Here is a 68,571-nt window from a genome sequence, read left to right on the forward strand (position 1 = left end):
ACATTGTGGGAGCATCCCGGACCACGTCTGCCTCGCAGCTACCCGGGCAAGGGAGGGCTGAGGCGTGCAGGTGTTGGGTCCGGCTTTGTCCCGGGGGTCCGCGACAATGTGATGGGGGCTGCAGGTGGATGGGGTTGCGATGGGGAAGGGGATGGGGAGGTTTGAGCAACCGGGCACCTCCTTTCCTGTCGGAGCCTGAGCAGATGTCTGGGAATGCTGCAGTACCGAGGGTCAAACAAGTTTTTGGAGCGGGGTGAGCCAGGAGTTTGGATCAGGACTGGGCGGACAGAGCTGGATCCTCCTCCATGCATCCACTGCGTGAAGCCAGCCAGACCGCAACGCCCAGATTGAAGATGCCCAAAGGAGAGCGAGACCTCTGAGGACGCAGCCCCCGTGCAGGGAAGCTCCCCGCCGGCTCGGAGACGAGCGTGCCCCAGCCTGCGAGCACCATGCTGCTGCGGTCTCGCAGAGGAGTCCCAGCCTGGCCTCAGGCCAGGGTCTGAGCATGAGCGCCGGGCGAGCTGTGGCCCGGTGATTATGTGTGGGTTTGGTTCCTGGCTCAGCCGTGGACTCGTTGCACAACCGGGGTGAAGCACATACCCTCCTGCCTCGCTCGTTTGACTTCAGAGAGCTGTTAAGTCTCCGCATGGAAAAGCACCCCGTAATGACTCGGGTTATTAATGGTTGCTCGGGGAGTAATAGCAGAGCTGGGCAGATCAGAGGAGCTGCCTGCAAACAGCTCTGTCATCCCGCCTCGGAGCTGGCCTGCAACACTCTTATCTTTCCCAGACTGGGGCAGCTCCTGAGCAAAGGCTGCCCATCGTGCCAAATTGCACAGCAAAGCAGGCAAACACTCATTAGGTGCTAGGTGGAGCCTACCAAACCCATACTCAAGGGCCACCTAGACCACAGCAAAGCCAGGCTGCGGCATCAGTCTGAGCTGTCAGCACGAAGCAGAAGGAGCTGCGTTACCACAGGTCAAAGTCAGAGCTTTGCCATGCCTTGGAGAAAAATCTCTTGCCAGGAGAAAAGCAAGCACCTGCCCTGCAGCCAGGCACACACACCACACCCTTCCCACCACGGCAAGCCATCACACTCTGTAATGCTCACCGGAGCATCGGTGTCTCCTTAAGACCTGCTCCAAAGCAACCCGGGGAAAGGCAATTGCTGCCCTTTTCGAGAGACGGATGATTTACTCCACTGCCTGGAATGATTCATTTGGAGTCGGTCTGGTCTGTTTGGTCAGGGCCGTTTTACAGGCTGGGCTCTCGGTTCCTGGTGCAGCATCACCTTGGGGGCCCTGGACACGGTGGCTCCTGGTTTCTTCCGATACGGGTGCGCGGTGGGTGCAGGAGGGACCGCCCGTCTCCCACACCAGAGACCCTCGAGCATCCCTGTATCCCTGGGCAAGCGAGAGAGCCGAGGAAGAGGAAATGATCCCAGCAGACATTCGACCTCCCTGTCTGAAGGCTTTGTCAACACGGAGAAACTGGAATAGATGTTGCAGGATGAGCTGTTCTGGTGAGCTGCTCCAGGCTCAGGAAAGTCCTATGGTCAACATGGTTCCGACACGGCTTGCTGAGTTTAAAATGGAGGTGGAAGATGGACCCTCAATCCCTTTTGCAGGCTGGAGAGCCTTTAAAAACCCGAGAAGTAAATTGCACGTGTGTCTTTTGCACCAGCTTCTGGCTTTTGCGTGGGAAATGTGGTCAGGGTGATGGCTTTAAGTAAAAAGAGCTGCTGTCCCTGGCTGTGGGAGGGCATCCTGCCCCGGCTCGAAGCACCACACTGATGCTGGCCGGGCTGGAAATCCCATCTGAGCTCAGCCTAGAGATGGGCTGGGACGACACCGGCTTCCCCCTGCCGCCCCCCAGCTCCCTGCCGAGCCGCCCCGCTTGGGCAAGGGAAGGGGGCAACGGGCTCCTGCCCACCTCGACCCATGCAACCCATGCTGAGGTCTTTTTCGGGGTGCGGGTGCAGGGCTGCACCCCAGCAGGCATTCCCGTGGCTTTTTCCCCCAGGAACTGAAGCACCCCCGGGGCTGCCTCCGTGGTGATGTGAGCTGGACCAGGGCCGTGCCCCGCGCTGAGCACGGGAGCTGCCGCCCTGCCGCGGGTCCGGCAGCAGGCGGGTGGGCAGGCAGCTGCCTGCAGCAAAGCCCCCCGCCAAGGAAAACGCCGCCGGCTCCCATTTCTCCTCCATGGACGTGGGGCCGGCACGGCTGCTTGCTGACACCGCTCCCCAAGCGCCGTTCCGAGGCCGTGCTCGTCAGGGATGCCACAGCAATGCTTCTGTTATTCACAAACCCCACGCTGTTGTATTTTCGCCCCGGCTTCAGGCAGTGGCCTGACTGTCTGTAAAGAGTGTGAAGCCCTTCTAAAACTTTCCGGCTAGCTGACAAAGTCCTCCGTGATGTAGCGGTCCCAAGTATTTGCTTGATCTTCTGTTGCCACACATTCTTCCGAGAACAAACCCGCACAGCAACGCGCGCACGTCATTCTCCTCCGGAGAGCTGGCTGCTTTTCTCTGGTTATAAACCAAAGCTGACAAGTGTCGGACCTCCTGCCAAATTCACGCTGACTGGCATTCTCGTGAGTGTTGGTCAAACAGTAAAATCCATTCATTTGTCTCAAAGCAAACCCACAGCATTCTCCTTGTCTCGGGCTGGGACAAAGCCTGTGTCTGTCTGCTCCCAGCGCTTTTCCTATGATGGCAGCGGGCATCGTCCCCTCCTAACCCCGCAGCCGGCGCGAGGACGGGCTCTGCGGGGTGGCACGGCCGCAGGCGCGGCCCCCCCAGCCGGTGCTTGACAGGGGAGGTTTAAGAAATACCCCTGACATTTAAGAAATACCCCTAGCAAAGCGGGAAAGCTAAAGCTTGGGAGTTATTTGAGGCAGGGAGCGTGGGAGGTGGCGAGGCTGATGCTCTAGCTGGGCTCGAGCACGAGGCTTGGTCCCCTCCATCCTCCGGCGACGCGGCCCTGGCACGATGTCCCCATCCCCGGGACCCGCCGTTGCCCCCATGGTGCCCGGGAGGCTTCGTTCTCCCCGGCCACGGCGCGTGGCAGCGAGAGGCTTGGCCGAATCTGCGTGGACCGCTGTGTTCCTGGCTGACGGCAGCATCGGGGCTTGCCGCTCGGATTGACGTGCGTGCGTGCGCTCTTCGTGTTTGATTAAATGCTTCCGAAGAGGGAGATGCTTCATCTCCAGACCAGCAACAGATTGAGCAACAGAAGCATCTCTCTCTGTTGTGGAGCCTTCAGGAAGCTGTGGGTATTTTTTTTTTTTTTTAAAAGACGTTGGAGATGTGCTGGGAGGAAAGCGGAAAACACAGGGCGAGCGTCGTGCAAACCTGGCAGCTCCTGCGAGCAGCTTGCGCTCAGCGTTCGGCTGGGATAAGTGAGGGCTTTGACGGCCGGCTGCATGCATCGCTGCTCCCGGAGCCGCTCGGAGCCGGGTGCCCTCGGCCGGGGATGGGGCACAGCCCCGGGGGCGGGTGCTGCGGGAGAGGAGGCCTGAGCAGCACGGTCTGCTGCCCCGTCACCTAAGGCAGCCTCTAAATAAAAGCTAATCCTGCAAGAGGGAAATCGCCGGCTGCCCGCAGTGGAGCTAACGGGCTCCTGGGGAAGGGAGCATCCCTCAGCCCAGGCAGCTTTTGGGACAAGCCCTTGGCGGATAAGCACCGCGGTTTTTTTGGGGGCGATGGGGGGGGCTCTTCGTCTTCCACCTCTTCCATTTTCATCTTGCTTTGATGACATTTCTCACGTCTCCTCGCAGGCAGCACAGAATTGTCGTCCACTTTCCCGAGAGCCCAACGCTGCGCTTTGCCAGGGCAGAACAAGCCCTCTGTCCGACCCCTGGCTCCCAGCCGGCTCCTTCCCGGGGCTGCACGCTGCTGGAGCTCCCGTCGGGGCATCCCAAACCCCATGCCGGATTCATCCCACATGGATGGTACGGGGAGACGGGATCCCCCCGCTGAGCAGGGACGTGCTGGGATGGGGGGGACGCTGCCGACAGCCCCCCTGCCCCGGGTTCGGGGGCTCCGACCCCTTCCCCTGAGCAGGGGATGCTCCAGGGTGGGAGGCGGGGGGTAGCCAGGCTGTGCGGGACCCTTCCGAGAGTCACACCCCGGGTCTTGGCCGGCGTCGGCTGTGGAAGAGCGGGAGCCTGTGTAAAGGACAGCTTTGCTTTCAGAGCTGCAGGGAGGCAATTTTTGAAATCAAAACTGTCCTTTACGCAGGCCTCCGCTCTTCCGCAGCCGTCGGCTCAGCCCGGCCCATGGTGGGGCTCTGCGGATGCCGCACCCCGCTGCGGGCTGCGCGGGAACCGAAAGGTCCCCGGCACCTTTCCTGGGGACTTTCAGGGCTTCTGGACTCAAAAGTTATCACTTTTCCAATGCTGAAGGCTCCGTGCTTTAGTCCCAAAGCACATGGCTCAGAGTCGGGCTATAAAACGCAGTTTATTTGGCCGAGGGGTGGGGTTTGCTGGGACAGAGGGGTGGTTTATTTGGCCGAGGATCCGGGTGCACTGGGTTGGAGGGGTGGTTTATTTGGCCAAGGAGCTGGATGCACTGGGATGGAGGGGTGGTTGATTTGGCCGAGGAGTGGGGTTTGCTGGGTCGGAGGGGTGGTTGATTTGGCCGAGGAACCAGGTGCACTGGGTCGGAGGGGTGGTTGATTTGGCTGAGGAGCCGGGTGCACTGGGACGGAGGGGTGGTTGATTTGGCCGAGGAACCAGGTGCACTGGGACGGAGGGGTGGTTGATTTGGCCGAGGATCCGGGTGCACTGGGTTGGAGGGGTGGTTGATTTGGCCGAGGAACCAGGTGCACTGGGACGGAGGGGTGGTTGATTTGGCCGAGGATCCGGGTGCACTGGGATGGAGGGGTGATTGATTTGGCTGAGGATCCGGGTGCACTGGGACGGAGGGGTGATTGATTTGGCTGAGGATCCGGGTGCACTGGGACGGAGGGGTGGTTGATTTGGCCGAGGATCCGGGTGCACTGGGACGGAGGGGTGCTGCCGTCCCCTGCCCATCAGCAGGAGGGAAAGAGCCCCATCCCCATGCAAGACAGCGGCGCTGGCTTGGGGCGGGCGGTGGGACCGCTGCCACAGGCTCGTACAGTCACTATTCCTCCAAAGAGAGACCACAAAATAGCTCCTACCCAGCAGATACTTGCTGCAACAGAAACCAGTCCCGAGCTATCGCTGAAACCCGCTCTCGGCTGAGCCCCAGGCAGACGTGCGCAGCTCTCATGTGTCAGCGGTAAATGTCTTCCTGTTTAAAAGCTCTCAGAATCGCAGGGGTAGCTTGTTTTGACATTTGATTAGCCACAGAGAACAACTTGAGAGTGCTCGAGTGAGTGAGTGAGCAAACTCAGAAGCAATCCCGGTGCTGAATGCTCCGGCCTGTTAGCGATAGAGGCGTATCGGGCAGGGGAGGGTGGGCAGCGCTCCAGGGGGAAGATAAGTGGGCTGCTGGGAGAGGCGAACGCGAAGAGAGGAAGTGGTGAGTGAAGTCAGCTGAAAACAGTTTCTTTTGCTCGCTCTGACTCATAAATTTCATTAATACCCGGCCTCGCGAGCGGAGCGGTGCAGAGCTCCGGCGCCCTGGCCCCATGCGCCAGCCTTGCTCTGCGGGAGGGGGGTCCCCGGCTGCGCGGGACCCAGGAGGTTGGAGCCCCGCCGGCGGCGAGGGTTTCGGCTGCAAACAAGCCCCCTGCCCCTCGCTGCCGGTGGCCCGAGCGGGTCGGCGAAGGGGCAAAGGTGCCATGCCACTCGTCTGGCTGATGCCAGCCGGGAGCTGGCGCGGGAGCCACAGGAGCGAGAGCTGCCGGGACAGGGCAGGATGCGGGCAGAGCAGCGGGCAGGGTTCGGAGAGGCTGCTGGACAGGCAGGAGGAGCAGCGGGCAGGGTTCGGAGAGGCTGCTGGACAGGCAGGATGCGGGCAGAGCAGCGGGCAGGGTTCGGAGAGGCTGCTGGACAGGCAGGAGGAGCAGCGGGCAGGGTTCGGAGAGGCTGCTGGACAGGCAGGAGGAGCATCCCTGCCTGCAGAGCCCCGCCAGCCTGGCTGGCAGCAGTCATGAACTCGCAGGGGTTTGGGGTTTTTGTTGTTTTTTTTTTTTTTTTTTTTTTTTCCCCAGACCTAAACATGTTGTGTCAGGTTGGTCATGACACTGCAGGGCTGTTTTCCTTTCCCTTGCTATCACTGCTATCAAGTAGGAGTTAACAGCCCTTGTTTATACAATGACTATCTGGCCAGAGGCTGATTTAATACCTCCCACTTCTTTTAAGTGCAAATAGACTCTAATGTGTGTATTAGGCTACTTGAATGGCTGTTCTGGTGAAATACTCGCTTTCCAAATAACTTATCGGCAGTTAATGCCGGGGAGAGGAGAAGAGCAAACTCCTTTAGAATTTAGCAATAATAAAAAGAAAACAATCCATTTAATATTCTCCTCTTTCCTTGGCTAAGCTTTTAGTCATACCCAGCCTTGCTGGGTTTTCGCAGGCAGAGCCCTACCCCGCTGTACGGGCCGCAGCCCCGATTCAGCACGTTGCCTGCGAGCATCCCCAGGCCCCGGCCCAGCAGCCATGGCAGGCGATGCCGCGTCCCGGGACGCGGAGCTGCGCACCAAGGCCGCCGTCGCCCCGCTTCCACGCCAGCGCGGATGCCAGCCCCGTGCCGCCGCCGTCCCGCGTCCCTCCCGCTCCCCGAGCCGCTCGCTCCGGGGCTGGAGCGTGGCCACCGGCGGGGTGGGAGCGGTAGCCGTGCTGCGCAGGCAGCCGTCTGCAGCCGCGCTTGGCAGGAGAGACAAAGAGTAATATCATCCCTGAGCGAAACTGCAGAGTTTCTGCTGAGTCACAGTCATCAGGGAATGGGGAGAGCAATTACAGACGAAAACTGGGAAGGCATCCCAAACAAATTGGTTATAATTAACAAGTAGAAGAATAACACCAGTAATACCATTAGCAGGCCCAAAAGCCATTTGCAATATAATATCTATAATTAGACAGTATACAGCAAAAGCCTGGGCTGAGCTGCTTGCCCCGGGAAGGGAGGGCAGGTGAGCGTGGGGAGCAGAGTGCCCGCGGCCCGGGCTCCGGAGGCCGCAAGCACCGGCGAGCACCCACGAGCATTGGCGAGCACCGGTGAGCACAGGCAAGCATTGGCGAGGACCCGCGAGCACCCACGAGCATTGGCGAGCACCGGTGAGCATTGGCGAGAACCCACGGGCATTGGCGAGCACCAGCGAGCACCCACGAGCATTGGCGAGCACCGGCGAGCATTGGCGAGCACCGGCAAGCACCTGTGAGCATTGGTGAGCACCAGCAAGCACCCACGAGCACTGGCGAGCATTGGCGAGCACCCACGAGCATTGGTGAGCACTGGCGAGCACCGGTGAGCACCGGTGAGCACCCACGAGCACTGGCGAGCATTGGCGAGCACCCGCGAGCATTGGCGAGCACATGCGAGCACCCACAAGCACCAGCGAGCATTGGCGAGCACCCACGAGCATTGGCGAGCTCCAGCGAGCACTGGTGAGCACCCATGAGCACCGGCGAGCATTGGCGAGCACTGGCGAGCACCGGTGAGCACCCATGAGCACCCACGAGCACCGGCGAGCATTGGCGAGCACCCACGAGCATTGGCGAGCACCGGTGAGCACCCACAAGCACCAGCGAGCATTGGCGAGCACCCACGAGCATTGGCGAGCTCCAGCGAGCACTGGTGAGCACCCATGAGCACCGGCGAGCATTGGCGAGCACTGGCGAGCACCGGTGAGCACCGGTGAGCACCCATGAGCACCCACGAGCACCAGCGAGCATTGGCGAGCACCCACGAGCATTGGTGAGCACTGGCGAGCACCGGCAAGCATTGGTGAGCACCCGCGAGCATTGGCGAGCACCGGTGAGCACCCACAAGCACCAGCGAGCATTGGCGAGCACCCATGAGCACCAGCGAGCATTGGCGAGCACTGGCGAGCACCGGTGAGCACCCATGAGCACCCACGAGCACCGGCAAGCATTGGCGAGCACCCACGCATTGGTGAGCACTGGCAAGCACCGGTGAGCACCCATGAGCACCCACGAGCACCGGCGAGCATTGGCGAGCACCGGTGAGCACCCACAAGCACCAGCGAGCATTGGTGAGCACCCACGAGCATTGGCGAGCTCCAGCGAGCACTGGTGAGCACCCATGAGCACCCACGAGCACCGGCGAGCATTGGCGAGCACCGGCAAGCACCGGCGAGCATTGGTGAGCACCGGCGAGCAACCCGTGTCAGGCTGTGGGGACCGGGGAGGCTGGCGAGGGGCTGGCCCCGATGCCGGAGCCCAAGGAGGCTCCGTGGGCACAGCCAAAGCTGCTCTCCCTGCCGAGAGCGGCCAGGCTCTCCTCTCCCTCCTCCAGCCGGGGTGCAGCCTGGCATTAAATATAAATAAGTGCACGGTGTTGCTATCCCGGGAGCCGATGCAGCGTCGGAGCACGAGTGCAGCCAGCGGTGGTTGAGCAAGCCGGGCCAGCGCTGCTCCGGCGCAGGGGCTCTGCACCCATCCTCTGCCGAAGCACGGCTGCGGCTCACGGCTGCGCTCATCCGGGGTCCCTGCGTGCCGGGGAGCCGGGGCTGGATGCAGGCAGGGGTCAGGAGGGCAGGAACACACCGCTTCCCTGCCTGCAAAGAGCTTTCCGATGTCCTGCTTTCCCCTTCTGGGTTTGGACACCGGCGAGTTGTTTGAGGGAGCCGGCGGTGCCGGAGCTGCCGGGTTTGGACCTGAGCTGCAGCCGAGTCCTGTTAGGGAGTCCTGGGCCCGATCCCTCCACCAGCTCCTCGTCTTGGGCCCCTCTTGGCCAAAACTTTGCAAATGAGCGGATGGGCCGAGGCTTCCCTGGCTCCCAGCCTGGGTCCGGCTCTGCTGCGCTGCCTCTGCGGCCGGGAGGGTTCTGGGGCTCTCCCTCCCTCCAGCACCGTTCACAGACGTCTGCAGGAATCCTCCCTGCCGCGGGGACCTGGATTTGGGTGCCCTGGCTCTGCTGAGAGCTCAGAGGTTTTGCGATCTTCTGCGGGAAACACTCCTCGGACCTCGAGGGAGCTCCGCAGCGCGTTCTTGTGAAAAACCAACGTGGCTGCTGCCCCCGGCTCTGCCCTTTACCCACCTCCTCGCGCCTCCCGCCCCAACCGCGCGGGGATGGGGGGGAGCAAAATGGTGCTTGTGAGGCTCAGGTTCGGTGCTGGGAGGAGTTTGCGGCAGGTCGCCGGCAGGTTTGCTGCCTCCCGGGCCCCCCTGCCCGGGCAGCCCCCGGCATGGGCTGCTGCAGCCCGGAGGCGCTGGGCTGGGCTGGCGCAGGGATTGCTCAAGCAAATCCCGCGGATGAGGGTGATGTCGATGGGAGTTTTGCTTGTGAAAGGCCGGGGCAATCGGGGCCTGTTGTGGCAACACCAGCAACCGACCGCTCTTCCCCATCCGCCTGCGCAGCGGTGGCTCGGGAAGCTCCCGGCAAGTTCTCGGTGGTGCTGGCTGCGGATGCGCAGGGCGGGCGCACGTGGCGACGGCGATCCCCCCGAAGCACCCCGGCATGGTGCCGTCGTTTTTCTTTAATCGCTGCGGAGCAAAGTCGTAGCCCAGAAGTTCTGCTGAGGGCTGCGAGGAGGAGGGCTGCCTTCGCAGACTCGGCTCTGCCCCACGCGTCAGGAATTCCGGCCCCTCGCCTGCAGCAGGGACCCCCAGTCCTCTGCCGTTTCGCAGCTTTGCACGGCTGCGTTTTTCCACCCGGAGCCCCGAGATTTGCTCTGAAGAGGAAAAAACGGAGAAAGTGGAAAAAAACTCGAGGCCAGGTCTGTTGTGCAGGTCTTGGCTGGGGCTGGCTTCGGGTGCTCAAGAGCATCGCTAGCGGGAGCGCCCGAAACGAAAAGAGGCTTTTGCTGTCCCCAGCCCTGCACCCTCCTGGTGCCAGAAGCAGTTGCAGGATTGAACCCTCTCTTTGCCGGGGGGCGGTGGGGAGGCTGTAAAACCTTACTGCCAAAAGCAGATAAAACCGAGCTCCCCCACAAAGCAAAATAAACTGGCTGATAGCTCTCCCGGCTCTCCGTGGTCGGTCATTAGTATGTGTTTCGCTGCCTTCCCAGCTCTGAAATCCTTGTTTAGATAAACTCGAAAGCTAAAGGAAATTTGGCAGGCAGGGTCCTGCCCTGCGCGGAAGGCAGATAGTGTCACCTGAAATGTAAACAGGCGCTGTTGACTGGGGCCGGGACCGGCTTGTCAACGATAAAGCCACCTCTCGGGGCGGCTGCCGCCACGCTGCCGCGCACCGGGAGCAGCACCGCGTGTGCGCCGTGGGCGAGCTCAGCCGGTCACGGCGGCCGGGGAGCCAGGTGGGAGCAGAGGCAACTCCGTGACCGGTGCGTGCGGGCGGGTGTGCATCTGCATGCACGTGTGTGCGGGTGCGCGCGTGCACGCGGGTTCCTGCGTCTGCGTGCACGTGTGTGCGGGTGCACGTGTGCACGCGGGTTCCTGCGTCTGCGTGCACGTGTGTGCGGGTGCGTGCGAGCACGTGGGCGTGAATCTGCGTGCACGTGTGTGCGGGTGCGTGCGTGCACGCGGGTTCCTGCGTCTGCGTGCACGTGTGTGCGGGTGCGCGCGCGCACGCGGGTTCCTGCGTCTGCGTGCACGTGTGTGCGGGCGCGTGCATCTGCGTGCACGTGTGTGCGGGTGCGTGCGAGCACGTGGGCGTGCATCTGCGTGCACGTGTGTGCGGGTGCGTGCGTGCACGCGGGTTCCTGCGTCTGCGTGCACATGTGTGCGGGTGCGTGCGCGCACGCGGGTTCCTGCGTCTGCGTGCACGTGTGTGCGGGCGCGTGCATCTGCGTGCACGTGTGTGCGGGTGCGCGCGCGCACGCGGGTTCCTGCGTCTGCGTGCACGTGTGTGCGGGCGCGTGCATCTGCGTGCACGTGTGTGCGGGTGCGCGCGCGCACGCGGGTTCCTGCGTCTGCGTGCACGTGTGTGCGGGAGCGTGCATCTGCGTGCACGTGTGTGCGGGTGCGCGCGCGCACGCGGGTTCCTGCGTCTGCGTGCACGTGTGTGCGGGCGCGCACACGCACGCGGGTTCCTGCGTCTGCGTGCACGTGTGTGCGGGTGCGCGCGCGCACGCGGGTTCCTGCGTCTGCGTGCGCGTTTGTGCGGGCGCGTGCATCTGCGTGCACGTGTGTGCGGGTGCGCGCGCGCACGCGGGTTCCTGCGTCTGCGTGCACGTGTGTGCGGGAGCGTGCATCTGCGTGCACGTGTGTGCGGGTGCGCGCGCGCACGCGGGTTCCTGCGTCTGCGTGCACGTGTGTGCGGGTGCGCACACGCACGCGGGTTCCTGCGTCTGCGTGCACGTGTGTGCGGGTGCGTGCGCGCACGCGGGTTCCTGCGTCTGCGTGCGCGTTTGTGCGGGCGCGTGCATCTGCGTGCACGTGTGTGCGGGTGCGCGCGCGCACGCGGGTTCCTGCGTCTGCGTGCGCGTGTGTGCGGGCGCGTGCATCTGCGTGCACGTGTGTGCGGGTGCGCGCGCGCACGCGGGTTCCTGCGTCTGCGTGCACGTGTGTGCGGGCGCGTGCATCTGCGTGCACGTGTGTGCGGGTGCGCGCGCGCACGCGGGTTCCTGCGTCTGCGTGCACGTGTGTGCGGGTGCGTGTGCGCACGCGGGTTCCTGCTCTTCCCCCCGCTGCCTTCTCTGCAGCCTCGTGGCAAACTCCGCGCGGCCCGGCGAAGCCGTGCCAAAGCCGTGGGCAGCCTCTTCCAGGATTCACGGGACGCGCGGCATATGAAAGGGAGATGAAAAATAAGGAGGAAAAAAAAAATGCATTTTCTATCACTGGCGTTTTGGACCCGTTTCCCTGCAGGGCGGCTGCGGGTGAGCAGGGTGACTGCGGCTGTGCAGGCGTTCGGACGGGCCAGCTGCCACAAACCGTGTCCTGCGGGTTTCTTTCTCCCCGATTTCTTCCTATGGCTGTACCGTGGCCCCCAGGACGGCCCGGCCCCTGGGAGCGGGGCTGTGTACACCCGCCGAGGGGCTGGGACCGGGAGCGTTGGGGCCGTTGGGACCATTGGGACCGTTGGGACCATTGGGGCCATTGGGACCATTGGGGCCACTGGGACCATTGGGACCATTGGGGCCACCGGGACCATTGGGACCATTGAGACCATTGGGACCATTGGGGCCACTGGGACCATTGGGGCCACCGGGACCGTTGGGACCATTGGGGCCACTGGGACCATTGGGACCATTGGGACCACTGGGACCATTGGGACCATTGGGACCACTGGGACCATTGGGGCCACCGGGACCATTGGGACCATTGGGGCCACTGGGACCATTGGGACCATTGGGACCACTGGGACCATTGGGGCCATTGGGGCCACTGGGACCATTGGGACCACTGGGACCATTGGGGCCACTGGGACCATTGGGGCCACCGGGACCATTGGGACCATTGGGACCATTGGGGCCACCGGGACCATTGGGACCATTGGGGCCACTGGGACCATTGGGACCATTGGGACCACTGGGACCATTGGGGCCATTGGGGCCACTGGGACCATTGGGGCCACCGGGACCATTGGGACCATTGGGACCATTGGGGCCACCGGGACCATTGGGACCATTGGGGCCACTGGGACCATTGGGACCATTGGGACCATTGGGATCATTGGGGCCATTGGGGCCACTGGGACCATTGGGACCACTGGGACCATTGGGGCCACTGGGACCATTGGGGCCACCGGGACCACTGGGACCATTGGGACCATTGGGGCCACCAGGACCATTGGGACCACTGGGGCCACTGGGACCATTGGGACCATTGGGACCACTGGGACCATTGGGGCCATTGGGGCCACTGGGACCATTGGGACCATTGGGACCACCGGGACCATTGGGGCCACTGGGACCATTGGGACCATTGGGACCAGGCGGGGTGGCCGATGCGGGAGCATCCACCGTGGGAGGATGGGGTGCAGCGGCTCTTCCCCCGCAGAGGCCGTTTGGGAAGGGGAAGGGCAGCTCAGACGGTTTCCCCGAAGGGCTGCTGTGGCGGTGGGGACGGGATGGTGTCACAACACCCCGTGCCCAGAAGCCGAGCCCGAGGTTTCTCCCAGACAGGGTGAATGAGGACATCTCCGCTTTCCCTTCCCCCGGCCGTGAGACCTCGCGGGGTGCCACGGCTGCAAGCCCGCAGCACGCCCGGCCACCCTGGCACCGCAGCACAGGGCACGGGGCTCATCTTGGCCAAAACCGCTCCCGGGACCGGCGACATCCTAAGGGAGGAATCACCGCACGGCCCCCAAGGACCCCAACGCTCCGCTCGCCCTGGGGTGCTCTGCTGCCGCGGCCCCGCGGGGAGCCGCCCTTTGCAGGCGCCCAAACGACGTGCGCGGGGCTGCACGGGGCCGCTGGCCTTGGCAGAGCCCTCGTCCTCATCCTCATCCTCGCCCGGCGGTGCCGGCTGCCCCAGCTCGGGCAGAAATACGCTGGGGAGGAGACGCGGTCCCTCGCGGCTTGCCTCCCCCCCGCCCCGCGTCGCCCACGGAGGAGGGATGCGACGTCCCCGGTGCGCGGCGACGAAGGCATCGCGCGCGGCACGGGCGGTCTGGCTGGCAGAGGAGATGGTGGCTGCCGCCGCTGAGGCTTTTTCTGAGATCGTTAAGGGAAAAAAAAAACCTCAGAAAAAAAAAAAAGAAAAATAACTTATGGGAAAAGATCACGGTTTATAATTGGGATGTGCAAATATCAATTTAAGTAGATTTTAAATCAATATGAACCAGAACGTTTCCTTTCACCCCTAATAGTTCTTTTTTTTTTTTTTTTTCCCCCAACCAGGTGAGTTTTAATAAGCTAAAATAAAACATCTGCTATTTCAGTACAGTCCTAGCATGAGGAATATCAATTAACGAGAGGCATTCTCGGTCGTTTGAGTTCACCACAACAGCGCTGGAGGTACGGCTAGATGGGAATGTGAAGAAAATTACAACCTTTTCGGGGAAACCATTAAATAAAAATCAGAATTTGTCCATAAGTACCACTGGGGGAGGGAAGCAGCTCATCTAATGTGTTCTATTTTGAGCGATGAAATGAATATTCAGTGCAAAACCCGCTGCTTTCCGTTCCTCTCCCCGTGCCCCCGTGTCCACTAAATTAGGCCCCAGAAAGCCCCTCGGGCGGGGGGTCTGGCTCAGCCCCGCCGCTGGAATCACCCCAGTTTTTGGGCTTTTTGTTTCCAGCTCCGTTAGGATCAGTGGGGAACGTGAGCTTGCAGGGGCTCAGCACCCCGCAGCACCAACCCCGGCGCCGCACCGCTGCGGGTTACCGTCAACAGGAAAAATTTGCAAATATCTGCAAGCCCAGGGCAAGCGCCGAGGCCAAAGCGCAGCGATTTGGAGAATTATCGCAGATCGCTCCATCCTCCCTCAGCCTGCGGGACGGCTTGGCAGCTCCGGCAGCCTGCCGCCATGCTGGGTGGCGAGGAAGGGCATGGCGAGGAAGGGTGGCATGGCGAGGAAGGGTGGCATGGCGAGGAAGGGCAGCGTGGTGAGGAAGGGCGGCGTGGCGAGGAAGGGCGGCGTGGCGAGGAAGGGCAGCGTGGCGAGGAAGGGCGGCGTGGCGAGGAAGGGCGGCGTGGCGAGGAAGGGCAACATGGCGAGGAAGGGCAACATGGCGAGGAAGGGCAACATGGCGAGGAAGGGCGGCGTGGCGAGGAAGGGCGGCATGGCGAGGAAGGGCGGCATGGCGAGGAAGGGCAGCATGGCGAGGAAGGGCAACGTGGCGAGGAAGGGCGGCGTGGCGAGGAAGGGCAGCGTGGTGAGGAAGGGCGGCGTGGCGAGGAAGGGTGGCATGGCGAGGAAGGGCGGCATGGCGAGGAAGGGCAACATGGCGAGGAAGGGCGGCGTGGCGAGGAAGGGCAGCATGGCGAGGAAGGGCGGCGTGGTGAGGAAGGCGGCATGGCAAGGACGGGCAGCGTGGTGAGGAAGGGCAGCGTGGCGAGGAAGGGCGGCATGGCAAGGACGGGCAGTGTGGCGAGGAAGGGCGGCGTGGTGAGGAAGGGCAGCGTGGCGAGGAAGGGCGGCATGGCAAGGACGGGCAGCGTGGTGAGGAAGGGCAGCGTGGCGAGGAAGGGCAACATGGCGAGGAAGGGCGGCGTGGCGAGGAAGGGCAGCATGGCGAGGAAGGGTGGCGTGGTGAGGAAGGCGGCATGGCAAGGACGGGCATCATGGTGAGGAAGGGCAGCGTGGCGAGGAAGGGCAGCGTGGCGAGGAAGGGCAGCGTGGCGAGGAAGGGCGGCGTGGCGAGGAAGGGCGGCATGGCGAGGAAGGGCGGCGTGGCGAGGAAGGGCAGCGTGGCGAGGAAGGGCGGCGTGGCGAGGAAGGGCAACATGGCGAGGAAGGGCGGCGTGGTGAGGAAGGCGGCATGGCAAGGACGGGCATCATGGTGAGGAAGGGCAGCGTGGCGAGGACGGGCAGCGTGGCGAGGAAGGGCGGCGTGGCGAGGAAGGGCGGCATGGCGAGGAAGGGCGGCGTGGCGAGGAAGGGCGGCGTGGCGAGGAAGGGCAGCGTGGTGAGGAAGGGCAGCGTGGCGAGGAAGGGCAACATGGCGAGGAAGGGCGGCGTGGTGAGGAAGGGCAGCGTGGCGAGGAAGAGCGGCATGGCAAGGACGGGCAGCGTGGCGAGGAAGGGCAGTGTGGCGAGGAAGGGCAGCGTGGCGAGGAAGGGCAACATGGCAAGGAAGGGCGGCGTGGCGAGGAAGGGCAGCATATGTCCCGTCCCCGAGGGCCTCGCGGAGGGGGGAATTTTTGGGTGCTGCCGCCTTCGCTTTGCAATCCTCCCGGGACCCACACGAGCACGTGGCACCGGGCGCACTGCTCGCGTTGCCTGGGATGTACTTGGCCCAGCGAACGGCCAGGGAGTGTGCTTGAGAGGAAAAATAAGTACTAATATTTCCAGGGTGACCAGTTGCCATTAATTTTTGCTGTTTCCCCGGGCACAGGTGGTCTCGGGAACCCCCCACGTGTGGCTCGGAGCACCGTGGGCCCCCGTTCTCCCACGCTGGCTTGCATGGGTGCTCTCCCGGTGTGCGCTTGCCCGATGCAGCGGGCAGCCACTCTCCCGGGGCTGCGGTCGTGGGGAGGCTTTGCACCCCAATGTGCACCCCGATGTGCGTGCACCCTGATGTACACCCTGATGTGCATGCATCCCGATGTGCACCCCGATGTGCATGCACCCCAATGCGCACCCTGATGTGCATCCCGATGTGTGTGCACCCCGATGTGCATGCATCCCGATGTGCACCCCGATGTGCATGCACTCCGATGTGCGTGCACCCCGATGTGCACCACGATGTGCATGCACCCCAATGTGCACCCCGATGTGCACCCCAATGTGCACCCCGATGTGCACGCATCCCGATGTGCACCCCGATGTGCATGCACTCCGATATGCGTGCACCCCGATGTGCACGATGTGCATGCACCCCAATGTGCACCCCGATGTGCACCCCAATGTGCGTGCATCCTGATGTGCACCCCGATGTGCACGCACCCCGATGTGCACCCTGATGTGCGTGCACCCTGGTGTACACCCCAATGTGCGTGCACCCCGATGTGCGTGCATCCTGATGTGCACCCCGATGTGCACGCACCCCGATGTGCATGCACCCCAATGTGCACCCCGATGTGCACGCACCCCGATGTGCACCCCTATGTGCGTGCACCCCGATGCGCACCCCGTGCAGCGCAGCCTTTGCAGAGCGCTGCTGCCTCTACAGAGGAAAAGCAAAGCAAAGCGAAAGGGAGGGAAAATGAAAAAGAATCAGCAAGCTAGGGGGGAAATGGGAGCAGGGGGCCGAAAGGCCGAGGCGGCGGCGGTGGCTCCGGCTCCGCCCCTGGGATTCCGCGCCGGGTTTCGCGCCGCGCCCGCCGCCTCGGCCGGGCCCCACGTGGGAGCGGGGCGGGGCCGGCGGCGGCAGCCAATGGGCAGCGCCCGGCCCTGACACCTCGCGCACGTCAGCGGCCGCAGCGCAGCCAATTAGCGGCGGGGGGGGGGAGGGGGGCGGGCTCTGGGCCGGGGCACCCCGGGACCCCCCCGGGACCCCCGGGGGCTCGGCGGGGAGGCTCCGCCCCGCCCCTAACCCGCTAAAACAGCCCTTTGATAAGGAAAATCGAATTGATATCTCGCCTCTGCGATTTTTTTTTTTTTTTTTTTTTTTTTACACGCACGGCTGCCTCCGCCGCGGCGGTGACGGACGCTCCGAGCGGGGCGGAGCAGCCGGGCCGGGCTCACGGAGCCGCCGGGCCCGTGTCCGGGCGGCGCTGGCGAGCGAGGGCCCCGCCGGCGGCCCGGTTTGTCAGCCCCGCGTGGCTTTGATTGACAGCGCCCTCCGCGCCACGCCCCCCCGCCCGCCGATCAGCCAATGGCGTTGGAGCCAGCCGCCGCTCGGCTGGGGTTTGATTGGTAGAGGGGGCGGGGTTTGCCGCAGGGCCCCCACGTGGGGCGGGGAGGCTCCGTGTGACGTCAGGGCGAGGCAGCCATTTTGTGCCGTGGGGTCGCGGCTCCCCGTGTCCCTCCCCCCCCCCCCCACGCCGCCGGGCGCTCGGCCCGACCAGGGGGGTCCGGGCCCGGGTGGGTGCACGGCCCCGCCGCGGTGGCCAGGCCGGGGCGAGCAGGCGGCTCGGCGGCGCTGCTAGGCCGGGCGTCGCGTCCCCGGTCGCGCTCCCCGCCGAAGGCGGCTGCGGAGGGCGGGCAGAGCCCGGCGGGAGCGCGTAGCGTTCCCGGCGCCGCCCGTGCTCCTCGTTAGAGCCGCTCCGGCTGCGAAGGAGGCGCAGAAAGGGCCGGTTCCCACCACCCCCGCCGGCACCGGGCAGGGCCGCGGCCTCCGCCGGGCCCGGCACATCAAAGGGGCGAGGGGGGGGGGGGCGGAGGACAGGCGGCCATCCTGCCGCCCCTCCCGCCGTACCGAGCGTTTTGTCGGCACCGGGCGCCCCCCCCCAGCGACAAAGCGGCGCTGTCCGGTTTACAGCACCGCATCGGGCCGAGCCGGCCGATCGAACGCGGTGGAGGGGCCGGGCCGGCCCTCGGCGGCCGCGGGAGGAACCGTGAATTACGGCGGGGCCCGCGGCTCCCGCCTCCCGGCGGGGGGAACGGAGCGGCGGGGCGGGGCTCGGCGGTGGGCGTGGCCTGCGAGGGCCCGCCCCGCCGCCGCGCTCGCTGGTTTCAGCTCCAAGCTGGCATTGTGACGTCGCCGGCGGCGGCGCCCAATCCGCCTCCACCTTCCCCCGCCCCACGTGGGTGCGCCGCGTTCCTATTGGTCAGCGGCGGAGCGGCCGCCCGGGTTTTGTTCCCCCGCCCCGGCTTCGCCCGAGCGCTCTGGCGGCGGCGGCGGGGACCGGACCGCGTGCTCCGGGGCTGCCTGGCTCCGCCGCGGCCCCGCTCCGCACCCCGGCACCGGCGGGCTCGGCAGGGCGCCCCGCCCCGCGCCCGGGACCCCCGCACACCCCCTCGTCCTCCCCGCCCCGGAGCAGCGGCAGCATGGCTTGTGGAGTTACGGCGATGCCGGCTGGACGGAGCTGAACGGTCGCCCCCGGGCGCGGGGGGGGAGAGCCGCGGCGGAGCCACCGCTCGCACTTCGCATGTCCGCGGCGCCCGGGCAGTCGGATGTGTACGGGCCTTCTTCCCCCCTCCTCCTCTCCTCCATGGCCGTCGTGCTCCGGCGTTAGTTCCTGGCTTTGCTTCCCCCTTCTTCTCGCAGCAGGAATACCGCGGGATCCTCCTTCCTCCGGGGCTGTTTTGGTTGGGTTTTGTCGTTGTTGTTGCTGCTTTTTTTTATTATTTTTTGGGGTTTTTTTTTTTTTTTTTTCCGACAGCGGGTGCCGGAAGGCTCGGCGGTGGGGTGGGGGGGGGGGTGAGGAAGCGGAGGACCGCGAAGCGAGGCGGGGGTGGGGGGGGGGCCGGCACCTGGCCCCGGCGGTTGCGGGCGGCTCGGCCGGGCCGTGCTGGGCTCCGCGGTGCTTTGCGGGGGGGTGGGGGGGGTGTGTGTGTGCAGGGGGGGGGGGGGGCCCTGCAGCCCGCCGGGCCCCGGCCGGGCCCGCTCCCCCCGCCCCCCCCGGCCGCCTCCCCTCCTCCGCCCCCCGCACGGACTTTCCTCTCGTCTCTTTGTTCCAGTTCTCGGCCTCTCCGGGAGCGCTCCGTGGCCGGCGGGCAGCAGCGCACGTCGCGATCGCCGTAGCGAAGCACGGCGCGGCTGCTTCCAGTGACCGCGCCCCAGCCCTGCCATGTACCCCCAGGGCCGGCACCCGGTGAGTCCCGGGGTCCCCCTCCCCCCCCCCAAAACCCACCACCCACCCCCTCCCCATCCTGCCCGGTGCTGAGCGCCTCTCCCCGCAGGCTCCGCACCAGCCGGGCCAGCCGGGCTTCAAATTCACCGTAGCCGAATCCTGCGACCGGATCAAGGACGAGTTCCAGTTCCTGCAAGCCCAGTACCACAGGTGAGCCCTGGGGGGGGACCGGGGCGCGGCTGCGGGCAGCGCCGCTCCCCTCCCCTGCCTGCTCCTGCCTTCCCCTGCCTGCTCCTGCCTTCCCCTGCCTGTCCTCCCTGCCTTCCCCTGCCTGTCCTCCCTGCCTGCTCCTGCCTTCCCCTGCCTGTCCTCCCTGCCTTCCCCTGCCTGCTCCTGCCTTCCCCTGCCTGTCCTCCCTGCCTTTCCCTGCCTTCCCCTGCCTGTCCTCCCTGCCTGCTCCTGCCTTCCCCTGCCTGCTCCTGCCTTCCCCTGCCTGCTCCTGCCTTCCCCTGCCTGCTCCTGCCTTCCCCTGCCTGCTCCTGCCTTCCCCTGCCTGCTCCTGCCTTCCCCTGCCTGTCCTCCCTGCCTTTCCCTGCCTTCCCCTGCCTGCTTTGCCCTGCTTGTCCTCCCTGCCTGCTTTGCTCTCCCTGCCTTCCCCTGCCTGCTTGCCCTGCCTTCCCCTGCCTTCCCCTGCCTGCCTGCCTTCCCCTGCCTGCTTTGCCCTCCCTGCCTGCCCCTGCCTGCCCCCTCTCCCTGCCTTCCCCTGCCTGCTCGCCCTGCCTGCCCACTCTGTCTTCCCCTCCCTGCCTGCCCTTGCCTTCCCCTGCCTGCCCTCCCTGCCTGCCCTCCCTGCCAGTTCGCCCTGCCTGCCTGCCCCCTCTGCCCCCTCTGCCTGCTCTCCCTGCCTGCCTTCCCTTGCCTTCCCCCGCCTGCCTTCCCTTGCCTTCCCCTGCCTGCCTTCCCTTGCCTTCCCCTGCCTGCCTTCCCTTGCCTTCCCCTGCCCGCGGGGTCTCACCCCTCTCTTACTCTGTCCCCCCCTCCACCTCTCCCCAGCCTGAAAGTGGAGTATGATAAGCTGGCGAACGAGAAGACAGAAATGCAGCGCCATTACGTTATGGTAAGAGACTTTAATCAGATTTCGGATCAGGCTGTAAATGTCATTAGCTGCCAGCCCAGCCCTGCGCTAGGAAAGCTGGGGAGGGAGGGGGGACGGACATGGGGGGGGACCCTACCTGCCCGGGGACCCCGGCACCCCGCCGTGCTCCCCCGGTACCGGGGCGGCTGGAACAACTTTCCTCTTAACCCCTTTTTGCAGCCCCGGGGAAGGGGGGCAGAGAGGCAGGAGCAGCAGCCCCGGGGGTGCCCCCCTCCCCACCCCAGGGGTGCTCGGTGGAGCGGGGTGAGGCCACCCCGGTGCCTTCCCGGGGTCCCCCCCAGCCCCGGGAGGAAAGCGGGCTCTTTTGTTGCCACAAACCCCTCTTTTGGGGAAATTTGCAGCACGGGGGGGACCCCCAAGGTGGGGTGCTTTGTGTTTCTGATGGGTTTAGCAGCACCCAGCACCCCTTTTCCCGGCGGGGAGGAGGGGAATGGGGTGCTCCCGGGGCTCCCGGCTGCTGGACCCTGCGGGGGGAATAAATCCACCCCCCCCACAGTGAGAAACTGGGTTTTTGGCCAGACTACGGGCTGTACCTGTTCTGCCAGGGCTGTGCAGACGCCTGTCACACAGCTCCGCGCCTCTTTGTTTTTCTAAGTAGCTTAGGAGGAGAAAACAGGAGTAAAAAGGAGTGTCTTCTTGTTAAATGCATGCCAGTTAAATCCTATAAACATCTGCTTATTATAAGGTATAATTTCCTTGGCTACGAATGCTTTAAGCATAGTTTTGACCGGGATGCTTTCTGGTAATGACCTTATGCAAATACCTTATGTTAAATTAATTCAAATTCTTCTTGGCTCTCTTTTTTTTTTTTTTTTTTTCTCCTTATTCCCCAGTACTATGAGATGTCGTATGGTTTGAATATTGAAATGCACAAACAGGTGAGTAATTTAAAGGGGGGAAATTGTGATTGATTGATCTCCTGTTGCCCTTTCCTCAACCTGAGATAAAATAGGCCCTGATTGCACTAAATGGGGAATAAGTGCTGAAGTCAGGGATGTGACTCCAGGTGAGATCTCGTGGCCTGGCAGTTATATCGGGAGCTGCAGGTTGATGGCAGGCCGGTGGGGTGTGTGGTGGTTTTTTTTTTTTTTTTTGCTTATATTCAGGAGAAACTCAGGTTTTGAAAAGAATGTTTATGAGAAGAGGTGAAAATAGCCTTGCCTTCCACGCTGGGAGGTAGCTACCTGGAATGGCGTGTTCCCAGCACTCGGAAAATACTGTTATCTCCTGCGTTTTCCTCCGGTTTTGTTGTTGGTACAACGCGACTGTTTCTAAGGTCGTACCCCTGATCCTCGCCGTGCTGGAGCGTGAGACTTAGGAGGGAATTATCTTCAGGGATACCGATATCTTATGGTGTGTTGCTCAATGTCACGGATTTGTCTTTGCATCTGGAAAATGAAGCAATGTTTGGTGCTCCTTTTTTTTTTTTTGGTCGTCTCCTCTAATATATAACTTGCCTGAAGGAAAAATATAGAAGGCCAGAGCAGAATGTGGTGTGCTACCTTGATAAGATTATAGTTAAAGAGCCTAAAGGCTGGGCACATGATGGTAAAACTTAAAGGAATAAAGTTATTACTGAGATTAGACCTGATTATTTGTGCTGCTGCTGCTTACTGGTTTTAGAAGTAGTTCTAATTAAGAACTTAAGGCAGATATAAGTTGACATCAACTTTGCAATTCGCAAATCAGCCCCATTCAACTCCAAAGTGCTTTTTGCTTAATAGCAGCACCGCAGCCCTGCGTAAGACAGCGTCGTTCGCCGACTGATGAAATTCAAAGCAGCCTTGTCTGCGAATCTGCCTCTCTCCTTCGCGCTCGCTTCCCTTTAGCTTGCTGGTACGTAGTCACAGGGTAACGAAAATAATTACTGCTTAGTCTTCAGTTTTTTAAAAATATCTTCTTCCATGCAGATCATCCTGCCGCCTTTCTCTTGGTTGCTTCTCCCCGGGCAAAAGCATCCTGGCGCGGCCGCGCTGCTGTCGGGGAGCCCGGGGGGGCTGCGCGGGAGCCCCGGGACCCCCGTGCCTGGGGCACACGGGGCCGGCGCGTGCTTCTCGGCGAGCCCCCGGGCGCGGCTTTGCCGTGGCACGGCCAGGAACGCTCCCTGGGTGCCAAATTTCTGCTTAGGCCCGCGGTGGCCTCCTTGCGAGGAGCCCCCGGCCCCATTTTGCACGGGTCCAGGGGGACGCGGACCCCCGCCGCCTCGGAAGCGCTCGAGGGATCGGAGCGGTGCAAAGCGTTCGCGCGGGCTGCTTTCGGGAGAGGGGATGCCTTTTGCCGCCTGGTCGCTCGGCGATGGAACGGCTTCGCTCTGTGCAGACGTGGAAATAAGGCGGCAAGACGGCGGGCTTTTTTTTTTTTCTCTCCGTCGAAGCTTCGGAAGCGATTGCCATTTCCCCCCTGAGGTGTGCGGTGTGCTTTCCGCCGGCGCGTGGTGGTAGCCAAAAACGGGTCCGAGAGGTCTGGCACCGTGAGATGGGGGGTGAGAGCCCGCCGCCGGCTCTGGCGTCGCCGGTGGGACGCTCCGCCGCCCGCTCCGTCCCGCCGTGCGGCCACGCGCCGCGCCGTCCCCGTGGCGTTGGGGCGAGGCGAAGCCCTCTGGGACGGCTTCTCGCAGGGCGACGGAGGAGCCCGAAAACACCCGGGGGGCCGTTTTCCGTGGGGCCGGTGCGAGGCGGCCGCGGGCAAAGCCGCCGCTGCCCTCCCTGGCCCGGATTTTGCAGGGCGGCGGTTCCCCCGCCGCGGCGTCGGCAGCGCGGGGAGGCCCTGCGTGGCGGGCGCGCCTTGCTTGGAGCCTCGCAGCCTGGCGACTGGGCGCATCCGTCCTCGCCAGATGATTCCGGCCCGCGCGGAGCATCCCCCGCCTGCTTTAGTTGTTCCTGGTGACATATGCTGCGTGCCTAGCGCTGGGCTGACGGGGGAAGTTTGGGGAGGTGAAGCCGTCTTGTTCTTTAATTGACAGCGATGTGCGCGGCGCTGGAGGAACACAAAGCAGCCGGAGCGCGCTTCCAGGCGAAAATGGGGCGAAGGGATGGGAGAGCGCGGCCCGAAGCGGGCGCCCGGGGAGGTTTTCCCCCTCTTTTGGGCTGCCGCATCCCCCCGAAAGGCATCCCGCCGCTAATTGCGGTGGTCCTGCCTGCATCTGGTTGAGGGTGGCTAGTCCTGAACAAACAAGTTTTATCAGCTGACCTGTTTAGCGGTTGACTTGTGTTTATCTGCACACAATCGAGTAGACTGAAGTGCTTGAATTATTCATGCGGTGTCCTGCCCTCCAGACTTGACTGCTTGTGATTACATCTGCTTGAGACAAACATTGATGGATACTTCATCTTTAAGCAAAAGGGGATTGTCTGTCTGTGGGCTTATATAACAGATTATCTCCTCTACGCTGAATATTAAGTGTGTGCATATGTGGCCCTGTGTGGGGTTTTGTTGGGTTTTTTTTGTTTTTTTTTTTTTTCTTCCCCCGCTCCTTTCTTCCCGTTTTGTTTCTTGTTAAGAAAAAAATGTAGTTTCATAAACAACTCCATATGCAAGGAAATATTTAGGAAGTGACTACCCACTTTGTTGCATATAACGCAGTGAATTGCTCCTTACATCACTCTTCCTGCTGAATGAAGCACTGTCTTACCCAGGCTCGGCTTGCTTAAACCTGAGGCCGGTTGGGAGTTTTCTTTTTAAACCTGAGCAAACCTCTTTTTTTTTTTTTTTTTTAAGGTTAATTGATTTTTACAAAAGAATCTTTCCTTCCCCCGTTGTTTTGGCGTTGTTTTTGCTCACATCTCTGTAGATAATCACCGAATGCAGTCGGAGGGAATAATGATTCCAAAAGAAAAACTAATTTTGCTTGGGGGAAACGGGACACCTCGGAAGGGAGAACCTTTGTGCTTTTTTTTTTTTTTTTTTTTTATTTTATGGCTGCGAACTCTCCACATAAGCACTTCTTGTTTTCGTGCTTAAACACTTAATGCTTGGAACAAACCTAAACCCTCCTGACACTTCCAGGGGAAGAGAGGCATGCTTTTTTTTTTCCTCTAGAATATTCCAAGAACACAATATACTTTCTGTCATGCTCGTTAGCAAGGAGTGCCAGGTAATAATTTGCTAAATACTTCAGAAGCCAAGTAATTTGTTAGTGTGCTACTCTCAGGTCTCCTAAGGTAGAAGGGAGTAGCTGTCAGCCAGCTTAACCTCTCCCTCCCCTTGGCTTTTGGGGGTCCCGGGGGGCTTTTGGGGGTGCTGGTGAGCCGTGCCCCCCCGCAGCCCGGGTGCCGGTGGTAATTCTGTAATGAGGGGTTGTGGCCCGCCCCTCCACACCCCCTCCCTGAATTTAATTCTCATCAGCGCAGCTCTCCACTTTGCTAATAACGATAGCAGCCACAAATAGCTTTCAACATGCCATTGACAGCCTGGTTGGAGAGAGCACTTGAAATAGTGGTAGACAGCTGAAAGTACCCATAATTGTGCGCCGGAGTGAGAACCACACTGCTCAAGGGCCTTATTTTCATGTGCTTAAAGAGACAATATCCTGGTTTCAACAAATGCTTCTGGTGCTTCACCGGTGGTGTGATTTACTCCTCGCCTTTCTCCCACCGCCCCTGCCAGGCTGAGGTTTGGGGGAGCGGGGGGAGACGCGGGCTGCTCGAGGGCGGTGGTGCGGATCCAGCTCGGAAACGCCGTCCCGGTGCGGAGCGACCCGTGGTTTCGGAGCCGGGGAGAAAGCTGGGGGCTCACGGGTGGGTGCTCCCCCGCCGGAGTCTTGTGCCAGCCGTGGGATGATGCTGGCGCCGCGTTCCTGCGTCTGCTGGACCGTCGCTGTGGGCACCCCACCAGCCCCAGCGCTCCGGGGGTTTAGGCTTGCGGTGGAAAGCCTTTTTCATGTTTTATCATGGTTTTTTTGTTTGTTTTTTTTTTTTTTCCCGAGAGCGATGCCGTGCATTCAGCCCCTTGGCCCCAGCCTGCATCCCGCCGTTTAAATCAATAGGCGCGAGCAGGTTGGAGTTCGGTCTGGCGCGGCCAAAAAACTCTTCTGAGGTGGTCTGGCACGCGGGCGTGACTCTTCTTAAACCACGGAGGTTTGTGGAGGATCCGTCCCGCTCGGGGTGCGGGTCGGGGCGCGTGCGCTTTGTGCAGGGCGTTTGGGAAGGCGGGGGGATGCTCCCTGCGGAGCGGCGGCCGCGGGGTCGGCTCCTGCAAGCCCCTCCATCCCCAGAGCCTTTGGGGCCAGCGCTCGGCCGCGCTCCCGAGCGCTGGGAGCCCAGGAGGGGTTTGGGGCCGGTGCCGTGCCGGGGGGTGCTCCCCGAGGGCGCTGGGGTCAGCCCAGGGCAGCGACCCCCGGGGCAGCGACCCCCGGGGCAGCGATGGGGCTGGGGCAGCCCGGCAGCTCCCGTTCGCTTGCCCGGCTACGGCTGAGGCTCGGATATTTCGGCACAGCGAGCATCTCCGTCGCCCAGAGCCGCGTCTGCAGGGTATCGCGCCAGGGTTTGGGTCCCCCCCCACCCAAAGCCCCTCGCCCTGATTCAAGGCTGGGGCTCTGCTTGCCCTCCCGTGCTTCGGGCCATTTGCAAGGTTGCTCCTTCCGACTCTGCTCCGCGTATCCCGCGACTGACGGCCGGCTACGGCTGAGGCTCGGATATTTCGGCACAGCGAGCATCTCCGTCGCCCAGAGCTGCGTCTGCAGGGTATCACGCCAGGGTTTGGGTCCCCCCACCCCAAAGCCCCTCGCCCTGGTTCAAGGCTGGGGCTCTGCTTGCCCTCCCGTGCTTCGGGCCATTTGCAAGGTTGCTCCTTCCGACTCTCCTCCGTGTATCCCGCGACCGACGGCCGGCAGAGTTATTTTTAAACTTCCCTCTGCCATGTCCAGGTGTAAAGACGAGAGGACGGAGGGCCGGGGCTGCTGGGGAGAGCCAGCCCCGCAGCTATTTAACACCATGCCGCCGCACGCTGCTGCGGCCGGAGCCCCTGCCCGGCTCTTGACTCGGCTCCAGCAGCGTCTCTCCGTGCCCTCAAGTGCTTTGGGCGCTGGTAGCGGCTCTGGCCATTTTAAGAGCGGGTGACGGGACTTGCAGCCTGCGGCCAAGCGCTCTGTCTCTTGATTTATGACCAGCGCAAATGTTTTCTCCGGTTCCGCCCCCCCCACCCCTCCCTGCTAGCGAAAACACCGCCCCAGAAGTGTTTCTTGCCCCGCAGCAGGTCAGATCCCTGGCAGGGGCGCGGGGCGGCGGGGGGTTAGTCGGGATTTCAGGTTCTCCCGACTCCTTGCCCTTTTTAACGAGCGGCGTGGAGCTGCCCTCAGCATCCCGGGGCGAGCAGGCTCTCCCATGGGCGCTGGGTTGCGCGGGTGGGTGCCTCTCCTGGGGTGCTCTACGCAGCCTGTTTTGTGGTTTTGGTTTTTTTTAATCTTTTTTTTTTATCCCCCTGCTCGCTTGCAGCCCCCGTCGCGGCGATGCGCGCTGTGGTCCAGCGAAGATGCAGGGCGCTGGGAGGGGATGCGGAGGCTGGCATTGCCATGGCAACCCGCGGCGGGGGAACGGAGGTTTTTCTTGGCAGGAGCGGCTCGGGGGGCTCCGCCGCGCCGGGCGAGGTGATGAATGAGCCCTGTGACGGGGAAGGTGCCGGGCATGAAACCCTCCCCTGTTCCCGGCGCGCCGGAGGATCCCCTTTCGCTCCCAATTAAACTTTTAATGGGGACAACTAGAGTTTAATATGCTGGGGAATGGGAAAAGTTAAAGTGAACAAATATTTAAAGATTATTGAATCTCATGTTAACAGGAAACCTCACGGTTGTAAACATAATATTTTGGACATCTAATATCTTCTTGCTCGCCGAATCCCACGTGGGAAGTCTGTCTCTTTGCAGAGCGCGAAGTTTTTCTTCGAATCTTTGGTGGAAGTTTGGGCGGAACTGGATTTAAACGCGGAGGCGATGGGTCGTCGTGCGTCTCGTTTCTCCGGACCGCGTTAGTGCTCAATGGTGCCCGCGGAAAACTCAGCACCTTCCCTCCCTCCTCCGCGGAGGCGGCCTGTTTGGATGCTGCATTTTTGGTTTTTTTTCCTTTTACACCTAAACGACCTTTGCGACACGCGGCCGGAGGGACTGCTCATGCTGGCACCGCTGTTTTCACCTCTAATAAGGATTGAATTTGTTCTAGAATTTGTTGGGGGCTGGCGAGAAAGAGCTGGCGGGAGAAGCACCCGTGCTGGAGGAGCGATGCGCCGAGCGCTTGTTGCATCCGGAATCCAATAGGCTTCATCCGAAGGGATAAATATTGAACGGAGCTGCAGTTTATATATAATCTGATCGATGCCTCGGTGCCAAAAAGGCCTTTAAAGAGGTTTACCTATTGCTGAGCCAGGCGTGATGCGAGTGCCGGGGTGGTTATCGGCGGCACCGCTGCCGCTTGGAAGTGACACGCACGGTGCCAGCCCGCGCTCCTGCACCGCCGCTGGGCTCGGCTTCCGCGCTTTCAGCTTGCAGCCCCATTTTTTTTGTGGGTGCGAAGTGGCCGGTGGGCGAGGCACGTGTGTTGGGTGCTTAAAAAAAAAAAAAGTGGCGCTGGCCAGAGCCTGCTCTTCGGGGAGTACCGTGCCTCCAGCAGCTGCCTGATGCGCCTCGCATCCTCGCTTGCGGGTCCGTGCTAATCCTGGCGGCTGCAGCACTCGCGCAGCCATAGCCAAGGTACCCGAGCCCAAACCGTAGCCACTTCCAGATGCCTCTGCCTCGCCACGGCGCGCCAGCACGTTCCCCTGACCTCTGGAAGGGCTAATAAAAGCATCAGGTGTAACTCGATCGTCGGGGCGCATTCGGAAAAGACGAGGGCCAGAAATATCCCCGTTGCTTTGAAGCCGGCGATGCCGAAGGTGCTGCGGGAGCGGCGAGCGGGTGGTTCCAGGGGACCCCTTGCAGCGAGTCCCCGCGCTCCGGCGGCTGCGGGGTCTCTGCGGGGCGGCTCCCCCCACGGCAGTGAGCCCAGGCGGGGGGAGATGGGGTTCTCCTTGCCATCTCCTTCCTTACGGTCGCCCTGCGCCACGTTGGCTTGTTGGGTTCGTCTTGGAGTAACACCAGCGTGCCCCAGCCGCTGCCCAACTCCTCCGAGCAAGGGTTGAGCGTCCGCTGGCTTTTTTTTCCACCAAAGTATGATATTTGGATGTCTTTTCTTGCAGTATTTGAGAGCGGGTGGGAGGCGAGAGCCCCTGTCTGGGTCAGCACTCCACTGGGACCAGGATTAAAAATCGGAGCTGCTGTAGGGTGCATCCTGGGGCCGAGCGCTGGGGATCGGGGAGGGCGAAGCCTCGGGGTGCCGGGGGCGGAGGCGGCGATTTGGGGGCTCTCCGAGCCGGGGGGGGGCTGCTGGCCATCTTAGGGAGGAGGCACTTTGCTGGCGGGGAGGCTGGAGCGAGACCCGGTTAATCACTTGTGTTATTGATAACGAGCCGCTCGGGGCTGTCGGAAGGAATTTCTGGGCGTTTGATTCTGCGCCAGGGCTCGGCTCCGGCCATTGTTACGGTGTTGAATCCTCGCGGCTGCTCGGGCCGTGTTTGAGTTGGACCAAAAGCTGTTTTAACAGCTGCCTTGGCCGGCGGAGCAGCCGGCGTTAACTCTTGGGAGCCGGGCAGCTCCGCGTGCCGAGCGGCGGCGTCCGCGGGGTGCCCGGCACCGGGCTGCCGGCTCGCCCCAAACGCGCTGGGGTTATCGCTCGAGGAAAACGTTCTTCCCGGTTAACGGAGGCGTTGCACAAACCACAGTTTGACAGCGTAGGTTTGTTGTTAAACTCCCAAATAATGCGGTCGAGCTGACGGGTGTGAATGGCTAGGGGTTAAGTTTGCCGAGTGTGATGTGAGGATGGCAAAAGGAGCCCGAACGGCTTCGGTTTGGAGTGGGGAAAGACCTCGGTGGTGCCGAGATCAGAGCAAGCACCCAGCAGCCCTCGCTGTTGACCAAGCCCTCGCCGCACGGAGCCGTGCGCCTGTTCGCCGAGCTTTCTTCCGAAGAAACTCAACGCCCTCAGATAAGCGCCGGGAGCGGAAAGCGATGGCGAGGGGGCTGTCCCTGCACGCGATCCCGGCTGGACGTGCAAAACTGATTTTGCGTGATCTGGTCTCTTTGGCGAGCAGCAGCTGCTCCGAGGATGGGGAGCTGCACTCGCGCCTGGCTGCGTTTTCTCGAGGCCAGGGAAGTCCAGGCTGGGGCGAAGCTGCCGGGGCCGGTCCGTGACACTCGGTCCCGTGGTGGGAAGGGAACCAAAGCGTCCCGAGAGCGCGAGGAGCTGGGCTGTGTCCCCGCAGAGCACGCACACGAAGGCGCTTTCGTTGCCTGTTTTTTCCGAGTCGCCGCTTCCTCTTGCGTGGCGGGGAGGGGATGCACGGGAGGGGACGCAGGGAAGGGGACGGGGAAGGGGGATGCACGGCGCTGCTGCTGGGAAGCCTCGTGCAGTCTGTGGGAGGCGGCTGGGTACTAACTGCTGCTGTTTTTCTTCCCTTTTTTCAGACAGAAATTGCTAAAAGACTGAATACGATTTTAGCCCAGATCATGCCTTTTCTGTCACAAGAGGTAAGGATGTTTCCACGCCCCAGGCGGTGGGTGCTGCTTCTCCTGGGGGGGTTTCCCCGGGAAGGCAGCGCTGTGCCCCTCGGGAGGGTCCCCGTGAGGGGGCACGGACCAGCTCCCACCAAACTTGGGGGTGTAGGGCTGCTCCGGGGCGCCCCGTGAGAAACGGGGCTCAGATCCCCTGTGTGCATTGCAAACCCCTCAGGGTTGGGGAGAGCCAGACCCCGTGAGGGGCTTTGCTCGGCCGTGGGGGTCTGCGCCAAGCCCGTGGAGCAAAAAAAGCCTGGGAGGGGCTGCTCCGGCTCCCCATGGTCCGTGGAGCAGGGAGGTGCACCTGGGCTGCTGCTCTCATGAGCAAAATATAAAGGAAAAAAACAAAAAAAGGGGGGTGCCCAGCTCCTGTGTGGGTCTGCCGGGGGGGTGAGGGCTCGGTGCCCCCGTGCCCGCTCTGACCTGGCCCCCCGCTCTGTCCCCGCAGCACCAACAGCAAGTCGCACAGGCTGTTGAGCGTGCCAAGCAAGTGACAATGACGGAGTTGAATGCTATCATCGGGGTACGTGGACTTCCCAATCTGCCTCTCACCGTGTGTATACCCCTTTTATTCCTATCATTTACCATAACCAGAGGCAATCCTGCGCTCAGGCGGGGTTAAGGAAGGGCTCGCAGCACCCCGGCTATCCCACAGCCCCCCACCCCAGCCCACCAAAACTCCCCCAATCCGGCACTGAGCGAGACGGGGGGGTGGCAGCCGTCGCTCCGGTGGCCCGGTCCCCCTCCCCGGGTGCTAACGCAGCCCCGAGGGCCTCCGCCAGCCAAATCTGACATTCTCCATGAGACTGGGGAGCGTTTGGGGAGCGGGGCCGGGTGCCCGGCAGCCCTCCCGCAGCCCCCCTGAGCCCAGGCATGCCTCTGCGCGTGCTGTTGATGTGAAATGTGCTGTAAACTTGACGGAGTTGTTGTTCCATGCATTGACTTACCCGCTCCCGTCTTACCGGGCTCTCTCTCGCAGATCTCGGGCGGTTTTTAAGACTAACAATTTGTATTGTCTCCTTTTAATCGACGCGACGGTCTCAGTCCTGCAGCAAACCTGCTCTTTGTCGGAGCTCCCTTAACCCTGGGGCATCAGCCGTCCCCAAACAGCGTCCTGGGGAGGTGGCTCCGGAGCTCCTCTGGGTTTCGGTGCTGGTTTTCCCCAAAATACTGAATTTTAATTTTTTTTTTTTTTAGTAACTTATTTGCACTTCTTTCTTAAGCTACAAGGATCTTTGCGATTTTTTTTTTTTTTTTTAGTAACTATTTGCACTTCTTAAACTACAAGGATCTTTGCGATTCTCTGCATTTAACTCGCTTTTATATACGTTTTTCCTGGTTTGATGGGTAGCGCTAGGTGTAGAAATGTCCTCCGGGCTCCCGCAGCCCTTGGGGCCGAGGAAAACCTCGGCTGCAGCCGGCTGCCTCGTGGCAGGGCTCGCGGGGCGGTGGCCCCTGGGGAGTGGTCCGAGCGCGGGAGTGATGTCTTTTTGGGTCGGCGCTGGGGTGGCAGGCAGCACCGCGCAGCTGCCTGGCCGCCTGCCTGCACCTCGCGCCTTCCCGGCGGGCTGGGAGGCGAACCGGTGCGTCCCTGGCAGGGACAGCGAGGCGGGGAGATGCTCGGCTTCGGTGAGCCGTGCGAAGTCGCAGCCAGGAGCCCCGGCAGCTCCAGGCAGATATTGGAATTCAATTAAGGTAAATGAGCGGGGCCCGTGACCCCCATTTTCAAGGTAATTGCTTCCTCGGATCAGAGCGAGCGTCGTCCTGTGATTAAGCAGCCAGACGTTTAATCGCTTTGCCTGACGAACTTTGAGGAGGCAGGAGTTCTCGGAGAGCCGTGGAGCCGATCCGGGCGAGCGCTGGGGCGGGACGGGCAGCGGGGAGCATCTGCTCCGGGGCGGCTGCTGGCCAGGAGGGTGGCGAGCGATGCCCGCGTGCTCTGACGGCTCGAAGAGGAGGGCAGCGCGCGTCTTCCCGGGATTTGCCGCGCGCTCCGGGCAGGCGCGGCGGAGCCGGTTTGGGTCGCGGGTCCGTGCTGCTCGGCGCCTGCTGCACCTGCTCCCGTGCGCCCTTGCCCCGAGACGGGAAACCGAGAGGGGTTTGGGGTTTTGCTTTTTCCCCAGCAAACGGAATTTCTCCCCTCTGTGCGCGCGCAGGGGTTTGTTATCGTAGGGTTGCTCGTGTGGGGCGGATCGCTTGCGTTTTCTTCGTCTCTTGGGCAGCGCGCTGGGGCGTGCACGGACGCGTACCCCGTGTCCCCCGGGGACGGGCCACCGACGTGGGTGGGATGGGTGGCTCCGCTGTCCCCTGCCGTGCCTTGCAGCAGGAGAAGGTGACTCCGTTTATAAACGGCGCCAGCATCTCGGTGCAGGTGCCGCAAACAAAAAAATTGACGCGCACAAAATAACGCACCAAATCATTAAAACTTTTTTTTTAATTCTTCCCCCTTTTGAGGTCAAGAACTGTTAATTTTATGCATCTAGGCCATTGTCTCACAGTTCCTCTGCTTCAGGCTTCTGTGAAATTGAGCCCTTGATTTGGTTATAGCTCTGGAAATGATTAGACTACTTTACTAAATTTAACGCAAGTGGTGAACTTAAGTGGTGAACCATTAAATCGGTTAACAAAGGCATGAAGCATGATGTACATAATCCAATTAAAAACACTCTACATACAAGACATTCCTTGCCAGCCTTTCTCATAAATTGTAACCTCCTTCATATCTTAACCATATTTGTCTGGCGCATGCCGAGGGACCCCAGAAGGAAAACGTCTCTGTGTCTGCGCATCTCCAACCGGCTCCTCCCGCCGGGCACAGGCTTTGGTGACGCCGATGTCCCCGCTGTCACCGGGGCTGGCTTTGCACCGCCTTTGTCCCCAGCCCCTTGCTGCAGGTTTTGTCCGGGGCTCTGCAGGGACCTCGGTCCACTTTGGGGTCCTGCCAGCAGATGAGAAGCCCCACCGCAGCATCCCGAGCGCCTCTGAGCTTGCTCTTCCACTTGGGTGCATTGGGGAGGCATCAGGAGGGTCCCCGGCCCCCAAAGGCTGCCCCAAGTCCTCGCACGTGCCGCCTTGCGTGCACAGCTTTGTCGGGCGGGACCGTGGTCCCACTCGGAGGCGAGCGCCCCGTCTTGCCCCTGCTGCTGGCTGAGGCGTGGGGCACCCACCTGGGGCGGCTGGCTGTGGGCGCAGGGGTGGTTTTTTGGGTGATGAAGGTGGCCGAAGAACTCCTGCAGCTTGCCCTTCCAGGGGCTGTTTGCAACAACCCCCCGCATGATGTGTTTTTTATAAAGCACCTTTTTCAGGGAAGGGAATAAGGGGCAGGGGAGGGGAGGTGGGCTTTTCAGCAGAGAAGATGCCGAGCGAGCGGCATGGCTGAGCTCTGCTGCATCCCTCTGCGCCGCGGAGTCCCGGGTGGGTTTTATCCTCTTCCGTGGAGCCTCCGGGACGTGATTCCCGAGCGCCGCGCAGGAGGGACGCGGAGCGACGCGGCCGGGGAGGACGGCAGAAGCGGCCGCGGGGAGCTGCGAGCAGGGCTGGGGGACCCTCCAGCGCCATGCACTGGGCTCGTCATCTTCTTGCCACGGGAGCGAGCTGGCCGGAGCCTGGCTCCTTCCAGCGGTGCCGGGATGGAGGTCTGCAGCCCCAGGATGAGATCTGCGCTATCCCATGGATGGGCGGGCAGCCCAGCCCCAACGCCGGACGGAGCGACGAGGCTTCAAACCAGCGCTGCCCGGCGAGGAGACTTTCCAAATGGATGCTGTTCGCCAGTTCCTGCCTTGCCAAAAGGGGAGAAAACCGCCTTGAAACGTTATCTCGGGGCGCAGCGGGATGTTCTGTCTTGACATTCGCTTCCACGCCCCTGCGCTGGAGCGGGGCTGCTGCAGGGCAGCTCAGACCCCCCGGGGCTGATCCCCCGCAGCTCACCGAGCCGTTGGATGGATGTATTTGCCGACAGCTTGAAAAAAAAAACAAAAAAAGGAAGAAACCAGCAGTTTTCTGCTCTGCTGGAGGGTGAGGCTCAGGGTGGTGATTCTTCCTGCCTTCCCCGCTCTGCCCCAACTGGGTGCTGCCGCGTTTGCTGGCGGTGGAGCTCCCTTGTCTGCAGCCCCCGTCGACATTGCGGGGCTGGAATGTTGCTGCGTGGATCCAGGGTACCCGTGGGACCGTGCATCCCGCTTCTCTGGGGCTCCTGTGGGGAGCTGTCACCCCGGGGTGGAAAGCTCCTGGGAGAAGCATTGCGCAGCGTGGATATTTCTGCCCGCCGTGGAAGCTGGAGGTTGCTGAGGGGGAAGCATCGGATCTCCGCGCATCCCAGCCCCGCAGGGACGGGCGCTGCTGGAAAAGCTTGCGGGAGAGGAGCCTACCGTGCTGGAAAAGCATCGTGGCCGTTCTCCAGGGTGATGCTCCGATACGTAATGGCCAGCTCTGCCTCTCGTTTGAATGGGTGGAAATCACGCGGCGCTGGGGCTGTAAAGAGCCTCAGTGATTTCAGCGAGAGCCAAGGCTCTGTTCCTCTCGCTTTGCCGGAGGGATCGTTCTCGGTACGCGCGCATGGCGAGGAGGCAGGGCCCGTGCTCTGTGCCGGCGCGGTGCTGGCACCATCCGGCAAAGCCCCTGGGGCTGGGGACCCCCCCGTGAGCCGTGCTGCTCCCCTCGCCCGGCCAGCGAGGGCTCCTCGCGTGCGCCGGTTTGCCGCCGCCGCCTCAACCGGGGGTCCTGAGGATGCTCCCCCATCTCCGCCCCGTGCACGGAGCGGCCCGGCAGACGCCGAAAGCTCCGGCTTTTGAGGACGCGGTGATTTATGCTTTTCCTATAACAGCACTGCAGAGGCCTAATTGCCTTCTCAGTTTGGCTTCTGCCACAGCTGAGACCTCTGCGCTGCCCGGAAGAAGCGGCGTTTTGAGATAATGCATCTCCTCTGCCTGAAAGCGCAGCTACTGCCTTTCAGGTCTGACTCCGGCTTGCGTCCCGGCTGGGGATTTCCCTCTCCCCTCGCGCAAAGCTTAAAAACCAGAGCCTGGCAGGTGTGCGTCGCCCACCCCCTTTTCCTGCACCTAGCTCTGCTCCGGGCAGCAAGAGGCTGCTCGCTCCTGCTGAGCCCGTCAGCATGTGACAGCAAGTCACCCCTTCCTGCTACCCCCAAAAATAGGCCCTTTAGTCAGGAGGTGGGTGGAACTGGTGCTTCCCCTGAAGGCACGGCCTCAGCGCAGGGGTTTTTCCGAAAAGTTGCATCCTGGCTCCTGCAGCCGGGCTGCGGGGGGGTTTGCAGGGTGCGCCGAGGGGTGCGGGGCGTGCAGCCTGCCCTCGAGCTCGCCGGGGCCGCGGGTCTGCACGCGTGGCCGTGCAGCGGAGCTGCTCGCCGCACCCCGGGCACGCGGGGGGCTGCGGGCTGGAGGGCACCGAGGGCAGGCGGCCAGCTTGGCAAGCGCAGCTCCCACGCGCGACGGGGCCGAGCTGCGCCCCGTGCGGAGCTGGGTGCGGGGCCCCCCGGGTTAAACCCGCTTCTCCTGCTTTCCCGGCGTGTTTTGCGGGCTGCGTCGCGGTGACTGGCGCTGCTCCGTCGGGCTGTGCCGGGGTGTCACCCGCCCCGCTCCTGCTAAGCTGCGCTGGGGTCACCCCAACACCCACCACCCACCAGAGCGTGAGCCGGTTTGGGGGTGCGTCCCCTTGCAGCGCTGGGGAGGATGCACTGGAAATTTCCTTAATCTAAGCGTTGGAAATGTAGGGTTCCCCGTACTTGGGAGGTATTTTTGGTGTGTTCCTGTTGCGATTTGGGCGTGCGTGGCAGGAGCCCCTCGCGCCCTGGCTGTCGTGGTGCAGGGCTGGGACCGAGCCCCTTTGAGCCTTGCGGGAAGGGCGCTCTCCTGCTTTCCGTGCGTGCCCCTCGGGCTGCCCCGCGCAGGGGTGCGGGATCCTCCTCCGTGCATAGCCCGGCTTGCCGGAAAGCTGCCCGGTCTGGGGACCGCTTCTGCCGTGCTTGGCAGCACCGGGGAGGGAGAGAAACTGATCCCAGCTGGTTGCGGGGACCCGGGGGAGGCGTGGGGGGATCTGCTGCCGTTCGGGTTTCCCCCCCCGAGCCTGTGATTCCCGCTGGAGGCCAGTTGCCCAAATGCAGCTTTCACCGGTAGCTAATTGGGTGCTGCTCGAAGCGGCCGTGGGTGCAGGCAGGAGGGTTGGAAATGCAAGCGCCGGCTCCGAGACCCTCCTGGCTGGACCGCGGCCGCGCTTGGGCGGGAGGAGCCGCAGGGGGGGTGGCCTGGGGCTCTTGGAAGGGGCACTGCTGAGGACAGACTGTTGGGCGATAGCAACTCAGATTTTAGCGTGTTTTCTTCCAGTTTGCATTTAAAATACAATCATCGAATCGTGTAGGTTGGAAAAGACCTTTAAGATCACTCAGTCCAACCATTAACCTACACTGTCAAGCCCACCACTAAACCAATTAAGGGGAGAGGAATAATTTCATGTTTCCTGGCTTGGTGCTTGGATTATTTTTAATGAAAGTAAAACTAGGAATCACTAAGGTTGGAAAGGCCCTCTAAGATCATCAGTCCAACCATCAACCCAACACCCCCATGCCCACTAAACCATGTCCCCAAGTGCCACCTCTGCCCGTTTTTTGAACCCCTCCAGGGATGGGGACTCCCCCACCTCTCTGGGCAGCCTGTTCCAATGCTTGACCACTCTTTCTATGGAGAAATTTTTCCTAATATCCAACCTAAACCTCCCCTGACACAGCTTGAGGCCATTTCCTCTTGTCCTATCGCTTGTTCCTTGGGAGAAGAGCCCAACACCCCCTCCCTACCCCCTGTCAGGCAGCTGCAGAGCGATCAGGTCTCCTTCTCTAGGAAGAAATAGAAAGAATAGAAACGTTTGCAAGAATAGAAAGAATAGATGCATTTGGTTTTCCCTTCCTCCCCCGCCCCAAAGCTGTAGTTCAGCTTTTTCCAGCTAAAAACAAGCAGGCAATTCCCACAGCTGGATGCGTGCGTGCTGGGACGGCCGGGGCTCGAGGCTCCCCAAAACCCCCGGGGGGGCTGTGCACGGTCCCGGCCAGGCTGCAGCCGCCTGTGTGCATGCGGGGGGCTGCGGGTGGTGATGCCCGGCCCTGTGGCTGCGGGCGAGGGTGCGCCCATGTTTTGGCAGAGGATGCCCAGCCGCCGTCGGAGGGGGACAGGAGCAGCAGAGCGGCAGGATGGGGCGTAGGCACTGCGCGGGCCGTTTTCTTCTCACCATCAGGTGCCTTAAAGTTGGTCCTGAGCGAATAAGCAAAACTTTTCCTTTCTGAGGCGGCCTGCGAGGATGCTGGATGCTTGAGTTTTCTTTTCTCTGATCTGGTTTGGCAGCTGGCATGCCAGCCAGAGCCACTTTCTGCGTCCTGGGTGGTATTTCTTTCTTTTTTTTTTTTTTTTTTTTTTTTGTTTTTTTGCTTAGTACCTACCAAAAAGTAAAACCAGCCAAGTCTGCAGTAATGACGTGAATTGCCTCGAATTAAAGACGACTCCCGCAGTCTGGCCCGGGTTGCGTGTGCCACGCACGCGCTCGTGCTGCCCGGCCGCGTTCGGCCCCCGGGGCCGTGCACGGGGCTCCCTCCGTCCCTCCTGCTAACGCGGCTTCTCCTTCCAGGCAGCCGAGCGGGGCAGCTCCCGGGGCATCACCTCGCTGCCCTGCCAGCGTGCCGCCGGCCGTGCCCCTTCCCGGCGCTGCTCCTGCCGCCACGCCGCCGCTCGATGCCTCCACGTCCCCTCCCCGCTCCCGCTGTCCCCCCCTCCCCGCCTCACTGGTGGTTTCATTGCAGCAGCAGCAGCTCCAGGCCCAGCACCTCTCCCATGCCGCCCACGGGCCCCCGGTCCAGCTGCCGCCGCACCCCTCGGGCCTCCAGCCGCCGGGCATCCCGCCGGTCACCGGCAGCAGCTCGGGGCTGCTGGCTCTCGGCGCCCTGGGGAGCCAGGCCCACCTCGCCGTCAAGGATGAGAAAAACCATCACGACCTGGACCACAGAGGTGAGAGCGAAGGGGCTGGGCGGCTGCGGTCCCCGGGGGCCGCTCGCCGCTGCGTCCCCCCGGGCTGGCGGTGCCCTGGTCCAGGCGTGGCTCTGCTCCCGCCGCCCCATCCCTCAGGGAAGCGGGCGTCAGGGCTTCCCTTTTTAGGGATGCTTCCCTTTTTAGGGATGCGGCTTCCCCTAAAACGATGCTCGAGCCCTTGAGCTCAGCCTGGGCGGCCAAGGGAGGTGCCGCCGCTCTTGCGGCAATTCCCAGCGGCAGCTTCCAGGCCATCCCAAAGCGTTTCTTGTTCGCTGAGGTCAGGATGCTCCTTGGGAGCAGCTCGGGGGCGGTGGGGTTTTTGAGGTGGCAGGGGAGGAGGGGACCTGCCTCCAGACTGCTCCTCACTTTGCTCGTTTAGGGCAGGGAAGGCAGCTTGCCCCAAGAAGCGACACCGGCGGGTTGGGCTCTGTCGGGTTGATTTGCTCGTGGGTTTGAGTCCTTGCGGGCTTTGCTGGAGCCTGGCTGCAGATCCTGCATCCCTGTTCAGCCATGCCTTCATGGGGAAGCAGCCTTCCTCCTCCTCTCCATCGCTGTCAGAGGCTTTCGACGGTCTGGAAACCAGCAATATTCACTAGTAAATTTGTTTGTTCTTATTATTAGCAACAAGACGCTCTTGTTAGAAGAAAAAAAATGATGCATGAGTTTGGTTGCAAACCAACAGTGTTGAAGATTTTTCCTCGCAAATCCCCCTGCCCATTAACACGCGAAGATCTGAGATTTTCCCCCAAAATACGCCCGTTTGCAGGGCAGTTGTCTGACAGCCTCACGAAGGTGTTGGGCTCTTCTGCTGGTGGATTTAGGGCGTTTTTCTTCCCTCTGAGAGCCAGTGAGAAAAAAATATTGGTAGCCATTGCCCACTTAGGTTCACTTTTCTGCATGGATTCAAATTACCGGGAGATCCCGGGGAAAACGGGGCAGTTTGTGTACAAATCCACGGCCGAACCGCATCCCGCGGGTGCGGCTGCAGAGACGGGCGGCCGGGACCTTCTCCTGGGTTTGTGACTTGGGGTGCAAGAGCCTTAGGCTGATGCCGTTCCTTTTGCATCTCAGGGCATTTCCCCTTTCCTCTGCGTGTTTTGCCAAATAAATCGCCTCATCAAAAAGAAAGGGGGAGCTGGATGGGCGAGGGATGTGAATTTTAAAGCAAAGCTGAAGAGAGCCCAGATAGGTTTTGAGTTAAGGCAGGAGGCCGTGCAATGAGGATCTTCTAGATTTTTTTTTTTCCCGCTGTTTTAAGACTTATTCTAACTTGCTTTATTTTTCTGTCTTTCCTTCTGGCTGCGACCTCACCTCTGATGCCGTCTTCTTCTAAAAGAGCGAGACTCAAGTGCAGTAAGTCCCATGAACCTCCTCTTTTTTATTTTTCTCAGTTTCTGGTGGCTGCATGTTTTTGTTCTATCGTTTTAAAAAACAGGCTTGTGGGTGTGAGCTCCAGGGATGTCTTTTGTACAGGTCCTGTTTATTAAAAAAAAAAAAAAGCAAGGGGGGGGAAAAAAAACCCAAACCCATCCTGGCTGGAAGAGCTGCTGGGCTGTCGGCCGTGCCGGGGCGAGCGGAGCCGCCTTCTCCGGGCCGGTGATGAGATTTGGTTTAAATCTTTTTGATTGCCGCAGAGCTTGGAGATTCGGTTTCAATTGACTAAGCCCGGTGAATGAGCGCAGTCAAGTCCGCGCCGCTAAAAATCCTTTGGCGATTAGGAAAGCTATTTTATTCCTGATCACTCTTCTATTATCTTGGGTCATCTAATCTGTCGGGATGGGTTTGGCTATTACGCTGTGTTAAGTAGGACTTGGAAGGTCAAGCAGTTAACTAACCAGCTAAATAACCGTGGTGGAGGGCAACCGTCACCTCCAGCACGGCTGCTTTTTATTTGCGTCCCTGCTGTCTCGGTGTTAATAGCAGCGGTTTGGTTCTTGTTTTGGCTGGGTGCAATGCCTGAGCACGGGTGGAGAAGCGGTGAATGCGGGTTTTTTTGGTGGGCAGAGGCTGGTGGGAGCTTGGTGGGGGGCTGCCCTCCCCATGGGGGGGCTGAGCCCGTGCCCCCCGTCCCCGGGGCGCACAATGCCGCCGTCTCGGTGGAAAAAACTGGCAGGACAAAGCCCGGCTGAGCCGCGGCTTTGCAGCGATTTCCTGCCATCCCCGAGCCCACAAATGGGCCTTTTGAGAGCCGGGGGCGGATGGGAAGAAAAGTGCCATTTAAGGGGGGAGAGGGGAATTGGGCATCATTAACCTGCTCCGTCGGTGGGGAGGGGGCCGTCGGAGCCGGGAAGGTTCCCGGTCTATAAAATAAAATACGGGGTATTCCCCGCGGAGGTTTAATGCGCACGATAATCAGAGTTAGTCATTCATATTTTCCTAGCCTTGCCTGCGCAATAAAAAATATTTAGTTTCTTGGCGGCGGGCCAGCGGCAGGCTGAATGGATCGATGCCTCTAAATGCTTGACATGATTCTCTGGTAGCTGCGAGGTTTTTCAGCATGACTGCCTGAGAAGAAAGACCCCGGTGTTATCCAAAGCTGCTTATTGGGTACCGAGGAGAAACATGAACTGCTTTAGTTCTCCCTTTCAGCCGGGAAAGAAAGGCAGGCAGAGGAGCTTAGGAACATTTCTGCTTAGCAGGGGTGGCCGGCTCTGCTACCAGGCACGAAATGACGGTGATTTCTCTTGCCGCTCAGAGAAACTAATTGCGGGGCCGTGCCGCAGGGCGACGCGGGGCCGGGCTTGCTCCGGCGCTCTCCAGGCATTTTTCTGCTGCCATTTTCGCTCCCAGCCCAATCCCGGCGTGCGAGGGGCTTTCCTGGGAACGCTGGCGTCTCCTGGGCTTTGCCGCTTGAAGCGGGCACGGAAAGCTCCCCCCCCCGAGCAGAGCTGCGCCGCGGGGCGCTGGCCTCCGCCGCTCCCGGTGACGTGGATTTTTTTCCAAACGGTTTTGGATGCCCTTTGGCTCTGCAGAGCTCGGCTGCGGGGGTGAAGCGGTTTCTTTGCTCCCCTAATGAACGCTTGGGGTGAGACCCCGGCTCTGCTGATGCTGGAGGAAGCACCCGTGGGCTCTCGTGGGTGCCAGCCCTCCTGAAAAGCCCTTCCCCTGCCCAGGGCCAGGGCAAAGCTCCTCGAGGGGGTCAGAGGGTGATGGAGATGGGGCTGGTGCTCCTCAAGGGGGTCAGAGGGTGATGGAGATGGGGCTGGTGCTCCCCGAGGGGGTGAGGGGGTGATGGAGATGGGGCTGGTGCTCCCCGAGGGGGTGAGGGGGTGATGGAGATGGGGCTGGTGCTCCCCGAGGGGGTGAGGGGGTGATGGAGATGGGGCTGGTGCTCCTCAAGGGGGTCAGAGGGTGATGGAGATGGGGCTGGTGCTCTCTGTGGGGGTGAGGGGGTGATGGAGATGGGGCTGGTGCTCTCTGAGGGGGTGATGGAGATGGGGCTGGTTTAGGGGATCCCAGCTTTTCCCCTCTGCATTGCCCGGTACCTGCCAGTGGATCCCAGCTGGGAGCTGCAGTAATTGCACGCCGCTTCCTCCCAGGGTTTGCCTTTTCAAACAACAACCGGCTCCTCCCTTTTTTTTATTTTTTTTCTTTTTCCCGCTGTGCTTTTGCAGTAAACCGGCTCGGGTGCCCACCAGCAGCCTTGCTGGAACGGGGCAGCGTCCCCGGTGCTCGGAGCGATGCTCGGCGCAGTGGTGGCCGTCCTCCGTCCCTGGCTCCCTAGCGTGGTGGGGCCGAGGGGTCTCCTCCCACTGCTGGGGTCTCCCCCCACTGCTGGGGTCTCACGTTGGGGTCTCACGGTCTAGGGCAGGGCTGGATTTCGGGCTCGGTGCTGGCGGGAGGGTTGCTTGCGGCAGCTTCTAAGCTGCTGCTCGCCAAGTCCCGTTTCCTTCTTGTTTCCAACATAAAAGTTTCGTCTGTTATTGCAGAATAATTCCGTTTCGCCCTCGGAAAGCCTGAGAGCCAGCGAGAAGCACCGGAGCTCCACGGACTACAGCATTGACTCCAAGAAGCGGAAAGCGGAGGAGAAGGACAGCATGAGCCGATATGTGAGTGGCAGGGACGGTCTGCGGCCGCGGCAGGACTTTGGGTGGAAAAAAGTAGATTTTGGGTTAAACTTTCCGAATGCGGTGTGGGTGACCTGTGTCGTGCCGCTATGGGGGTTTGGCTCCCTGGGGGGCTGCCCCCCGCCCCAGGGTTTGGCGGCTCTCCGCGGGATGTAACTCGCTTTGTGTTTTAGGACAGCGATGGTGACAAGAGCGATGACCTGGTGGTCGACGTCTCCAACGAGGTGAGCCGTGGGGGTCTTTCGGCGGGTCCGCTCCTCTCCCCGCGGCACAGTAGGGGTTTGGGGGGTGAGGGGACCCCTGGCACTGGCCCAATTCCTGCCTGAAAGAGGATTCGGAGGGAGCCATCCCCGCTGCTGGGGCTGCCAACGCTTTCTCCTGTCTCGCAGGACCCTGTGACCCCCCGGGTCAGCCCAGCCCACTCCCCCCCGGAGAACGGCATAGACAAAGCCCGCGGGCTGAAGAAGGGGGACGCGCCAAACAGCCCGGCCTCGGTCGCCTCCTCCAGCAGCACTCCCTCCTCCAAGACTAAAGACCTGGGCCACGTACGTCCTTCGTTCTGCTGGGGGGATCGGGCCCCACCAGCCGCGGGTGCTCGCTGGGTCTGGGGGCTTGCTCAGCAGGGGCTGTGGGCGTGGGTGGTTGAACCTCAACCTTAATTTTTTTTTTTTTTTTTTAAAAATCCCTTCTCAATCCAGAATGACAAATCGTCAACGCCCGGGCTCAAATCAAACACTCCGACGCCGAGGAATGACGCTCCGACCCCGGGGACCAGCAGCACCCCGGGGCTGCGGCCGATGCCCGGCAAGCCGACCGGCATGGACCCCCTGGGTGGGTACCAGTCCCCCGGTGCCCCCTCTCTGCTGCTGTCCCCAGCACAGGGCGGGGGGGTCAGGCTTATTGGGGACCTAATTCCAGGTCAGGTTGGACGGGGCTGTGAGCACCCTGGTCTGGTTAAAGCTGTCCCTGCTCGCTGCAGGGGTTGGGCTGGATGAGCTCTAAGGGTCCCTTCCAACCCAAAGCATTCCATGATTCTGTGATTCTAATCCAGCTCAGGACAGGGCTGCCAGCAGCGCAGGGGGTCTCCGTGCCGGAGATGGGATGAGGAGGGAGGTCCAGCCATTGCATTTCTCCCTCTGGGGCGAGGAGGGGGCTGGATGCTGTCGGGCTCCATCCCCTGACCGCGTCCCCAACCCTCCCGCAGCCTCGGCCCTGCGGACGCCCATCTCCATCGCGGGCTCCTACGCGGCTCCCTTCGCCATGATGGGGCACCACGAGATGAACGGCTCGCTCACCAGCCCCGGCGCCTACGCGGGGCTCCACAACATTCCCCCGCAGATGAGCGCCGCCGCTGCCGCCGCCGCCGCCTATGGCCGGTCGCCAATGGTGAGCTTTGGAGCTGTACGTAGCACTTTTAGCTCCTTTTCTCGCTCCCGGCGGGGTGGTGGGTGTGGGGAGGGTCTGGGGGGGTGTAGTGGCGGGGTTTCCCTGTATCGTCTGTGAAAGTGGGGCTCCTCGCCGGCTGCCTTTTGAATCGGCGCCGTCGAAGGGGTTTGGGCATGGAGATGCGTCCCCGTGGGGTGATGCGCGTGTGCTGCCGCGTTGGGGTTTATCCTTCCCCCTGCATGTGGGAAGCACCCGCTCTGCAGCCCCCTTCCCCTTACTCTTGCTAAACACTCAGTCGTACGCTTTAAGGCAAAATAGAGGCAAAACAAGAAGCAAAAACGCTGCCATTAATGCAGAGATGGGGGTTTCTGCAGCCGGGGTGCTGGGCACAGCTTGGCTGCTCCTGTCTCTGGGTGCACGCATGTACCCTGCCCTTTTTACTCTGAGATCAGTCAAGAGAGTGGTCCGCAGACCCCCGAGGCCTGTGGCAAACCTCTGAAGCGTGCATGCAAGGGCTACAAGGAGAGAAAGTCTTCTCTTAGATGACTTAAATTCATCAAGTAACAGCCTGCTAGTTGAAAAACATCTGAGCTAGCGTTTCTGACCAGTAAGTGGGAAATCCCTGTTCCCTCCACGTGTCCTTGGGTCCAACAAAGGGCAACTGTTGCAGAAGAACAGCACGGGGAGGGTGAGCATGTCCCGCGGGGAGGGTGAGCATGTCCCGTGCTGGTCCTTGCAGACCAGAAACCTTTGGCCAGTTCCCCAGTCCTTCCCCTTTCTGCCGGGGGAAAAATAACGATGAGCTATTGAGCAGCAAGGGAAAAGAGGGAGCTGCTGACTGCCCCCATGCCTGCCCGGGCTCGCGGATGGGAAGGCGTTTGCTTGTGTGCCCAGCTCGTGCCTGGCCTTACCCGCGTGTGTGTCTCTTGGCAGGTTGGTTTCGACCCGCACCCACCCATGAGAGCCCCCGGCCTGCCCTCGAGCCTGGCGTCCATCCCCGGCGGGAAGCCGTAAGCCCCTCTTGGTCTCTTTGTGCACCGGGTGGGGATGAGCGTGCCCGGGAGGGAGATGAGCGTGGGGCTTCACCCGGGGCTGGTGATCTGGCACGATCCGGCAGCCGGGTTGCAATGCCACCTGACCCCCTTACGCCGGGTTCACCGCAAACCTCTGCCTCCGGGGCTGACCCCCCCGTTTGCCTTCCCCTGGCAGAGCCTACTCCTTCCACGTGAGTGCCGACGGGCAGATGCAGCCGGTCCCCTTTCCCCACGACGCTCTGGCGGGTCCCGGCATCCCGCGGCACGCCCGGCAGATCAACACGCTGAGCCATGGGGAAGTGGTGTGCGCCGTCACCATCAGCAACCCCACCAGGCATGTCTACACCGGGGGCAAGGGGTGCGTGAAGATCTGGGACATCAGCCAGCCGGGCAGCAAGAGCCCCATCTCCCAGCTGGACTGCCTGGTAAGGGAGCTGGGAGCATCCCTGATGTGTGCAGGAGCTTGGAGCATCCCTGACGCGGGAGCTTGGAGCATCCCTGCGTCATGCGGGAGCTTGGAGCATCCCTGCGTCATGCGGGAGCTTGGAGCATCCCTGATGCATGCGGGAGCTTGGAGCATCCCTGATGCATGCGGGAGCTTGGAGCATCCCTGATGCATGCGGGAGCTTGGAGCATCCCTGATGCATGCGGGAGCTTGGAGCATCCCTGATGCATGCGGGAGCGTGGAGCATTCCTGATGCATGCGGGAGCGTGGAGCATTCCTGATGTATGCGGGAGCTTGGAGCATCCCTGCCTTGCGTGGGAGCTTGGAGCATCCATGATGCATGAGCTTGGAGCATCCCTGCCTCACGTGGGAGCTTGGAGCATCCATGATGCATGAGCTTGGAGCATCCCTGCCGCGTGCGGGAGCTTGGAGCATCCCTGCCGCGTGCGGGAGCTTGGAGCATCCCTGATGCGGGAGCCTGGAGCATCCCTGCTGCGTGTGCAAGCGAGCAAGCCACAGCGGATCGCTCCTGGTCCCCAAGCATGTGTCCCCCCTGCTCTCCCCCACCTTTAACGCGGTGAATCGCTCATCATCCTCCTGCTAACGTCTCTTCCCCCTCCAGAACAGGGATAACTACATCCGCTCCTGCAAACTCCTCCCCGACGGCCGTACGCTGATTGTGGGAGGGGAGGCGAGCACGCTCACCATCTGGGACCTGGCTTCCCCCACGCCCCGCATCAAGGCTGAGCTGACCTCCTCTGCCCCCGCCTGCTACGCCCTGGCCATCAGCCCCGATGCCAAAGTCTGCTTCTCCTGCTGCAGCGACGGCAACATCGCCGTCTGGGACCTGCACAACCAGACGCTCGTCAGGTGAGCCAGCCTCGGCACCCGCCCGCGCCAGGAGGGCTGGGAGCACCGGGGCTTGCTCTTCTCCGTAATTGGGGTCTTTCTGACTGTGTTTTGGCCTGAGGATCTTGGGGATGGCAAGCATCCTGGCTTGTGTCAGGAATGGTGTGGGCAGCAGGAGCAGGGCAGGGATCGTCCCCCTGTGCTCGGCGCTGGGGAGGCCGCACCTGGAATGCTGTGTCCAGTTTTGGGCCCCTCGGCACAAGGAGGACATTGGGGTGCTGGAGCGTGTCCAGAGAAGGGCAGCGGAGCTGGGGCAGGGTCTGGAGCACAGGGCTGGTGGGGAGCGGCTGAGGGAGCTGGGGGTGTTCAGCCTGGAGAAGAGGAGGCTGAGGGGAGACCTGATCGCTCTGCAGCTCCTGGCAGGAGGGGGCAGGGAGGGGGGTCGGGCTCTTCTCCCAAGGAACAGCAATAGGACGAGAGGAAATGGGCTCAAGCTGCGCCAGGGGAGGTTTAGGTTGGAAATTAGGAAAAATTTCTTTATGGAAAGGGTGGTCAAGCATTGGAACAGGCTGCCCAGAGAGGTGGTGGAGTCCCCATCCCTGGAAGCGTTCAACAAACGGGCAGAGGTGGCACTTGGGGACATGGTTCAGTCTGGTCTACCCTTGATTGGTTTAGTGTGGACTTGGCAGTGTAGGTTAATGGTTGGACTGGGTGATCTTAAAGGGCTTTTCCAACCTAAATGATTCTATGATTCTAAGAACGCTATCTTGTGGTGCTTTGTCTGTAAGTGAGCTCGGCTGGGCTGGCGCACCTTGGCAAAGGACGCTCCCCGGATAGATTTCCAGGCGTGCTTGGTGCCGGGAAGCCTCGTAAACGCAGCCTGAGCTCCGGCTCCCTTGAAGCAACCTATGTGCTTTTTGCTAGTGTTCCCCCGTGAAGATTTGTCTGTCTTTTTTGTTGCTTGAAGGCAATTCCAAGGCCACACAGACGGTGCCAGCTGCATAGATATCTCGCACGACGGTACGAAGTTGTGGACGGGGGGTCTGGACAACACGGTGCGCTCCTGGGACCTGCGGGAAGGGAGGCAGCTCCAGCAGCACGACTTCACCTCCCAGGTAAGCACAGGGTGCCCTCGGCCCCGGGAGGGAGGAATGTCCTGGCCTCGTTGTACAGCTCCTCGTAGAGACGCTGCGCAGGGGTTTATCCCTCCACGGAAAGCGGGGCAGCCCGCTAAGCGGCTGGCTTGCGCGTAGCCGTGGGCTCTTCCTGCTGGGAAAGTGGCCGGTTAGCTCCGTGCATGGCTGTCCCTGCTGCTTTAGCTGTAACCCGGGAACGTTCGAGGCAGTAAGAGCCACGGGGCTCCCCTGGCTCTTGTCTCCGCTTCTCTTTCATCGCTTTTTCATCTGCTGCAAGATGAGGCTGTCGTTAAGAAAGCAGCGCTTGCCTAGGGATGCCCGTGGGCGTTACAGGCTGGCGCTGGGTGCCCCGCGGGTGGGATGGCTGCAGGGCTCGGGTACCAGACGCCTCCTGCAAACCCTCCCAGAGCCCTTGTCCAGAGGGGCAAAGCTGGGACCTCCTGTCCTCTTGGCAAGCGCAGCAGCCTCCGCGGGGCTGGAGCCGCCCCGGCGTTGGCAGGTCTCGTGCGGCCGCTCCAAACGTGTGGACGTGCCTCTCCCAAATCCCGCTGCACCTCTTCAGGGCTGGCCAGCGACCTCCAGCCATGCCGCAGGGCTGGTGAAGCTGGAGTTGCCTGATCAGGGTCCAGAAAGGCAGGGGCACTGGTGCCGGGGACTGCGTGCTGCGTTAGTGCCGGGCGTTGCGGAGCCGGGCATCCAGAAGCCGTGCCGTCGTGGTTTCCAGCCCACGAGTAGCCATGGCTTAGAGCTTATTTAGTCTCGCTGCCTTCCACGCCGAGTTTTCCTCTTCTGGAGGGTGCCAGGAAGGTGGTTTCTGTCCGAAGACAGAGGTGCTGTCCCTGGAAGAGGCTGCGTTTCGGCCGGGATGCCTCAGCCAGGGCAAGAGCCGGGGCTCTGCTGCTGCAGGGGCGGACGCCGTCTGCCAGCTCCCGGCTTTCCCGTGCCCGCATTTCAGCGGCTGAGGACACTCGGTGATTTAAGAGGACCGGGCTGCGCCCTTCCCTGCCAGTCGGGCTGTTTGTCTTCGGGATTGCTGGCCTCGCTGCCAGCGCCGCGGGCAAAGCCGTCGCGTTTCTAAAATCACCAACGGGATCAGCCCCAGCTCGGCTCGTGCCCGGGCGATCCGGGTCTCTCCCCAATGGGAATCGCCGGGGATGCGGCGGTGGCTGGTGCCCGCTCGGGCAGGGGGCTGCAGGCGGAGCTGGTGGGTGCAAACCCCCCCGGCTCTGAGCACCCCTCTGCACCCCTCTGCAGATCTTCTCGCTGGGGTACTGCCCGACAGGCGAGTGGCTCGCGGTGGGCATGGAGAGCAGCAACGTGGAAGTGCTGCACCACACGAAACCCGACAAGTACCAGCTGCACCTCCACGAGAGCTGCGTCCTCTCCCTCAAATTCGCCTACTGCGGTAAGCGGCTCCGGCGCTAAGCTCCGACTCCTTCGGGGACGCGCACGAGGACCGCGGCAAGCAGGGAGGATGCGCGGCACGGTGGCGGGGGGGGCTGAGCGCAGAAGCTTCCAGCAGGATCCGTCCCGGAGACGGTGCCGTTGGGGGATTAACCCCGCAAAGCCATCCCAGGCGGGGTTGCGAATTGCCGCGTTGCGTGGCGGGAGGTGAACCGACCTCCCCTGCGTGCGTCCTGTGGGGAGCGGGGCTGGGGCGAGCGCCTCTGGAAAACCTCCAGGTTTGTCCAGTTTCTCCAAAATCTCCAGTTTCCGAGGGTAAACAGCCAGAAGCGCCCGGGGGGCAGGGAGAGGGTGGCTTCAGTGCCGGCCGCGGGGCGGGGGGTGAGGTTTCGGCTGCTGATGCCGCATTTCCCGGCCGCAGGTAAATGGTTTGTGAGTACTGGAAAAGACAACCTGCTCAACGCCTGGAGGACGCCCTACGGAGCGAGCATCTTCCAGGTAGGAGGCTGGCTTCCCGGGCAGGGCCTGGACCCCGCTTTTGGCATCATCCTGGGGCGGGGAATCCTTTCGGGGTGGTGGGATGCGGTACCCAGCGCGCGGGATGCGGTACCCAGCGCGCGGGATGCGGTGCTGCCGCCGGCGCGGATGCTGCTCGGTGAAACGCGGCTGCGGCAGCCTTGTCGGGAAACAAACTGATGGGTTGTCGTTTTTTTTTTCTTTTTTCCTCCCTCCTCCTTTTTCCAGTCCAAGGAATCCTCGTCCGTCTTAAGTTGTGACATTTCAGCGGATGACAAGTACATCGTCACGGGCTCTGGTGACAAGAAGGCCACAGTCTACGAGGTCATCTACTAACCACGGATTTTATAGCAGGGCTGGCAACTCCCGGCACCGGCGGTGGCAGGACTCGGGCGGCCGGCGGGGAGCGGCCGGGGGCTCGGGGGGGCTGCCGTGGGGTGGCCCCCGGGGCTCGGCCAGGGACCGGCACGCTCAGGCTGGGCTCTGCCTCGAGGGCTCGGCATACAATACAACACGGATTTATTTGGAGGTCTGCAAATATGGCACACATTGAAGCCCTAAACAAATTTTTGTTTGGTTTTAGGGTTTTGGGTTTTATTTTGGAAAAAAAAAAGAATTTTTTTTTTTTTTTTTGGTTTTCTGGTTCTTTCCGTCTGCGCTTTGGTGGCACTATAAAGGACTTATTTTTTATTGTGACTTTTTTTTCTTTTTTGTGCATCCTGCATAAGACTTGTGAAAAATGTAAATAACGGACTAGTAAATAGCATTGGAAGGGTGGGGGACCCCTCCCGGTACACTAGTTGTGTATTTTTCGTCTGCTGTAATTGTATTCCACTGATGGTTTTGGTGGTGGCAATTTTTTTTTTTTTTTTTTTTTTTTTTTTCCTTCCTTACCCCCTCCAACCCCCCCGAAGCGTCCGTCGGGACGTGACTTTGCCGTGCAGCGTGTAACCAGGCTCAGCAAAGATGTCCACTGGTGAAAGTTGTTCCTACTGTCGTACCCGTGCGTTGTTCGGTGTGTTAGTGATGGTGGGACGCTGCTGGGACCGCAGGGGACTCGCTCGGATCCTCAGCTACTGACGGGACATCAGCAACACAATCACCTTTTTTTTTTTTTTTTTTTTTTTTTATATATGGATTTTTTTTTTTTTTTTTTTTTTTGTGCTCGTATGTTTGAAGAAAAGGGGAAGCCCACGCTGCGGGATCGTCTGCGCAAGCCCTTCTTGGTCTTCGGACAGAAGCAATGAGGAGTGATTTCAAAGAAAGCATAGTAAATTCAGCTCAGGGAGCCACGAAAGATAATAGCAACTTATGTGTTTTGTATTCAAATGAAAGTAAAGAATTAGAATTGATAACCTTTAAAATACAGTTTTTTTAAAAGCAAAGTTTACTAACAAGTAGGGTTTGTGTGTGGTGGGGGGAAAGGGCTGGCTTTGGTAGGGTCCTGTGGGCTATATGGTCTTGTGTCTTCTGGTATATAGGTTCCGATGAAGCAACCCCCCTCCCCGCACAGGCCTGCGTTTCAGCATTTTGTACTAAAGGGTTAAAAAAAAAAAAAAAAAAAAAAAAAAAAGACATAACGGGAAATAAAAGTATTTGTGTAGCAGAAGCGCTCACCCTGTATTGTAGCATATGGAAGAGAATTTTTATACTACATTTTTATGGATTATTTTTTAATTTTCGATTTTAATCTGGTCAAAAAAAAACCCACTTAGGGTTCAGGTGAGAACTGCCTGGTTTACATACGTGGATGGCACAGATGGGCGAGGAGGATGAGGGGGAGGCGATGGGTCCCCGGCTGTTTTGGGGCGCGCGCTCGGCATCGCATCCTTCCGAGCCGCCGCCCTGGGAGAGACGAGGAGGAGATGTCACGGGAAACGCGTTTTCCCGTCATAGTAAGAGGCTTTGGAGATTTTTGCCCTTTTCAAAAATGAAAATAAGGGGAATGTCGCAGGGCAGCGCCGTCCGCCCCGTGCAGCCCACGAGCGCTCGCTGCGCGCCGCCGGGGCGGAGACGGGATCGGTCTCGCGCGCTCATTACGCGGCGAAGGAAAAAGCGAGCGCTTTCACACCGCGTGTAGGGAAAGCGGTTCCGAGGGTGGTTTGGCTTGGGAAAACGACTCTGAAAACGCACCTGCTGCCAACGGAGCTGCGCTGGCGCCCGCCGAGGGGCTCAGCGATGCCCTGTGCGCGTTTTGGGGGTCGTGTTTGGTCCCCGTGGCTGGCACGGCTCTGGGTGGGGGCACCTCTGCCCGTCCCCCGCCCCCCAAACCTGGGTGCGGCGTCCGACCCCGCGGCGCTTGGAGCATCCCTCCCTCTTTGCATTGATGGGGGCGTGCGCTGGAAAGGGCCGGGGGGCTTTGAATTGGATTTGCCACCCCCGTGGCAAAATTCCCCCCCTGCTCCATGGTAAGGCCACCGCCAACTCGCGTCCTGCGTGGGCACTGGTTGGCGAGTCGGTGCGTCGTTTTCCTCCAAGAAAAAAAAAAAAAAAGGGAAAAAATAAAGGAACTGCGTGTACTGGAGCTGGCGGAGCGTTGCCCAGTCAGACTTCTCAACTTTACACCAAAGTATGTAGCAGAATATGTACAGCTGTTAATAACTACAACTCGTTTTTTTTGTAAAAAAGGGAGAAAAAAAAAAAAGGAAAAAAAAAAAGGAAAAAAGAATAAAAAGTAAATGTAACGAAGCTCAAATGAAAGCAAAGTGTCTATGAAGCATCTGATCCCTGCCAGCCTGCACTGAGTTGTTAATAAAAGCAAGCGAGGGGCCGTCGTTGCTGCGCGGCGGGGCCGGGGGGCACGGGACCCCCCTCGCCCGGGACCCCCTTGCCCGCGGGAGCGGCGGCGGAGGCCGGCTGGAGGCAGAAGCGAGCGCAGGACCGATGGCAGCAGCCCGGGACGTGCTCCTTCCTCCCGGGACGCCCCCCTGCCTCCCCTCGGGGCGAGCGAGCCCGCGGGCACCCCGGACCCTGTCGTCTTTTTTAATTTTTTTCTTCCCAAAGGCATCGCCCGGCTGCTTTGTTCTGCTGCTGCAAGCCTGCGGCGAGGAGGCAGGGATGCAGAGCAGGTTGGGAGCGGGGGACCCCGGGGGGCGGCGAGGCGGGGATGCTCGAGGGGGTCGCTCGAGGGGGATGCTCGAGGGGGTCGGGCGGCTCCAAAAGCACAGGACGGGAGCGCCCGCGTTCCTGCGCTCTCAGCCCCGGCGCCCCTGACAGAGACGGAGCATATGAACTGGGACATATGCACCGTCCTACGGGGGCTTCCCCGTGATGTATTGAACATGACAGAGCCTGCTGCGAGGGAGAAATAAAAAGCGGGAGCAGTACTCTAACTGCTTGGTTTCCCGATAATGTACAGCGGCAAATGGTTATGAGTGCATTTAAATCTGATTTTAAGCTGGATGGAATGAGGGGCTTACGCAGGGGACCATTAAAAGATAAAAATTGCAAGAAATCCTTTGTTGTAAGATTTCGGAGAGCCCGGCGCAGGGGAGCGGAAGGGTTCGGTGGGGCCGGCAGCCCCCTCGGCAGGCCCCGGTGCTGCCCCTTCGGGCACCGGATCCGCTGCAGCTTCTGCTTTCAGCAGTTCCCAGCAAACTGTTGCCCTTTGCAATTAATTTGGTTTGACTACAACCTTTCCAAAAGTGCTGACGGTGGAGGTGCTAAAGCCGCGCGCAGTCTCTCTGATTCCCATCTACGCTATCAGCCAGGCGCCGCACGCCCGTACTTTGTAATTAAAGTATTCCGAGCCCCGCACGCTAATTTTTTTTTTTTATTATATATTCATAAGGGCTTTTTTCTCAGCGTGCTTTTAGTTCAGCCTCGGCTGATGCTGCTATGACACACCCGGGCGTGAAGGCAGAGGCCTTGCACATCAGCCGGCGAATCCAGTGGGAATTGCAGCGGGGCAGCAAGAAACACCGGTGCCGACGCTTGCCTGTCCCACGTGCCCCGACGCCACGCTGCAGGCGGGCTGCGGCCCCGCCGTACCCGGCAGGCGGCACCTTTTGGGTTGCGTTACCCGCTTTTCAGCAGCGATTTCCTTCTGCGAGCGCCGTGGCATCGCACTCCTGCAAGGAAGGGCTCCCGCCAAGGAGCCGCGCAAGATGCGCGATCCCGGCGGCTGCTGAGCCGTGCCGATCCTGGAGCCCTCGCGGGGGAGGGCAGAGGTTGCACGGGGAGGGTGCAGCGGTTGGGTGCAGGTCATCGCCCGGGGCTGGGCACCGCTCCGCCTTCCCCAGCCTGGCTCTCTGGGGTGGCATTCAGCCCAAATTGCGCTTTGAGTAACCCCTAATTATCAAATTACAGCGTGCAGGCCCTGACGCTGCGGCGGAGGTTGTTAGCGTGCCGTGAAATCACCAGCGAACCGAACTGACCCAGGTGCGGGGTGGCTGCTCACGAGCAGGCGGAGCAGAGGGATGGTGACCCCCCGGGAACGCCTGCCTCCAGGAGCCAACCTGGCTGAGCAGCTTTTCCCATGCTGTGTCTCATCCCTAAATCATAGAACCATAGAACCATGGAATGCTTTGGGTGGGAAGGGACCCTTGGAGCCCACCCAGCCCAGCCCCTGCAGTGCCAGGGACAGCTTTAAGCAGAGCAGGGTGCTCAGAGCCCCGTCCAACCCGGCCTGGGGTGTTTCCAGGGATGGAGCATCGACCACCTCGCTGGGCAACCCCTTCCAGTGCTTCACCACCCTCATTATAAAAAATTTCTGCCTTATACCCAGTCTAAAGCTATTCTTCTTTAGTTTAAATCCATTACTCCTTGTCCCGTCACAACAGCCCTTGCTAAAAAGCTTGCCCCCACCCTTCCTATCGGCCCCTTTCAGCGCTGCAAGGCTGCTATCGGGTCTCCCCGCAGCCCCCTCCTCTCCAGGCTGAGCACCCCCAGCTCCCCCAGCCTGGCCCCGCAGCAGAGCAACTCCAGCCCTCGCATCACTTTTGTGGCCCTAAAATGGCCCTAAATGGCCCCAAACGGCAGCAGCGGGCCACACTGCGGGCGTAGCAGAGCCGTGCCCACCCCAAAAGCGAAGCAGAGCGCTGCGGGCTCTGCTCCCCGGGCAGGCGACCGTGCAGCTTGCGCGGCGCGGAGCAGGGAGAACGGGGTGCCCCCCTTCCCGCTTCCTTGTCCCAGGCTCCGTGCCCGGTTTGGCGGGGCCGCGCACCCTTCGGGGTGCATGGGGCAGCACCCCCCCGCGGCACGGCACCCGCGGCAGCGGCTGGGCTGGGTGCCGTGCGGGGGGGGAGCCCCGAAAGCCCTTCCCTACCCCCTTTTCCATCCCCCATCCGCTCGGTTGCTGCGGTGCCTAATGCCATCCCTTGTCGCCGGCGCTCCGAACAGATGGCGGGAGGAGGCTCTGGGACACCATCAGCTGTTGTTATCGCTAGCTGATGACACGGAGTGTAAATTCTGTTGGCACTACTCCCTTCGTCTGTTCTGCCTCTGCATCCCACCAGTTTTAATTACTGTAATTGAGTTATAATGAATGATTGTGCATTACCATTGTCTGTAATGTGGCAGGGAGTATTCTGTTCGTTACACACTCCATCTAACAACATGCCCCTCCTCGTTGCTTTGTTTATCTGGTTGAAGGGTGTCATCACTTCAAATGGCAGAGATAAAACAGTACTCAGAGTGTCTGCGTTTAGATGTTTATCGTTTTTCTGTTCTCAGGCACTGGTGCTTCACTGAATCCCAGCGGAAAACTGCAGAAACAGATAAAAACTAATTTGGCTTAATCCCTCTTGAAAAAAAAAAAAAACAAACCCCAAAAAACCAAAGCCAACACAAAAAACCAAAACACCACAACAGCAAAAAAACCTTGCGGAGCTTTTGCCCGCTGGAAAAAAATAATCATTAGCGCGGGTTGACACACACAGCCCCTGGCAGGAGGGATCGCCGAGAGCCTCTCGTCTCAACGCTGAGCCGGGACGTTTGCAAAGCCCCTGGTACGGCTAAACCCCGCTGCAACCAGCCAGCCGCTCCGTGCTGCTGCTTACGCAGCACCTGAAGGGCCGGCTTCAGCCTGGAGACTCGCTGTAGCTCTGAGGGTCTCTGCTGCTCTTGGAAGGGGACATCATTGACGCGGGAAAATGTGGCCTTTCCCAGCCAACGTTCCCATGGGCTGGGATGCAGACAGCGGGCTGGGATGCAGACAGCGGGCTGGGGCAAGATGCAGACAGCGGGCTGGGATGCAGACAGCGGGCTGGGGCAAGATGCAGACAGCGGGCTGGGATGCAGACAGCGGGCTGGGGTGGGATGCAGACAGCGGGCTGGGGTGCAGACAGCGGGCTGGGGTGAGATGCAGAAAGGGGGCTGGGGTGAGATGCAGAAAGGGGGCTGGGGTGAGATGCAGACAGCGGGCTGGGGTGAGATGCAGACAGCGGGCTGGGATGCAGACAGCGGGCTGGGATGCAGACAGCGGGCTGGGGCAAGATGCAGACAGCGGGCTGGGGCGAGATGCAGACAGCGGGCTGGGATGCAGACAGCGGGCTGGGGTGGGATGCAGACAGCGGGCTGGGGTGGGATGCAGACAGCGGGCTGGGGTGCAGACAGCAGGCTGGGGCAAGATGCAGACAGCGGGCTGGGGCGAGATGCAGACAGCGGGCTGGGATGCAGACAACGGGCTGGGATGCAGACAGCGGGCTGGGGCGAGATGCAGACAGCGGGCTGGGGTGGGATGCAGACAGCGGGCTGGGATGCAGACAGCAGGCTGGGGTGGGATGCAGACAGCAGGCTGGGGTGCAGACAGCGGGCTGGGGCGAGATGCAGACAGCGGGCTGGGGCGAGATGCAGACAGCGGGCTGGGATGCTGACAGCGGGCTGGGATGCAGACAGCGGGCTGGGATGCAGACAGCAGGCTGGGGTGGGATGCAGACAGCGGGCTGGGGTGGGATGCAGACAGCGGGCTGGGGTGGGATGCAGACAGCGGGCTGGGATGCTGACAGCGGGCTGGGGTGAGATGCAGACAGCGGGCTGGGGTGGGATGCAGACAGCGGGCTGGGATGCAGACAGCGGGCTGGGATGCAGACAGTGGGCTGGGATGCAGACAGCGGGCTGGGGTGGGATGCAGACAGCGGGCTGGGGTGAGATGCTCTGCTCCCTCCCGGCCCCACCGAGGGAGCGCGGGTGCGGGTGCGGTGCTGGTGCCAGCACCCGAGGAGGAAGCTCTGCTCTTCTCACCGCCCAGCTGCAACCTTCGCGGCCTCCCCAGAGCACCTCGGGGCCCGCCGACCTGTCGGCACGGCGGCGTCGAGCCGGCGGCGACGAGCTGCCAGCCTCGGTCACGGCTGTTTGCTGCAAGAGCCGGCGGGTACCGTCCTTGTCCCCTGCAAAGCAACCCACGAGGAAGCGAGAGGGGACAGGGTGCCAGCTGGCGTGCCACTGCCTCTGCTGCAAACACCCCGAGTGAGGCGGCCGCTGCGTGCTCTCCCGGCCCTAAAATGCATGAAAAGTCTTGCTAAAGCATGAACAGTCTCCAAAAAAATCTCATTAAAGCCCCGCCGCACCACCACCACCTCCCCCCAAAGCAGGGGCATTTATCTCTCTTCTGAGCAAGCCCTTCCAAGCCCAGCCCCGCGCCCCCAGGGACCAGCCCTGCAGATTTGGGGAGCTCAGGCCGTGACCAAGGGGCACAGCTCCGCGAGGCGGCACGGCAGCACCGAGCCCACCGAAAACACCGCGTTCGAGGGGGACCCTTTCTATTTTTGAGGTAGAAGCCAAGATCATATTAATTTTTCAAGGCAGCTCTGCATTCGGTGAGCGCCCATCGTGCTTCTTGGCTTCTGCAAGGATAATAACGTGCTTGTGTGCACCTAATATTTCTTTTAGGCTGTGGCTGGCTTAGGAGAAAAGTGTTGTGTGAGCGTTTTTTTCTAAAAAGACTTGGCTCCATCTGTACGCTGTCAGTAAATGGCTGAGCTAAATAACATGTTGTTATGAATAGTAGCATTTGATAGCTTTAAACCTTTTTTCTTTTCTTTTTTCCCCCCCCTTTTTTTTTTTTCCAAGGTAAATTCCAGCGGGATCAACACTACACAGGAATTGCCCCGGAGGAAGTTGGCTGTTCACCAATTCATCTTGTAAAAAAGCTTCATTATTACTGTTGAGCTGAGATGAAACAATTCTCTGGAATTAACTAGTCTAATTTTGACCAGCCAATGTTTTGCTACAATGAAAGTTTTTATTGTTACACATAAAAGTCAAAACCCCCAGCACCCCTGGGGAGAAGATGGGTGAGATGATAAAGGTAACTGCGTGCACGGGCGCACGTGTGCACGCACACACACGCACGCTCCTCTGCAGCCCCCAAAGCCGTCTGAGGAAGGTGCCCCCCACAGCCCCATATTATCCCGTCATTCCTGAAGCCGGGATGTGCTGTGCCATGGGGAGAAGCCCTTTTTCCCGGGCAGGGGTCAGGGATGCCCCGGTCTCAGCAGGATGCAGGAGCACGGGGCGGCTCAACCCAGGCACCCCGCATGTGGCGGCTTGGGCGCCGGGGATGGGGCGTCGTGTGTTATAGGGTTCAAGATTTAAAACAAATACGGACCCCGGGGCGGGTTTGGCAGCGGGACCGGACCCTGCAGCACCAGCAGCTGGCGTGGGGCAGCCCTGGGGACCCACAGGGTCAGCGTGTGCCTGCCAGGGAGAGGTCTCCAGGGAACCGCTGGGATTTTGGGTAGCTGGATGCACCCTACCCCTTCGCCTCCAGCCCCCACGGGCAGAGCCGTGCATCGCGTGCAATGTCCGGCATCGCTCTGCGACACGAGCACGGCTTCCACGCTTGCTGGAATAACCGCCCTCGCCTGCAGAGCCGGCGCCTTCCGAGGCGGCACTGCTCGGCGGGGCCGTTCCCACAGGTGACCGCGGTGGGATCGGGGATGGGGACACCGCGGGACCCCGGGGACGTGCGGCAGCGTGGGCAGCGCCTCGTGCTACCCCGGGAGCTGCACCCCGGGCCCCGGGCACACAGCTGACGAGGCTGATGAGAACAAACCCTGTGACTGAGGGATCATCGGTATTTCACATGTGCAGGTTTGATAGGTTCTGCTGGGAGGTTAATTAATGGTTCATTTATCCCCCAGAAGTACGAGAGTCTATTGACAGGTCTCGTTCACTCGGCATTCACCTTCCGACCGGCAGCAGAGGGATAAACGGCAGCAGCCCCTCCCGTGCACATTTCGGGGGGCGGGGGCCCCCCCCTCCAGCACGCACCCCATGGCAGCGGGGCAGGGCTGGGGCTCGGCCCCCGCTCTCTGCAGCAGCATGCTGGCACGGAGAGCACCCATCAGCAGGACGCTGGGACCCGCGCTTACGCATGCGGGCACATCGGGGCTGATTTATGGGAGAGGGTCACCTCCTCCGGACGCTGCGGTGCGGGAGCCACGGCTGAATCCAGGAGCTCTCACTCAGGCACCCGAGCAAATGGCCCAGCAGTTTTAAAATGCTTTATGGCAGCACAAAGCAGCTGTGCTGTTCTCAAGGCGTACTGAAGCAGTTTAATTACATTTTGACACTAAGAGCTGTTTTATTATCCCAATTTTTTGTTGTAGAACTAGAACACGCAATGGATTGCGGAGGCATAATCCATTAATACTCACTTGTGAGGATTTGTAGCTTTGGACTTGTGGCCTTACACCTTCCTTGCAGATAAATATATTATCCCCTGGTACAGCCTAACTGGGGGAGCCAGTGAGCCCACAACATGCCGAGGGATGCGGTATTTATGAACGCTCGTCACTCTGATCCCAGCGTGGCGGGGACACATCCCTGGTGTCCCGGATCCCATGGGGAGCCGAGGGGGACGGGCACAGGCACGGGGGGAACAGCCAGAGCTGCTCCTGGTGGCACTGCCCTCCCGGCGGGGCCGCTGCTCCTGCAGCCGGCGCATGCGATGGGTCTCTCTCCTTCGCTTCATCACTCATTTTTGTGAAATAACAGCTTTAAGCCCTCCTGCCAAGCGGGGTGGAGGGGGAGGCGATGGGCAGTCTTCCACTGACGCTGCTCCATCCATACGCGTAGCGCTTCCCTGACAGTTCAGATATTAGAAATGCATGCAAAGGTGCAAAATGGCAAAGCAGGGATGCGTCTGTCTTCTTCACAAGGTCAGCAGGAGAGGGGAGCATGGGAGCGGGATGGTGCTCCATCAGGCGCACCAAGAACGGGTCTGGGAGCCCCTGCCTGGCCATTGCAAGGCCAGCAGGCACGGCATAGCATGGCACGGCATGGCATGGCATGGCACGGCATGGCACGGCATAGCACGGCATGGCATAGCACAGCACGGCATGGCACGGCATGGCACGGCATGGCATGGCATGGCACTGCATGGCATGGCATAGCACGGCATGGCATGGCATAGCACGGCACGGCATAGCACGGCATGGCATGGCATGGCACGGCATGGCATGGCATAGCACGGCATGGCATAGCACAGCACGGCATGGCACGGCATGGCACGGCATGGCATGGCATGGCACTGCATGGCATGGCATGGCACGGCACGGCACGGCACGGCACGCTGGCATCAGTTGTGCCCTCCGGATCGCTGCTAGACAAACCGCGAAGCCACCGGCAGCCTTGAGCTTGCTCTTCTGTAGGAGGCAAAATTGTAAAAGTCAGTGCGCTTCTGAAAAACACCGCGCTTCAAAGCAAGATAAAGATCAAAGCCAGCAAGGTCAAACTGCAGCATCACAGCCCGGACGGCCGCGCGGGGCTCGCCAGCGGCTCCGGCTGCCGGGGTGGCTCGTGCCGTGGCGGGTGGCCGTCCCACGGCGGCCGTGGGTGGCTGGGGGGGGGACGGGGCTGGGGGAGGCAGCGGTGCTGGCCCGGGCTGTGCTCGCGCAGTGGGCATCCTGCCCGGGGTGGGGGACGCCGCGGCGGGGCCCGGCAGCGCCGCGGGTTCGTAAGGCATCAAAGCCCTCGTTGGGGCTGACTCAATCCCACCCGCGGCTGCTTTGCGCAGTATCCGAGAGCTCGAAACATCTGTGGAAGCAACATCTGGGGCAGTCCCTGCTGCGTGCTCCCTCGCAGGCTCCTCCACGCTGCTGTCCCGGCCGGGGAGCTCCCACCAGCCCCCCAAGATAACCTCGGCATGGCAGATCAGCCCCCGCTTGGGGCAAACTTGGGGGTCTTGGGTGGTTTTGGGCTCCTTTTTAGCTTTTTTCCCAGTAACATTGCATGAACGAAGGGGAGACGTCTCTAACGTGGCAGAGGCCGTGCCGCCGGCCACGGGTTTCCCGGCAAGCTTCGGTTCGGCCGTGCTGGAGGTCACTGCTCCTTTTGAAAGCACCGATGCTCCTTTGAAACGAGCTGGCGCTCAGACACAGCGCTTACACCCCCCTGCCCAGCTTTAATGAGATTTATCTCTGTCCTGATAAATACCTTCCAAGGAAGAGGAGCCATTTGAATGGCAAAGCGAGCGTTCCCAGCTAATACACAGCCCAGGAGCTCTCCCGAGCCATCGAACCACCCCTGCTGCTCTCTGCAAGGGCTGGTCCAAGGCTGCGCAAGAGCTGAGCCTGCCCAGCTTGTGCAAACCCGCGAAAGCCCATCCTTGGGGAGACAGCAGCGGCCTGACCCCTCTCCATAAATAGAAACCGTGCTCCCTTACAGCTGGCTTGCTTCTTGCAGCAGAAATAGAGACCATTTTCTCTATGAAGGTCTTGCTCCGTCCCCGCTGCTGCGCTGCCTGCTGAGTCCCCAAGACCCCGTCCCGGTGCAGAGGAGGGGGTGGGAACGGCCCCGGTGCTGCTCTGCAGCTCTGCACCCTGTGTCCCTCCGCAGCTCGATGCTGCGGCCCCCGCCGGCCGACGTGCCCGTAATCCCCCAAAGCAGCTCAGAAATTCCTCAAAGCAGGACCACAGCTTTGCATGCTAATGGGAGGGCAGCGGGGATTAGCTGCCGCCCCAGCCCTGAGCAGCTCCCTGGCCCAGAAACTGCGCAGACACCCTGGCAGATGCAAGGACCTCTGCCTGCTTTGTGCACCGCTTTCTTAAATAAGTTGCTTTTCCCCTCCCCTTTCCTAACACTTAACCTCATGATCCTCACTCTTTGAACACACACAATTTTGGCACGCAGCTCTGCGGACCACCCTCAAAAGCAAATCTCTTTAATTTATGGAGAGGCTCAGCTTAAAACATGTGGGGTTTTTTTTCTTCCCTCCCCTTTTTGCATTTTGTCCTGACTATAAATTTTTAACGACAGTTTAGAAAACACGAGCAAATCACCAGTGACATTTTTATAACCTGCCTAATACTTTAAATAAAAGGTTCCCCCGAAGTGCGTGTCGGGAGCTGGGCACAGCAGCATCTCGATTGCTGATCCGGCCGGTCAGCAGGGCAGGAATCTCTACGGTTGTGCAGGAGCCCCTCTGCCGCCGTGCCCCCACAAACAGACCAATTTGGGGGGGACACACGCAGGGACCCCTGTGCTGGGGGCCAACAGAACAGCTCTGCCCCTCCTGCAAGCCACAGTCCCACAGCAGGGCCGTCCCCCGCCCCGAAGCCCCCCCAAATCCACATTTTCAATATCCCCGCCTGCATCGTGCGTGCCAGGAGCAGCCTGGCCGCGTCCACGGGTCCGGCGCGGGAAGGCCGTCAGCAGCCCCAGGGATTCGGTGCAAAACCTGCTGAGAGCTTTCGCCTGAAAATAAAAGCCTGAATAGGGATTTTCCTTTTGAAGATGCTAAAACGTTTTGTTTCTGACATTTCCAAAATGGAATTTAGCCTTTGCGTTTACAAAAACAGTGGGTTTTTTCAATTTTTTAAAAATTTAAAATTGGCTGAGCTTTTAGAGGTCGAACTAAGGTCTAAATAAGCCCGTTTCCTCCTAGGTCGGGCAACGAGTTTTAGGTGCCCCAAGACGTGCTTGTGAAGCGGTCCAACCTGCTCCAGGGTGGGTTGACCCACACCGGTCCCTCCTCCGCCCGCCCGTCCCCATTCCTATGTGAGGGGCTTTGCTTTTGGCTGGGTTAAAATACAGACGGTCCATCGTGCCCCACGCGGCGAGCTCCCGCTCCTTCATCCTCCGTGTAACCCCCCAGGGAACAACGTCCGCGCTTCCTCCCGGTCACCGGTGGGCACGGCCCGTGCTCCCCGGCACGGGCACCCCCAGGACCCCCAGCCACCCTCCCCGCGCTCTGCGCCTTCACGTTATTCGGGTTCCCGGCACGTGAGCGCTTGGGGACAGTACGAGACCCATCGCTTCGACGCTTCTGATTATTCACCAAACTTGTAATCTCATCAAGGAGATATCACAAGAGCTTGACAAGGGCTGTTTCCCATAAATCCACGCTGATTGGCATTAATTGCACTGTCCTCCTCCGACTCTCTATTAATTGAGTCCCGTATCAGCTGTTCCATTATTTTTCCCGGGATCGATGTCAGCCTGACAGGCCTGTAATTACCTGGGTCATCTTGTTTGCCCTTTTAAAATACCGGCACAACATTAGCTTTCTCCCAGCCCTCTGGAATCACCCCGGTGTTCAAAGACTTATTGAAAATCAACATTAATGGCCCAACCGTTCCCCTTGGCCAACTGTTTTTAAAGCTTCTTGGCTGCAGCTTAACCGGACCTGCTGATTTCCACACGCTCGGGTTTAGCAACCGCTTAACGTTCATGCGAGTTACTGCGGGGCCGGGAAGTCTTTCATCACCAACCACCGATCCCAACCCTTGGCTTCCTCCCAACCACCCGACCAACAGCTATCGAACACCTCTGCCCTTTCTGCATCCTCCTCCTGCACACCAGGAATACGTCCTCAAGACGTCCTGCTCTGAAAAGTCTTCTTCCCGGCCATATACCTGCTGGCATTAATTTTTCCTTTAATCCATTGCTTTTCAACAATTTGCGGCTTCGGGTTCAGTACCTTTCCCACCTCTCCTGACGTTACGTGGAGCGGTCTCTGACTGCTGTCCTCCTGGCAAGGCCCAAACTCTCTATTCCCAAACTCGGGAAGAGGCTGTTTCCACAACAGGGTTTTATTGACATCAGTAGTGCTCCTCTATGCCACAAAGCACCATTTGCAGCAGGGACTTGAACTGAGCTGAAGCTCTGGCCTTACAGCAAAGCCAGCGATGGGAACGAGAGAGATCGGCTCGTAAGCGATAAAGCAAAGCCCCGTTCATGGTGCAAACAGCAGTGAGCCAGGACTCCTCTGGGAACCCTTGCAGGGACACCCAGCTTGCTTCTGATGCACCAGCGCAGGCAGCGCAGCAAGCAAAGGGTTACTGCCCGTCCTCCCGGTGCTGGTTGGAACCCGGAATTGCTGGAACAGGTTAAGATAATGTTCATTTGTCTTCATTAGGTGCAGGAAACGCGGAAGGAGCGGTGGTGCAGCCCAACAAGGGGCCCTTTTCAAGGATCATTGTGCCTTTCTGCCAGGTAATAGAGACAAATGGAAATTGCTCCGAGGGTGCGTAAGTCATCCCGGGCGCAGGCTCTGCAGCCCGCTGGGAGAAAACCCGCAGGCAGCAGCCGGGGCACCGGGGAGAACCGCTCGGGAAGAGGCTGTTTCCACAACAGGGTTTTATTGACATCAATAACAGCAGGAGAGGACGTGCCCAGGAGCCGCCGGGTGCTTTGCACCCATGGGTGCTGGGCATCGTCCCCGGTGTGGAGGCGGCGTCACCCTGCCAGGGTGCGGTCCCCGGCAGGACGAGGAGAGGGTTTCTGCTCCCTGCCCGGCTGCTGCAAAGCTCTCCCCGCGCTGCCAGGCAGCCGCTGCGCTCCCCAGCAGATGTTTGCTGACGCCGTTGGGCCGCGACGACACCGTAAATACGGGCAAACCCAGCAAACACAATAAGCAATTGTTGCTCGACAGCGTTGACTGCTTCTGTACCGTCACGCAATCTTCCACGGTGGGAAGCTGGGGCTGTAACCTCCCCTGTGTCCCCGCCAGCCATCCCTCGTCCCCGTCCCCTTCCGGGGAGACCGCCTGCTCGCAGCTCGGTTTATGGCCTGGCGGTAATTATACCTAGCCACAGCTCTTCTTAATTGACTGTAATGGATAGCCACATGAGGATATGGTTATATTAAAAAGGTTAATTGGTTTGGGCCACACACGTGTTTGGATGGCAAACCCTTCTGAGGCTGCCCCGGCACCCCGGGAGCGGGTGCCGGTGGGGGTCCGGGCTGGGGGTCCGGCTTGCACCAAGCCCACCCGCCGCCGGCGTCCGAATCGCTGGGGCTCTGCTCGCCTTCTGCTTCTACGGGCTTCTTCCCCACCTGCCCTCCCCCCAAAACAAATATATGCCTGTTTCCATCATCCTGATGGAGCACGCGCCCAAGGGGTTCCTCTGGCTGCTGCATTGGTGTCCCCGGGGTGCAGCCGTCACCCACAGCTCCCACCGATGCCGCCGGCGACCGCTCCAGCCAGACAGGCAGGCTGGAGGTTTTGGAGGGAGCAGGGATGGCTTCTGGCTCCTCTTCCTCTCGGGAGCAGAGGGAGGAGCGGCACAGCCTGCGCTGCACCAAGCGGGAGCCCGCGTGGTCCTCTCTGCCCGCCTGCAAGCCCAGCAGCTGTGAGGAGAGCCAGAAACGGAGACGCTGGCTGCACCCCAGTTGGCAGCAGGTTGGACACGTTATGGCACGATGCAGCGTGTCCCCCGGACAATCCCTGGGCCGTCCCAGCGCCCAGTTAGCATGACGGATACCCAGCTTCTGGCTGGCTGCCGCGGATGCTCCGAGAAGGACCCCGCAGCCTCTGCCGTGCCGTGGTACCACGTTTTCCCCAGCACGGAGATCTCCGGAGGGCAGCACCCCAAGTGACCCTGCTGTTAGCCGAGCTGCTGGCGGCAGCGCAGCAAGCCCTTGCCCACTCCTGCTGAGTAGCTAACAAAAAAAGCATCTAGAAAAAGCCGAGGTGACTGCAAGACTGATGAACAAAATCAGCCTTTGCACCCAAGGCGAGGCGAGGGGCGACATGTCGAGCTCAGGAGTCGGCAGAGAAGGGTTGCGTTTGCTCCTTTTTTTTTATTTTATCTCCCTGCAGCAGCTCTTCAAACTGCTGGGAAAGAACAAAGCGTGCACAGCGGAGGAAAGGAAATATTGACGCAGGGAAGCGCAGAGTCACCGCTACCGGGCAGAAGAAGGGGAAGGATCCGTGTGGGCGCAGAGCTGAGCACCGTGCCGTGTGCTCCAGCACCAACCTGCACCGTGGCCGCTGCCGGGAGGGGACACGCAGCCCCCCCGCCACGCTCCCACCCCCCGGCAGCGGCTTTAAAGGAGCAATTGTGCCCGAAAGCACAGCCAGGGCGCAGGAAAACAAACCCCAGCGATGCTCTGAGAGCCATCCCAGTGCTCTAGAAAGTGCTTTGATGGCAGCGGGTTTTGGTGTAAGGCCATTGCAAAACGGTTATCTCGACCGTGCGGGATTTTTTTTTTTTTTTTTAACTTTTTTGTAAACGACGGGCTGTTTTGTAACCTCACCTTGGGTATATAATTCTCCGAAGCAAGCCTGAACTGCAGGAATGTCAAGCGAGGCTAAGCACTTGCCCTAGCATCACTGCCAGACAAAAGCTGACACTTTCTGGCATTAAATTGCTAAGAGACAGTCAAGGACTCTTCAATGCGGCTGCAAATTGTGTGGCCAAGCTGGAAAACGCAAGCCACAAGCTCCTCTTGGCCTGAACGCACCCATAATCAGATAAAACCATAATGGAGCACAGAGCAAAAAAAAAAAAAAAAACACAACCAAACAAACCCCAAAACCTCATTTTTGACATGTTGAAACGATGGGAAAAGCTCTGTGCTTTGGCTGGCCCGCTCGGCAAGCGCATCCCCCGCGCCCCAGGACTCATGCATGCTCATTTTCCAGCTCGGCGACGCGGCTGCTGGCAGCAGGGATGCATTTGACGCCGGGGGTCGCGGGCTGGGATGGGGCCCGAGAGCAGCAAGCGCATCCGTGGCCGGGCGCTGCGGCGCGGTACCCGCTGCAGCCGGGGGGGATGCAGCGTTGAGCCATCCGTTGTGGCTGCAGAAATGTTTAGGAATCAGCCGTTTAATGAGAACAAAAGGAATTAATTGGTGGTTTAGGCCTAATGAGACCGCTGTGCAAATTAACAGTCCTCATCAGCAGAAACAAACAGAGTCCTTAAACGAATCGCGCCCAGCGAGCCTTTGCGGGGTGATAAATAGGGGGTCGGGAGGGACCATCTGCCCACCCCTCCCCGGCGCAGGCAGCGGGCGGGAGCCAGGCTCTGGGGAGGGGGGGCGGGGGGGAAAAACCCACCCCAGATCTCAATAAAGCATAAATTCTCCGTTTTATTCATCCAGGCCCAGCTTGACACCACCATCTTACCACCGAGATAAAGGAGAAACCCACTCGTATTTGCATCTGAAAGGGGCGAGACGCGGCCCCTCGCTGGGGAGCGGGAGCGGGGTCTCGGGGGGCGTTTAGCCCCTATTGAGGTGGGCACAAAGGGGGCCCCCGGCCCGGCGGCCGGACCCTGGGTATCCGTCACACAGCCTGTTTGTTCCCGCTGTTTACTTAAGACGTTCCTCAATTCCCAGCGAGGATTTGTGTTTCGGGGTTGGTTTACTTCAGCTTGTAGGCTGGAAAAAAGAAAAAAAAAAGAAAAAAAAAAAAAAATCTGTCTGATCTTTAATAATCAAAGTAATTAGAATAATCCTTTCAGGGCTGAATGGGGGATTATTTCTTCGTGTCATTTTAGTTTCATCCTCATTTGGGCTCATAAAAAGTGGAAAAAGCACTTCAAAAGCCCCACTGTAGTCCCCGGCCCTTCACGCTCTTGAAAATTCCCACCCAGGCGCCTGCCGAGCCCCCGTTCTCAGGGAAACCGCCGGCCCCGGCGTGTTTGGCTACAGCAAATTTATTTATTTCGGCGGTGGTCAAATAAACACCGGGTCCGGAGAGATTTGTGGATCGTTTGTTGTTTCGCTGTCTTGGGCAGATAAGGAAACCTTTGATGAAGTGAAGGGACTTTGTGTGTCTAATCTGAGCCCAGCAGCTACACGCCGCGATTGTGAAATGCTGCGGTGTCTGCAGGGAGCAGTAATTACATAGGAGGATTAAAAGGTCCTAAACCTCACCTATATTTCACTTTTGTAAACTAGCGAGGAACAAAGAATTCTTGGCTCGCCCAGAGGAAAGAATAATTGACACAATTCGCAGGCGCGGGATTATTATAATGTAGATAAACGAAGGGAAGAGGACAAAACTAATTTAGGCCTGAAACTTTTCATCTGGCGCTTAACAAGGGGGATAAACACAGCTTCCAAAAGAAATGCTGCAAAAAAAAAATAGGAAAAAAACCCTAAACCCCACTTTCCACTCTGCCCCATCCCACTTGGGGGTGCAGCTCGCCGGGGGGGCTGGGGCTGACCTGGGGGGGGGGGTAAAAAGAGGGGGAGCGCTGCCCCGTGCCTCTGCCATGCTTTAATTCCCCCGGGGAGCTCCTCCCCGGCAGCGGCTTCGTCCCCACGCGCGCGGCCACGGCCACGGCCGCAGGCACCGCGGTGGCCGGAGGGACGAGCGCCGGGAGCGGGAGGGATGCGTAACCGCAGCGTCGAGAGGGACGAGGTAGCTCCCAGCCAGGAGAGCTGCCGTGATTTTTTCCTGCCGCGTTTTTTTCCTGCCGCGTTTTTTTCCTGCCGCGCGCCCTTGGATGCTCACCCACTCGGGCGCGCGCCTGGAGAAGCTGCGTGGGAAAATCAAGCAGGCGGCCGACCTTGGGTTTTGCGCCCAGCTGGCAGCGCCTCGCTGCTTTTGGGAAGCAGAAGCTGAATTTTAACCAATTTTAGCCTTCTTACCAATAAAACGCGGCCTTCCCCTCTTTTCCAAGGGCCACGTGAAGCATAATAAATCAGTATTTGCGAAAGCCTAAGTGGCGCAGAAGTGCAAATCGCCAGCAAGCCGCCACGGTGCGATTGCTGCTTTGAGACGGCAGATACCTAAGCGCGATGCACACCAGGCTTATACAGGAACAGGGCCAAAAAGGGGAAAAAAAAGCCAAAAAAAAAGCAGAAGCCATGTTCTTTTTTGCCAGCGTGACTCCTGATTTCAGCTGGCGACAAGCATGCAAGCTCCCATCTGGGGCTGAAACCCAGAAAGGGTTTGCAGCAGCATGGGACTGCGCCCAGCTCCTCTGCTTTCCCGCAATCCAGGCTGAATTTCCCATAACCACCCCCAGGAGCAGCGGGTCCTTCCCACCCTCCCCGCTCCCATGGAAAAACAAGGCTGGAAAAAAAAGGGAGAGGAAGGCAAGCCCAGCGCTCGGTGCGCGTGCGAGGGGAGCGTGCACGTGCGAGGGAGGGCGGGAGCCTGCGTGCACGCGAGCGTGCGCCGGCGTCGCTCCCGCGCTGGCCCAGCCCTGCTCCCCGCTCCCCCAGGTTGCCACGGGCAGGGGGAAACACTCCGGGCTGGGGGGCTTTAAATTATGAACAATTATCAGCGGGGAAAACGACAAGAATGAGAAAATTAACAAAGAGCTCAATCCCTTCGGCTAAATGACTAACATAAATGCATTCCTATTAGGCAGTCAATATTGGGCTGGCAGCTCCTGTCTGTGCCTATTTCTCATTAGACAAAGCCTTGACCTTGACCTCATTGTCCTGTTTGCCGGGAGACAGAATCCCATAACAACTCGTTTGGCGAATGTATTGGACCAGTAATCCATAAATATTGATTCATTGTTTGCAGTGTAATTTAAATGTCAGTTATA

The 68,571-nt window shown here is 60.6% G+C and overlaps 1 protein-coding gene across 22 annotated transcripts; it reads left to right on the forward strand.

The window, feature by feature from the left end:
* The first annotated feature begins 19,287 nt into the window (after window positions 1–19,287).
* TLE3 (TLE family member 3, transcriptional corepressor) lies at window positions 19,288–49,278 on the forward strand. 22 transcript variants are annotated; one of them, XM_075714220.1, is made up of 20 exons: window positions 19,288–19,319; window positions 19,408–19,508; window positions 20,352–20,415; window positions 21,288–21,332; window positions 29,942–30,004; window positions 30,480–30,584; window positions 37,830–38,034; window positions 39,392–39,408; window positions 41,985–42,104; window positions 42,296–42,346; window positions 42,512–42,667; window positions 42,821–42,953; window positions 43,327–43,523; window positions 44,442–44,518; window positions 44,718–44,967; window positions 45,610–45,857; window positions 46,804–46,951; window positions 48,227–48,377; window positions 48,798–48,874; window positions 49,121–49,278. In XM_075714220.1, exons 1-20 carry the CDS (start codon window positions 19,296–19,298, stop codon window positions 49,226–49,228), a joined length of 2,340 nt encoding a protein of 779 aa, XP_075570335.1. In that variant the 5' UTR covers window positions 19,288–19,295; the 3' UTR covers window positions 49,229–49,278. The 22 variants fall into 22 exon arrangements, with proteins under 22 accessions (XP_075570335.1, XP_075570337.1, XP_075570336.1 ...); XM_075714222.1 differs by having other exon boundaries at window positions 43,327–43,508; XM_075714221.1 differs by having other exon boundaries at window positions 30,480–30,554; window positions 42,821–42,971.
* Window positions 49,279–68,571: the final 19,293 nt, after the last annotated feature.

The sequence above is a fragment of the Pelecanus crispus genome, chromosome 7, assembly GCF_030463565.1.
Source record: "Pelecanus crispus isolate bPelCri1 chromosome 7, bPelCri1.pri, whole genome shotgun sequence".
Lineage (NCBI taxonomy): Eukaryota > Metazoa > Chordata > Aves > Pelecaniformes > Pelecanidae > Pelecanus > Pelecanus crispus.

Bases quoted from the DNA above. Each gene is read 5' to 3' on its own strand.
- TLE3 (XM_075714219.1), top strand. From the start codon at position 19,296: ATGTACCCCCAGGGCCGGCACCCG. The intron at 43,509-44,441 runs GTGAGCTTTGGA...GTCTCTTGGCAG, and splicing joins CCTATGGCCGGTCGCCAATG to GTTGGTTTCGACCCGCACCC. The intron at 48,378-48,797 runs GTAAGCGGCTCC...TCCCGGCCGCAG, and splicing joins CCTCAAATTCGCCTACTGCG to GTAAATGGTTTGTGAGTACT.